Source organism: Manihot esculenta, chromosome 2 (assembly GCF_001659605.2).
Source record: "Manihot esculenta cultivar AM560-2 chromosome 2, M.esculenta_v8, whole genome shotgun sequence".
NCBI lineage: Eukaryota > Viridiplantae > Streptophyta > Magnoliopsida > Malpighiales > Euphorbiaceae > Manihot > Manihot esculenta.
The window spans coordinates 12654143-12724509 of NC_035162.2; the positions used below are offsets into that span (position 1 = coordinate 12654143).

Genomic DNA, 70367 nt, shown 5'->3' on the forward strand with positions numbered 1-70367 from the left:
GAGTAACATAAGAAGGCGATGTACGAGACTCAAGATTGGACAAAAGGGTAGAATTACCTGACATATGATCGGTAGCACCAGAATCAATAATCCATTTTGAGGATGAAGACACAAGACATGTAGTAGAGTTACCTGACTCGGTAATTGCAGTGATAGAGAAGGAATTAGAGGATTTTAGAGATGCCTAGTATTGGACGAATTGTGCATACTCATATGCAGATATCAAAATTCCTTGATTGGAAGATCCATTCAATTTGTGTTCCGTGATTTTAGTCATCATAGGAATCACATCAGTTACGGTGGTGGTTTTCACTTCAACCATGACAACAAACCCAAAACGACAGCAACAAAAGAAACACAGAATCAGAAAACAGTACCACGTGAACAGTACCGATGAACAGTACCACGTGAACAGTACTCGTGAATAGTGTCGATGAACAGTACTCGTGAACAGTACCGATAAACAGTACCCGTGAACAGTTCCGATGAACAGTACTGATAAAAACACCTCCCCAAAAACCCGAACGGCAAATAAACCTCAAATCTGATAAGGGAACGATGTGGCGACTCCAGCGATGGTGAGATCCAAATATTACCCGTTATGGGTAACTCAAATAAACAGAGCCCTAAGTCTCAAAAAAAAAATTTTTTTTTTTTTTCTTAAAAAAAACTTTGACGGGAGAGAAAAATTAAATCTCTACGAGAAAGGCTCTGATACCATGTAGAAGGATAATATTTGTTGTATTTCACAATAGAGATTACAATCTATTTATACATGAGAGAGAGTATCTAAATAGGAAGGAAAATCAAGTCTATGATTATACAATCCCTAGGATTAAGCAACTGACTCATCTATCAATATTTACTTCCTATATTAACATATTTACTTTCTATAACTTATAACAGTTTGCAAAGTGTGAATCCCTATTTGTGAAGCTATAGATTGAAGGCTTCATCAATAAAGAACCCCACAAAACATTCTAGTATATGGATTTCAGTTCTACTCATTTTTTTTTTTCAAACAAGAAGAAGAAGAAGAATGGTGTTGATGCAATTGTGAAGGATGGAGAAATTTAGCGAATCATTAGGTATGGAGGCAAGAGGAGAAGAAGAAAGTGGGGCAAAAGTTATATATGGAACCCCCAATGGTATAGTATATGGATTTCAGTTGGGTTCCCTTTTTTGGTTTTTTCAGTGCAGCTAACCGAACCAACCAAATAACGAAAATTATTAAAAATCTATAATCAAACCATGCCAATCAAACAAGAAACCAAACCAATTGAGTCAAACCAGGTTGGTTTGGTTCTTTTTCAGTTTAAACTATGAACTGCTCAGCCCTATTGACCAATATTCAGCATAAAAATCTCTCCTTGATTAGCTTGGAAATGGAGACCTTACATTGACCGTTACACCTACAAGTTTTTGCAGCAGAAGTAATTTACAGTAATAAACTTCAAGCAGTGATCATCCTCTCAGTAAGAACCTTGCTAACCAGCTGATGCAATTAAGGAAAAGTAGATATAGAAATGTTTTTTCTATTTTTTTTTTCCATGTAAATTAAGAAGGGTAGGTTTCTATTATTAGGAAATTTAATTAGGAAGTAGTATTTAAAACATTTACAAATTCTGTTATTATTAAGTAATATTTAAAGAGTTTTATTAAGTATTTTCCAAATTGGTGCTAGTTTTATATTCTCAGTTAGATTGGTTTAGTATTTTCTTGTTTTGGAATTCCTAATCCTAGTACTTGTAGAAGTTATTATTACTATAAGTGCTCACATTATCTATTTTAATGGAGATTTTTTTTTGACATTGATAATTGAGAATTAACAGAATTTGATATTTGTTTTATATTTGCTTTTGAGTATTATTTGTATTTTGTAATTTGCATTGGTTTCATATTAGAGCTTTCAATTTGATTGCTGGTGGAAAATTATCCAAAGCAGTAAATCTGTAATTTTTGTCTTTCCTTGAATTTTCTGGCTATTGGAATTTTTAATTCTTCCATTAAACCATCAAAACTCAATCACCAAACTGCCAGCTACCATGAGTCAACAACTCGAATCTCGACACTATTCAATTGTTTTCTGTTGTGAGCCCAGCCACCAGAGGGTCCATAATCCAATATCTGTTCACATTTGGTTTAACCCAAATCACATCCAACCTTAATTTGTTGTCGCAAGACCTCTTCTTCATCTTATCAGCGCTTTCCAGTTGATGGCATTTCCACAAATCAAGTACTGAGAATTTTCTGTTCGTGTCAAATTACAACCTGATACAAATCAGAAAGTAACTCAACAAAATTCTGCTATCTTCACATTGTCTCTTGCCAATCAACTAATTCCTATTGTTGGAATTCTGATGTCAACATCGCAATAGCTCAAACATTTCAAATCAGGTTTAACTCGCCTATAATTGTAGCTAAGTTAATGCTGCCTATTGTGAGTTTGTTACTCCTAATCCTATGCTAAGTGCTTGTCAAGTTTAGGGATGTAAACGGGTAGGGTACCCGTGAAAATTAAACTACCCGAATTCGAACTCGATTTATATTAGTAATATCCAAATCCGTTCCGAACCCGATTAAAAATTAATTTAAACTATCTGAATCCGTCCCAAACCCGATTATTATTATCCGAATAAAATCCGAATCCGTTTAATCTTATATATTTTAATTAATAATTTATATAAAAAATATTTTTCATTAATAATTTTTATTTAAAAAATCTATTATTTCTAAAGAATATTTATATTTAAATTTAAATTTTTAAATAAAAATATATAAAAAAAAATTATAAATATTATTGTAAAATATATTTTTTATATTAAATTAATTATTTATATAAACGGGTTCGGGTAGTGGATACCCTGTACATAAAATCCGAATCCGATTCGAACCCGTAATGGGTATTATATTTAAAATTCGAACCCATCCCAAACCCGATTATAACTACTCAAATCCGTTTTATTAGGATTCGGTTGGATTGGGTACCCGAAAATACCCGATCCGTTGCCATCCCTAGTCAAGTTAGATGCCATACCACCTGCCACATCTACAAATTTTTGGTAGAGCCCTATCCTGCTAATTTCAGCATCTTTATTCCAATTTTTGGCATTCATTTTGGTAGAAACAAAATATTTGAAGCACAATCATAGATCAAAATTGTGTTTTAGTGAAACTTTTTATGGGCTGAAATGGATAACTGGGAGCTATAATTAGACATAAATGTTATTTGAAGGATTTTTAAGGTTGTGCTGAATATTGGCCTCCTGATTTAGTCTTTGAATATTGAACTATCAAACAACTTTTAGAAGTTAGGGAGAGAGAATTTGAAACATGGAATAAGCAATATGGAATATATGTTTCAACAAGCATACTGGAAAACTATTTTATTTTGCTACAAAAATTTTAATTATTTGGCTTATGATGCAAGTCAAGAATTTCATAATAAAGAGCAAGAACTTTAGTTTGAGGAATTAGAAGTTTTGGCTGTTGAGACTCCTTAAAATTCAAGATGATAAGACAGAGTAGAGTAGTAAGATTCTGATGAACCTAATATAGAGAAAGAAAAAGCTTGAGGGATTTATCTTTGGGAAATAAGAAGTTCAGGCCATGCAGGTGAAAATAGAGATTGAACGTTTATCTAATTCTATTGCTCCTAGTTGATTGAAATGCCTTTCAAGTGTGGTTGTGACTGATTTTGTACGTTCAAATGTTTTCAAGAATGTGAAGGAAAGAATGAAGTTCTTTGTTTCGATCTTATTGCCACCATCATAGAAGATAAGGTCGTGCATTCACCAAATCTAGTTCTTGATTCTTTAACATTATAAAAAGTTAAAGGTGGAGTTTGTTTCCAATTAGAAGAGAATGATTCATAAAAGGTAGACTTGATTTAAAATTTATTTTGATCTGACTTTTCACTGTAAAGTTGAGAAGTTCAAGCTTTTATTTTTGTTTAGAAATTTAATTAATAAATATATATTCTTTTTATTATTTAGGAATTTTAGAGTTATTTTGAAATAGTAGAGTTATATTAGGCTTAGTTTTTTTCTACTTAATTTTGATTTTATATTCCTGAATTTTTTTTTTTTTTGTTAAATTTTGGGATTTGTAAACCTAGTAATAGCAGGATTACTTATTGTACTACTGCATATATTTATGTTGTAATTTGTTTTAGTAGAGAGCTTATTATTATTGACCTTGACAATTGAGAATTAATAGAAATTTTGAGTTAGGCTGGGTTAGTTTTTCCAACTCGAATTAGACCTAATTGTCCTGCAAATGGCAAACTTATTTTGCTCATCAAATAATGAAACCAACCTGCTAAAAATTTGTGTGCACCTTAAGTTGCCATTCTCATAAACCCAAGGCGAATTTCAACTACTTGATTCTGATTTAAACTTCCTCCTGAAAGGTTACCTCTGATCTCGTCTGGCTTGTTCACATCAAGAGACTGGATTATAGTCATGCTCAATGGCTTGTGTAATTCCCTCCTCGTGATGGGATTGTCTTTCTTTTTACTATATATTTGCACACAGCATCAATATTAGCCTGGAGTTGGCCAGTTTTTGGTTGCAACGGTGCACTCTCAGCCATGGTTCCACTGAAATTGCTTCGTATTTATTTAGTAACCCATTTTCTTTAACACTGACAACCTTGTTTTGAAGTATGATGATACTTTTCAGCTGCAGAATATCAAGAGTCGAGAGATGCTCAACAGTTTGTGGCTGAGGGCATGTCTTATTAGCTGCTATATTAAAAGCAATTCCCCTTGCAGCCTCATATAGGTTTGGTCAGTAATTGAATAAATGGACAGACCACCAATCCAAACCCAATCCGACCGGAAATTTATTTAACATTTCATCCAGTTGGATTTGTTGTTTGGTTTGGTTTAATTCTAAACCCAACCTGTGTGAAGCATGACCACTGTTTTGTTGTTGCTGACGTAACCAGATGCCTCCAGTGATTCTATCAGTTCTTTCTTGAAAAATTATTTTCTCAATTGCTTCCCTACGTGCATCCTCCATGGAGGGTTTTTATTTTTTCTTCATCTACTTCATCTGTTGATCTTCTGCAAGGCGTATACTTGCCTATAATCATTATTGTGCTTGTGGGTTGCTGATTGAATAGTTTGAGCTCCATCCATTGGATTATGGATGCTTGTGGCTGCATCTACCATCTATTTCTTAAATCTTCACTTTCGTAGCATATTTATTTAATCTTTATCTGTATCTGCCCTCTATTTCTTGAATCTTTTTAAAAATATAATTATTTATCATTTCATATAATAATGAATATTATAACTTATCTTAATCATTTATTTATAATATATTTAATTTATTATTATGTCTTGTAATTTAAAATAATTTATTGATGGAAGAAAATTAATTTAAGAAGTTATAACTAATAAATTTTGAAAGGGTAGTATAGTCTAAATAAAAAATACAGAAAACGATTCTAATTATAGTGTTCATTCGAAATGCAGTTGATAGATCGTCAATCAGCTAATAGTTGATTTTTTAAACATTTATCAAACATTTTGATGTAATATTAATTATCGGTCGTATACTAAACACCCCTAGTCTCATCAAGCATGCTAGCTATCAAAATGATAGCAGTTTCATATCTTCCATGTTCAGGCTCTAGGTTCCCATGATTATCTTGCTGCTGCAGAGGACCTCAAACATTCTGGCCTATGGCTTTTGTTGCAGTCGCAATATTTTTGCATTGGCATAACCAAGCTTTATGGTCATATGCGCTCTAGTTCATTCTTGAAAGAAATTGTTCACTCTTGACTCAATCATACTAGATTGGCCATGCGCAACGAGACCTATAGCGCCTATGTCTAGGTTTCTTCCTGGATATAACTTCTGGCGGGAGAGGTTGCAACTTGGTCTCATCTGGTTTCTTCAAGTCTTGATTATTTTTGTTGTTGCCACTTCTTCATTGGATGAATCTCCATCATCATCATCGTAGCTGCATACACGAGTCTAATATTGCCTTTAATGGTATGTATTACATTATTTGCATATAGATTTCACTTAGCATAAATATAAGCCACAATCATTTCTGGAAATCACACAAGCTGAGAAGAAATAGTTCCTTTTAGCGCATGCTTCATCAGTATGTTTTCAGAAAAACTTACACCAGCAAAAGCTGGGTGTTTTTTTTCTCTTAAGGAATCTGTGAAATTAAGCACACGAGACTGGTACAAAGGTTGCTAAAAGTTTCATGAGTTCATACGTGGTGGTGGAGATAAAAGAAAGAAGAGAACAACACTAGGCCAAATCCTAGATCCTGTGAAATCTTAGAGATTGTCCTTTTTCTTTTTCCTTTTTTAAAAATAACATATAAGGAATTATTTGTATGAAAAATGAAATATTTTTTGTAATTATCGAAAAGAAAAAGAAAGGTTACCATCAAATAGCCTCATCTAGAATTCTAGAAAGTGAAGAATTATAAAATTATTTTATGAGGAGGGCAGACAGTGATTCAAAATAGTGATGGAGATTGGCAATGGGAGTGTTGAATTTCAAGTGTCCAAAAGATTTAGGCTGAGATGGGAAACTTCCAAAAGCATACCAATCAATCCCTTGTATCTTTACAACACTCCATTTCCATACGTATTTCTTCATAATTAGTCCACCTGTATTGCTTTTCCACCCTCAAAAATTATAGTAAATAATTTTATTACTCAATTATTGTGTCTTGCATTACACTTTTTTTTTTTTTTACTTAAATAAGTTTACTTGGTTGGTTAAAATTCTTGAAATTTACAAATAATTTTTTTTTCTTCTGACTAAATAAAAAGTGAAAGTTATAAGCTCTAACATAAATACCGTACAACGGAATGGTCATCTTCATTTAACTCTTATTATATATTTTTTAAAATTTTTATTAGATGGACTATTTGAATTCAAAACTATTAATTTTTATATTTTAAAATAAAAAATATTAATTAAATTATATATATGTTAAGAAATATCTACCGTTCACTTTGTAAAAGAATGACATCATTGAGCTTAAAATAATATATATTGTAATAGATAATTATTATTAATTTTGGGTTAATCTCCATTATGGTCCCTGCAAATGTTGACAATCAATTATCTCCGACAAAGATAAAGATACTTTAAAATTGCTTACCTATGTTCAATGTATTCTCTAATTTTTGAATCCTTGACTGGATGAAAGCCAATTTTCCTTTGAATATTTCAGAAGGAATAGTTGTTCATGAAACTCTTTTCTGACAGTGAGTGGGCATCAAGGGGATACTTGAAGTTGTAGGGGAAACTTTTATTCAGTTTGAATTTCATTATTAATTTTTGGTAAGATGACATATTTACGATATAAATATCTGTATACTATTTTAAAGTTAAAAATTAAAATTTACTTATGAATTATATAATACAGTAAAAACTGTAATTTTATCTTTTAAATTAAATTTATCTTATATTCTCTTTACAATTTAATATTTTTAATCGTATTATGTATTTCAGGATTAAATTTAATATTTTAACTATTTTTTAAATATATGCAAATACTCGGACGTATATATATGTGGGTGTTAAAGAAAAAGCACATTTTGACTTTTTATTCATACAAATTGCTTAACCGTGTTGATAATTTATCATTTCAAATTTTCTATGGAAACAGAGAAAACCCAATACAAAATTTTGGGAATTATTTCCAAATCTACATTGCTATCTTCTTCTTGAAAAATGGCATTTGCCATGTTTTAAATATTTTTTAGAAATGCTGATATTTCAATATTTCCACTACTTGCTTTAAATGATTTAAGAATGTCAAATGTGTGATGTGTGATTTTATTTTATCTCAATTTATTAAGCATTCCAAACATGTATATGTTAAAATTAAACTAAAGTATGAAAAAAAAGTGAAGAAGTGTATTTTTTTAAAAAAATTATAATTTAAAAAATTAATAAAGTACGATTAATTCGAGGAATAGTAATTTTTAAAAAAAAACCCATGTGTTTTAAGCTTTTAATTTTTTTTCTTTCAATTTAAAAATAAGTATTTAATTTTATACAAAATAAATATATATATATATATATGAATTTGAATGTAAATACTTAACTTAATAATTGTTAAATTTATTTTTATACAAATATAAATTATAAGAGTTTTGAATTGATGATAAATTATTTAAATTTTGTTGGATTGATAAAAAGCAGCAACGGTAAAGAATCTATCCGTAGAAATAGCATCTCTTAGAAAAAGGCCAAAGTATTTTTTTAAAAATTATTTATTAATCACTTAATTAAATCATTAATTGATTAATTAACCCCCTTAATACAAGCTTCTGTCTTCTCAATCCTCACATCCACCGCCCCTGTGAACTCTGATCATTACTCCAAAGAAACCCATTACCCACCGCACGTGACATCCCATCGAAACCCCCAACACCTTCATCCTGGCCGTTCAAAATTTTATCAACGGTGGTTATGCCAGCATGTTAATCTAATACAGTGGGGTCCAGGACAAATGCGCTCACTAAATTAGATCTAACCGTTGAAATCCTGGACCACATGGTTATTAGACCATGGCCCACAATTTTTTACGGTGATGATGCCATGAGGTAAATTAATAGAGATACCAGAGGAATTTTCCTTTTATGAAAATGGGGTGGCACGTGCCGGCCTGCCACAGAAAAGGAGAAAAGGGCCGAATCTAGATCCGACGACCACATCATATATCCCCGTCAAGATCGGGACATCATTTAGATCAAATCCAACGGCCAAAAATAAATGTTTATTTTTAACCGTTGGATTATCATCTAACGTCTCAGATTGAATCCTCCTCCCTCGCCCCTTTGCACCATAAATACATACTAAAACCCGGTCCAAAAGGCCTCTCTGCCTATGTCTCTCTTTCAAAAAAAGATGGAACTTTCCTTCTAGTTTCTGTGTTTCCTCGAGTGTGCTAGCGTGCGCTCTCTGTCACTGCTTAACGTGCGCCAGATGAGATATGTCGCCGGCGGGAACAGTTGCATCAGCGATTATCAGAATCTCGAGGTACAGGGCGGACTACTAGGAGATTAAGGCGGGAGTGTTTTTTAAACGGCGGAGATTTAATCTCCTTGGGACCCACGCCCGGAAATGGACGGCCAGAAAAGCCAAGCGAAGCTGACAAGAAACCATTCGTCACTTCTCCGTTCAATCCCTACTGTCCGATCGTCCATCCATAGCTTAACTTCCGTAGCCGAGGAGGACCTTATCAAACCAGAGCAGAAGCAGCTACAACAGCAACAACAAAAGCAAGAATTAGAAGGGAAACTAAGAGAAGAGAAAAGAAAGCCTTACCGGTCATGTTCAACTCCGAGAAGGATCAGTTCGGCTCGGTTCACTCCTGTTCTTACCATGGTTTCGTTTTCTTTCTTCACTCTCATCTCGCTTTCCTTCTTTTTCTACTTTTATTTGAGAAGAGAAGAAATACCCACATCAGAGAATCTTTTATTAGCTTTAATTTTCATAGCTATAACGCTTTTCTTCGCAAGCAAGAACAAGAACTTAATCAACCAGAACTTGACCATATTCAAGCAATTATGGGAAGAAAACACAAGAAGACTCTGTCTTTGCACTTCGAGAGCCAAATCGAGGCCCGTTCAATGGTTTATTGGCGAGTCAAATGCCGATAGCAAAAGTAAAATCCGGAAGGAGAAGAGGATTATAAGAGAAGGAGTGGAATTTTATAGCAATGGGGATTTCTATGAAGGAGAATTTCACAAAGGGAAATGTAATGGCAGTGGGGTTTATAACTACTTTGTCAATGGGAGATACGAGGGTGATTGGATTGACGGGAGATATGATGGGTACGGCATAGAGAGCTGGGCTAGAGGGAGTAGATATAGAGGGCAATGTAGACAAGGTTTAAGGCATGGGTATGGGGTTTATAAATTTTACACCGGCGATTCTTATGCTGGTGAATGGTGTAATGGGCAGAGCCATGGTGTTGGAGTGCAGACTTGCGCTGACGGAAGCTGTTACTTGGGTGAATTCAAGTGTGGTGTCAAGCATGGCCTTGGGGTTTACCATTTCAGGTATTTTCTTGGATATTTATTTTTATATTTAATTTTCTTTTGGGTATTGGGATTACTGTATTAGACCTTAACATGATTGATGAAACAGTTGAATTTGTCTTTGTGCTTCTGAAGTTTTTTTTTTTTTGAAGTGGTTGCTTTGGGGTTTTCCATTTCAGGCTAAATCTTCAACTTAAATTTAGGTTTTTTTTTTTTAAAAAAAAATCTTATGATTTTTGGGTACCATCATGTTCGATATGGGTTTATTGTTTTGACTGTTCATAATTAGTAAATCTGCAAGAACTGTAGTGTTATGGATTATTTCACAAATCTCTTGGATATGCAGTTACAATTGTGATAAAAAGGTGAAAGTTTTTATTAATGAAATGGAGTTTCCTTGTTTTTCCTTTTCTGTTTGTGTTTTGACTTTTCACTTTGGAACTCTATGTTCTGCTTTCAACGGTGATGAAAGTAGTAGATAATGGTATGGGATGAATTTCTCATGCTATATTTTATTCTTCGTTGGGGGTTTAAAATCTGATTTATGATTGCTTTGACTAATAAAGTTGAATGTATAATATTTTTATAACCAGTTAATAGCAGAATAAATTTTAATAATCGTATCAGTTGAATTTCCAGCTATGGATGAACCTTGAATATTTTAGAGGCCGTTGTTCTGCAACTCAATGTTATTGCACTTTGTAGTGAACCAATGAAATCTTTTATTTTATTTTATTTTTTTGTTTGACATGATAATTAAGTGATGATAAAGTTGATTGCATTGCAGAAATGGAGATAGATATGCTGGTGAATATTTTGGAGATAAAATCCATGGGTTTGGTGTGTACCACTTTGCCAATGGCCACTGCTATGAAGGGTCATGGCATGAAGGCCGGAAGCAAGGTTATGGAATGTATACTTTCAGAAATGGTGAAGCAAAATGTGGTGATTGGGATGGTGGTGTCCTTAAAAACCCTCTGCCTCTACTAACTGATTCTGTCCTTAGAGCAGTTCAGGTATTTGATTTTCCCTCTCAATTTCCCTTGTTATTAATGAAAAAATATTGCAAGCTTCTGATGCTCTCCGATGATTTGATGTATTTGTAAAATGTAGGCCGCTAGAAAAACAGCGGAAAGTGCCATTCACCTTCCTCGGGTGGATGAAGAAGTGAACAAGGCAGTTCAGGCAGCAAATAGAGCAGCCACAGCTGCAAGAGTAGCAGCTGTCAAAGCTGTTCAAAACCGGATGGACGGAAAATTTTGTGATACAAACGTGTAAGAGATATTTAGGTTTCGTTGGAAGTGTAAATTCTTTTGACTAATTTTGATGTACTTGGAAGAACACCGGCCCGATGAGCAAAAGCTTGTCAGAGGTTGAGAGTGTTTGAAGCTCTTCTTTTATCACACTCACTCACTCACTCACTGTAACATGTAAATACACCATGTATATCAATGGAAGGTGAATTTTCAAAGAGGCTTATCCTTTTCTTCACCCTACTCTGCGTGGGTTTGAGACGGCTCTATTATTGATCCTAGTTCGTGTCTCATTGTGCACACTTTCCATCAATCGCAAACATTATCATAGCCGTAATCTGGATGTCTAAGAACTTGGATGGCTACAAAATTTGAAAAAAAAAAGAGAATGGAATTAGGGCAGGCTGATTTGATGCGACTACAGGACGGATTTATTTCTGTGAGCCGAAATTGGCAAATAACGTGCTCTTTCCTTTCCATACATCAAAACCAAAAATTGAATTTTCCAAAAATCTCCCAATTCAGATTATCGATTATAACCGAATAATACACATCCCTAATCAACAAATTAACACAGTATGCAACATGAATATATGGAAGAGGCCTACCTAGCACTTGCCTATATTGCCTTAAATATAGATTAGCTTCCGCTCAGTGTACCATCCATTCTATTAAAGATCTTTATCCACAACTTTTAGTTTAGTTCACATATATGGCGTTTGGTATTCAAATTTAATCAAAACACGAATATTTAATTAAAAATTAAGAAAATAGATTAAAAAAGCTTACCCAAAAAAAATTATAAAAACTTAATTTTTAAATTTTTTTTGGTTAATTATAGTTATGTATACATAATTTTGGAATTAGAATAATGATGATGATTAAAGAAATGTATAGAATGCATGTGCGTGGCTCTGTGGTGAAGGATAATGTTAGGGTTTTGATATTATTGTTATAAGGAAAGCACATGATGGGGGTGTGGGGTTGCTTGTCTTCCCCTTAGCTTTTCATGCATGCTTCTTCCCATTTTTTTAAGTCTATTCACAACCAACCCTTTCTTCTTTAGTTTCTTCCTTTTGTTTGAATTTTAATTACATGTATATTCTTTTTCTTCTTTTTAATTTTCTTTTTCCCTTGTATTCATTTTGGTCATACATTCATTTTATATTTAATTTAGTGCAAAAAATCAAATTTATTTGCTAAATCATTGATTTACACTAATTGCTAAAAAACCCAATTTATTAATTTATAATTTTAGGTTAAGTTGAATTTATTAAATTGAAAATTCAACTATGAGAATAAATTTAAACATTAAGCTACAACAACACGTTGTTCACTGTTCATGGGGGTATGAGCTAAGATTGTTTTCTGCTATTGACTGAGACCCACTAGGGATTTTTGTTTTTAATTTGAATGCCATCATGTTACCTCTACCTTTCTTTAATGGTTGGTCTACAAGAGAAAGAGAGATTAAAATGATTTGTGTTTGTGCATACAATGTCTTGTAGCATGTCTCTGCCATTGCTCTAATAAAATTTTCATTAGGGTTTACTATCTTATTAATTATAAAGTTAAGTTACTTAAAAAATTGCTTTTCTTCTTCTTTTGGTTGCCTTTAGAGGGTTCAATTTCAGACCAATGTTAGTGGCATTTTAATTAAATATTATCTAGGGTTTCATTTCATCCCATTTTTTATATGAATCTCTGATCTGAGATCTGGTCAAATTTTCTTGAAGGATTCCCCCATTGATTGTTGTTAAAAACTATGCTGCTTTTACCACAAATGATCATTTCAGAATTATTTTAAGAAATTGCAAATGTTATGTGAATTTTTAATCTTATTTTTTAAAAAAATACATTTTTGATATGCATAATTAAGCTTGTGAAAGAATATATTGACCCTAAATAAAAAAGAAATCCTATAGGCTATACAGCTCCATTCAGAAAAGCATCAAAATTAACCCTACACCTAAGTGTAATAATTAAGTTAAGCTGCATGTCTCAGAGCACTGAATGCAAAATGAGCTTTGGGCTAATGAAAGATTCTTCTGATGGGAATTTATTACAAATTGGAGAAGTTGAGTTCATTGGGATTCTTTCTTGATTTGAAATAATAATATTCTATGCAGAAGCAAATGAACAGGTATGAGGCATGTCTGGTTATTGCATTCATTACTCATTATTGCTTGCTTGCCTCATGATTCCTGTCTTTATCCTCTCTCTCTCTCTATATATATAATTTTTAATTTCTTTTTTCTTCTTTGCTTTATTGCTGATAATTGTGAGATCTGCATACGTGGTGTGTATGGAGGTTTCCAATTGGGGTGTGTGAGAGTGAGAGATATTGGATAAAGGGAGTAAGTATTCTCGGTTTGAAGCATACAAGGAAGTTTGACAACGGGGAGTTATGAGATTGATCACAAAGTGGAAGCTGTGCTTTGAGATTTACCACCTTTGCTTGCAATTCAATCCATCCATGCTAAATAATACAACTTCACTTCACAATTATGAAGTGATCAGCCAGCAAGGCTTTGGTCCCATTTATCAACACCCATAATCTCAAATTATAATTATAAATTTTAAAATAGAAATATGCGAATGTCACTTGCAAATCATTCTGTCTCTGCTTGTTTTGAAGTAATTTATAGAAAAATCTCAATTCATTGTGCTTTTCAATAGAATTAATTCCATCTCGTGAAAATACTAATCGCTCGGGAATTTTGATTTAAAGGCCAATCTGCTTTAATCATCAAAGAGAAAATTGACCCAAATTTTCAAACACTTGATAAAGAAGCTTATTATTATAAGCTAAGCTAAGCTATTATTCCTTGAGTCCCATCTCCAAATTCTTCAAATAGAAGCTAACACGAAAGAAAGAAAAATTAATGCCTAATGAATCTAATCAAATTGGAAAGTAAATAAAGAAAGTGTTGTTCCATTTGAGGCATTGTCTCCTTTTCTTAATTTTACCATACACAATAGACTCATTAATTAATTCTACCAATTGTACAATGTCTCAAAATTGCATTTTCACCCAGACAATATTATAATTTTTGTTGCATGTGTGATTGTGACACATGGTCAAGATTCAACATCACAATATAGTTAATTATATGGGAAATCTTGGAATAGCCTTTAAATTAGTGAATTAAATTTAGCCAAACAAAGAATAAAATTAATTGGTTAATGTTTCTTTAATTAAAATGGTAATAATCTTGTCCTTATATAAGGCAATAATCAACATGTGAAAAAGGAAAAAGGACAAGTAGAGGATTAGATATCCTTGTTAAGACTTAAGAGTTGCCTTCAAACACAAGGCACTGTTGAGCTTGTGAATTTGAAATTTTCAAGCGCTCTTATAAAGTCTAATCCCAACCCAATTCAATGCCTTAAATAATACTCTGTTTTTCCCCATCTTTTTTTTTTTTCAGGTAATGTATAACATAATTCCTAAAATTTAAAAAAACTCAGCAATTTTAATCTCCTTTGAATTTTACTTTTTATAATAATTTAATCTTTTTAATTTTATAATTTTAATATTTATAACAATTTAATTTTAATGATATTGTATTTTTTTTTTTTAAAGTAAGGTATGCCAAGAAAAGTCCAAAGTGATAGTGATGCAAATAGATAGGAAAATTGATGTTAAGTCACCTAATCCAGTTTTCTTTATTGACTTTGCAATCCAATATGATAGAAGAAACTAAATAATTGTGAAGTTGGTTGATGGGGGCTATGCCTTAATGGCTCCATCCCCTAAGTCTTAGCCCCAACCCATCCTCTACACGTCAAAAGGTTTTAGCTTTTACATCATCAAAATCTTCCCTTGACTTCTCCCCACATTCCAACTTATTCTACAACCACAATCCATTTATATTATTATTATTATTATTACATTTATTGCAATTTAATTCATGCATAAAAATTTTAAACGACAAATTAAAAAATAAAATAAATAACTACTTTTCAATTATGATTGTTAATAATAAACTGACCCTTTTGCCTGATTTAGGAATTAAAATTAAAATTAATAATATATTAACATAGGAAGAAATGAATTGACAATTGCATAAGCTAAATCCAAAGCAGTGGGCGTTTTAAGAGGATTCAACATTTATATTTAATGATTTTTGTCAAAACATATAAACAAGGTCGGTTTGAATTTATTAAAGGTTTCCTTCTACTATTTTTCAACCTTACTTGGGAAATAATCTTCTTATCGTTGTGTTTAATTTAATAGTTTGGAATTTTCAATTTCAAATTCAAACCTTTTTCTTTTTTTAAAAAAAGTTAATATTAAATGAGTTGCATGATTATTTTTAATACATGGCGATAAAATTAAATGGGAGTCAAGTGAATAATGGCTCAACTCCTGCAAAATTGGGAGTTTGGTCATCTAGAATATGTCCTCACTCATGACCCACCAACATCACATTATGTATTTCCATTAGCATTAAAGTTGTACATTATTTAAGTTGCACAAAATTGGGAGGATTTGCGAAACAGTCCGGTACGAACCAACTCACTTTAAAATTTATTCTTTATTTAATTTAAAATAATTAATTTAAATTATTTAATAATATTAAATTAAAATTTATATTTATCAATTAAATTGATAATTTATCGATATAAATATTAGCATTTTTTTCAATATCAAGCAGGTGAATATTAGTTAAAATTTCATTTATTGATTAAAGAGTTTTAATCGTAGAATTAAACTTTGTTTTTAGAATGGATGAGATTTTAATTCAAATCTTTTTTTTTTAATCAATAATTCAAATCTTAATTTTAATAGAAGAACTACCGATTATCAAATAAGTAACTTTAGCTAATAGACACTAAATTTGTTAAAAATTTAAATTATAATAAATTATTTATTTTAATAATCTAAAGAGATCATATCCTAATCAAGATTGAAATTTAAAACATTATACACTACAAAAAAACTGTGAAATTGCGACCAAAATTAGCGACCAAAATTTTTGGTCGCTATATAGCAACCAATCAGCGACCATTCTGCTACTACATGAATAAAATAATATTTTTATTTAACAAAAAGCTCTACGACTAAAAATTGGTCGTTATTTGGTCGCTATTTAGCGACCAAATTTAAAATGGTCGCTAAATTTAGCGGGAATTAATGGCGCGGGATATTTGCGACCATATTTAGCGACTAATTAGTTTAGTCGCTAAACAGCGACCAATCAGCGACCAATCAGCGACGATTTTATTTTTAAAATTTTAAATAAATTTTTAATTAAATTTTATTTTATTTAAAATTTTAAATTAATATTAAATATACTGTTAAAATATTTTTTTATAATTTTACATATATTATTATTTTTAGTATAATTTATTTTAAAAAATAATTTAAAATATTATTATTATAAATTAATACAGTATAATATTTTAATACAATAAAATTATATTATTTATTTTTCAAAAAATTATATCATTAAAAATAAAATTAATAAACATATAGTATAAAATATTTTAAATAATATAAATTATAAAATAAAATTTTAATTGAAAAATAAAAATAAATCTAAATAAACAAACCTGATATAAAAAAAACCCTAAAATCCCAACCCTAAATCTCTCTCAACTCTTAAGTCTACTGCCGCCCTCCCCTCCCCATTCGGCCTCTCCGTCACTCGTCTGTTACAACCGTGCGCCTCTCGCCGATCGTTCCTCTGCTCCACGCTGTCAACGTCGTCCGGTTCCTGCGTCCGCTGGTCTGCTTGCTTCTTTGCTCTTCTCCGCCGCTTCCTCTGCTCCAGTCTCGCCGAGCACATACAAATCAGTGGCAAATTTTATCAAGGGCCACATAATTTCTTCCATTTTGCTTTTGTTTCTCTTTGCAGGGTCATCCATTTTGCTGGCTGGGTAATTCTTTGAACTGGGTATTCACAATCCCCTTTATTTGAACTTGTGATTTTGTTGCCATCTCCTTTTCACTTGCAGTATTTTTGTACATTTTCATGCTTGTTTTTCTTGCAGGCATTGAGAGGCTGTAGGAACCATGGCAGGCATTATAAGAAAGTTGCTATGAATTAGTCCATAAGAAAATTTCAGATCTATGTACTGGTAGTGCTATGTACTTTTGATATTCAGATGCTATATAGCAATTTGGATATGATAATATGTGAATTTTTGTGAGGTCAGTACTAAAGGAATTCGGAATCTTCTGGCAAATTGCTTGTATCCTGCGGCTCTCTTTTGGGTATTAAGAAAAATAAGAAATTGATTCATTGATGAAGCTTTTTCCGTCTATATAGAAAAATCATTTTTGAAAGATTTTGTTGATATGATCTACAGAAATACCATTTTTACACTGCTTGGACGTGGGCCTGTGTATGTACCTTGTGATTTTACCTTTTCTTTTTAAATTTGACTTTTGAAATCTAAAGCATTTGTGAAAAATGTTTTTCATACTGTGAATAGAGATGTAAATGGTAGAGTACCGGCCAAAATTAAATTATCTGAACTGAACTTAATTTAGAGGAGGGTTGGTATCTACTGGATGATGAAGCTTCGGTAAGTTGTGCTTTTTCTTTCCAATTTGCAAATTGAACTTATATGAGAAAATCTTCACTCTATGATTCTATTTACACAGATCAATGAAGGATAAGTTTTCTTTTAAATGCTTATCGTTGCAGGCTTTTAGGGGGAGCCAAGAGCCAGCTGTTAATAAGCTCAAGGAGCCCATTTTAGATGAAATTACAGCTGCACTAGTGAGCCGTTTTGAGCTTAATTTTACAAGACAGGACACTGCTTCTATGTGGTTTCTCTGTAAGCAGGTGATTAAATTACTGATTTTGCAATATTTGCGGTTCTCATCATGAAACAAATCCTTCCTTTTAGCAGTTGTCTTTGTAAAACAAATTCCTTTCTTTTAGCAGTTTTCAGATTTGATTAATTTAGTTATGGCTTTTAAGTGGACTTTTCCTCTCGCTCTCTCACTCATCACTGTCTTCTTGACTTTTCAATTTGGCAGGAAATCAAGCCTGTGGTCTTTTCAGTCCTTCTGAGGTCAATCAGATATAACTTATTTGTGATTTTACTAATTTTTCTTCTTATTTGTGCATGATTCTGATGACTAATCTGTCAATACGATGTGCATGCCAATAAGTCAGGAAATTTTTTTCATTTTCATTTTTAAGAAGTCTAGTAGAGGACTTCAATCATCTTCTATTTTAGCTGTTCAAATGAAATTGAGCTTCCTCACTCTATAGGTGCATCTTTCTTCAATAGATTGGTTAAGGATCTGCAAATAATCGGGTAAATTTCACTCATTGTTCTTGAACTTATAGTGTTGTAACATCATCGTTCCTAAACTTCAATTTGTAACATAAAACCCATTAAACGTTAACTTAGGTAACAATAAACTCCTTGTAACTTTTTTTTGCTGGTTTACTGATTAACAAACTTTCTCATCTGTCAAATGTTAGAATAAAACATCTTCTCTCTCCTTTTTGTTATCTCTCAAACTCATTTTACAGCTCCTTGTAACCCATCTGTCAAGACGGATGAATTGAATGCTCATTTCTCTACTATTCTTTTTATATTATATTTATGTGGGCGTATGTCAACAACTTTTATATTTGCTTCTAATTCTACTCCCATGCAAATGGATCTAAAATGCATTTTGCTACCATTATTCAAAGAGGAAGCTAAGACCCAAGTGTTGTATGTCCTCTTAGCATAAGTGGATAGTATTTTCCAAGAGAAAAAGCAAAATTAGGAAAGGCCCTTCAAAGGTTAAACTGAAATTTGACTGACATAAATGAGGACTTAGAACAAGAAAGTGAAGAAGAAGAGGAAGCTAAGGCATGTTTCCATAGTTCAACACCAAATAACGCTTTATTATTGAGGAGAAGGAGATCTGCAATGTACAACTCTTCTTATTTAGCTAATAGAATTTGGGTTTTCACCTTTGAAAAGTGAAGTAATATAGCAAAATCAAAAGTGCAGAGCAAGAGAACAAAAAAAAAAAAGAAGACAATCTCACATAAGAAAGAGAATTTATTTATAGAGGATCTGGTCAAGAATAAATATTAGATCCAAAAACTAAGGAAAAATCAGTAGATGAAATGAACAATAGGCTTTACAGTAGAGGAGTGATGTATGAATTAACTGATTAGTTCTCCATGTTAGTGGGTTTTGAATGAAAGGTGGAGTTGGAAGAGAGGAGGGTTATGAGAGGTGAGTAGTAGGATTTGTGAGTCCATTAGCGTGAAAGAAAAGAGAAAGAGAGAAGGTGTAAATCATTGTGATTGGAAATTGTGGGCACATGCTATCCATAGTTGGGAATTGATGTATTGGTTTATGATAAGCAATATCAATTTATATTATATGGTTGATGTTCTGCTTCTGTTGCTTAATATGTCTGATGCTATACTGAATTCATTTGACATCCTTTGGGAAAATTACTATAACATATAATTTTAAAGTTAATTAAAATTTTTTTATTTGGTTCTTTTGTGAGGAATTTTATAGTCAATTAGTTAAAAGAGAGTACAATTTCAAATTTTAAAACTATGCTTCTCCTTCAAAATCTTCACTTGTTTATCCTCATTTATAAAACCACCAATCCAAAACTAGCTGAACTCTCCCACCTCCACCTTGTTCTCCTATCTCTGGATTCTTCTCTTTGATTTGAGATTCGCAACTGGTAGTCTTAATGGGTCATAGCCAACTTTTTGTCCAGATTTCTTCAATTTATAGGTTTTATTTTGTTGATTTTGTCATGTAAAGCAATACAGCTCTGCTGATAACATTGTGCATTGCACTCCCAGGTAGAGGAGAATATGCGATTAAGGACTGAACTTCAGAAAAAAATTCAGGAACTTGAAAAATACGTAAGTGCTTCTAATAGTTTCTGCTACTCTATCCTATATGAATTGAATTGCCAGCTGATTAAATCCAAGTAATTCCTTGTTAGCTGGTGTATTTGCTGGTCTATAATTCCTGTTTTCTTTCTCTTAACTTTTTTTCTGTATTAAGTATCACTTCCATCTTCCTATGAATATGTTAATTCCTTATCTATTTCTTTGTGTTTGTAATTTTTAATTGCCATATGCCCATATCATTGACTATGTAATTCTTGATATTTGCAATTGAGAATGGTTGTCATGAGCTGATTTTTCTTTTCTCTTCCGAGTTATAATTCAATTCTATCCCCCCTTTTCATGTTTTATTTTTTTTTCACCTTTTCTTGCATCCTCTTTCCATTTTAATAAAACGAAAGCTAAGGTGTTGGGGATTTTCATTTCACCATAGTGCATGTTTTAGGAAACATACATTATTGATTATACCAGGCTAACATAGGTCTGTTTAAATGCTGCATATGCTCTAATTTGGACAAAACGAGGCTCAATTGCTCATTGTCCTGGAATATTCACTCTTCCGGTGTAGTTGTGAACTTTAATTTGATATTTGAGCATGTGTGTCAACTTGTGAATCTTGCTTTCTCAATTATGTCATCAGGTGTGTTTGTTTCAGCGGCTATTAATGATGTTAGGCACGTGTATTCTGTTTCTTCCTATTCTACTTTAAATCCTATTATATTTGATTAGAACGGGGCAAAGAACATTTCATGGTTTAATGATTACGGAAGTCAACTTGATATGCATATATTTTTAAATATCTATAACTTTTCTTCCAAAGTTATTATGTCTGATTTATAGCCTTGCTTTCGTCTTTTGAAATTTTAAAATGGAGTTTGCAAAACTTCTGCAGGTACTAAAACTGGAGAATATGGACAAAACCAGGCATTGGAAAATCGTGGGCTGTAGCGCATACACAGGGGAGGGGCTGCTTGAGGGATTTGATTGGTTGGTTCAAGACATGATGATACCTTAGGATCTAGTCAACATTAAGCAATAGAGTTAGGTTTTTTTTTATTGGCCCTCTCAGAGAACTGATTAAGGTCCATTTGTACTGTTTTATTAACTATCTTATTGTTGTGGAATTTAGTCAAGCTGTGAATTCGACAAAAAAAAAAAAAAAAAAGTCAAGCTGTGAAACTTTTTGGGTCAATAGTATTATTAAAACTTTCAATAGGAAGTTTGGGTCAATATTAGTGACTAATCAGCCATAAAAGTAAATTAAATAACAAATATTTTTTTGATTTTACTATTAATTTGCAACCAAATAACGACCAAATGCTTTTTTTTTTAGGCGATCAAATAATAACGAAATAGCGATCAAATTAGCGATCAAAACAACAATAATTTTGTGATCAAAATTTAGCGATCAAAAAATGGTCGCTGATTGGTCACTATTTTGAAATATTTAATTTGCCATGACACCAAATTAGCGACCAAAAATGGTCGCTGATTGGTCGCTATTTTGTAATACTTAATTTGCCATGACACCAAATTAGCGACCAAAAAATGGTCGCTGATTGGTCGCTATTTTGTAATACTTAATTTGCCATGACACCAAATTAGCGACCAAAAAATGGTCGCTGATTGGTCGCTAAAATAGCGACCAATTTTCAGATTGTCGCCAAAAATTTAGCGACTGGCCAAACACCGACCATTTCATTTTGGTCGCTAAATGGTCGCTATTTCATAATAGCGACCAAATTTTGCCTTTTAGCGACCAAAATTTTGGTCGCTAAATCACTGTTTTTTTGTAGTGATAAACAAAATAAAAATCCAATCAATTGGACCAAATTGATAAGATTAAATTTTCTTTAATTTAATTTTTATAAATATTTAAATTTTAATTATCAATTTATTCAATTTAATTTATTTTTGCATCAAATTAACCAAATACTCACACATGTCTTTTACTACAGTCCTAATATCCTATTTTCCCAAATTTTAGCCTTCATCCTCCTCCCTTGCCACTGTAGATTTTGGAGCGCCATCCGCATCATCGCAATAGACGGAGGCTCAACACTCCGGCACCGTCGCACCACACCGCCCTTTTTCTTCTTCTTTTATTTCTAATTGACTTTTTGCAATTTAATATAATTTCTTTCTTTACTCATTTTTGTGTTGAATAAGATATCTTGTCCTTATTGCTAAACAATAATTCCCCCTCTCCCTCATTTTTAGCGTCTTTCATTTTTGTACAAATATTTAAAATTTTTGGATAATCTCAAATTTATAAATAATTGATTGAAGGTATACTTGGCATCATTGAGATAGAGAAAATTCATAAGAGAAATAAATGCATTGAGATAATAACGTAGAGGATAAAGATGGAAAAAATAATTAATATTTGATTTTCTAAAATTACAAATAAAATGAGAGAAAAAAAAAAAACGATTTTCTAACATAAAACTTGAAATGAATTAATTATATGACTAGAATTAAGCACCTAATTATAGGCATTAATGCTTGATAATAGTTCCATTTCTATTTTTATAAGTAATTTTTTTTTCAAAATTTCCCATAATTTTTTTAAAAAAAATAATAAATTATTAGGTGAACATAGCTGTATTGCAATTAAGAGCATACAGCATATAATTAAATTGGCATGAATTATATAAGCCAGAAGTGGTGACCTAACTCTTTGACCAAGAAATTATTTAACTAGGGGAAAATTATCAAAACAAGATTTTATTTTTATTTTTTTTTATTTCATTGGAATCATAAATGCATATGAACAACCACATGCAAGTAGTTAGACTGAGACATGTTCCTGATGTTCTGGGGATAGAAATTTGGACACATTAAGTTTGCAATTAAATGGCAAGAAAAAATATTAAATAATAAAATGTCAAATAAAGATAAAATTATTCATATCGGTTTTAAGATCAGAAAAAGGAAGAGAATAATTTCTCCTGTGATTCTAATTTAATAATTTGTCAATTAAAACATAAACTGTTGATGTGATAGATGAGGATATTAAAAGCAAATCAGGCCTTCAAGCAATAGTTGACAAATTGTTCGCATCTAGACGTTTTCTGAATGAATCTGGGTTGTCAACAACTCATTCCAGGGCCGTTCTTCATTTAACAAAGACAAATATTGGGCTGCAGTCCATGAAAACAAAGTTCAAAATCCAAAAATGTTACCTAGCAGCTTTAGTCCCTTCTCTAGAAGACCATCAGCAGAGGAAAAGGAAAGCTCAGAGTTGTAATCTGGCAGTGCCATAAAGAGGATCTACTTATCAAATTCCCATATAATGCCTCCATCCTCTGAAACACCAGAACAAACATATGTGGGTCATAAGCTCTGAGAACGATTGAAATTGCAAGTCCAGAACAAAGTAAAGAATTACTTTAAAGAATTCATAGTTGCCAATGTTCATTGGTGGTGTAAGAATTAAGAAAAAATGATTTATTTTTTCTTCATTTGACTCCAACTGGGACTCAAATTATTCCACATCTCAGTCTTGGAGTTTATTTTATAAGTCATGTTATCATTTCAAGTTCACTATAATTGTACAGCATATCTCATCATTCTAACAGATTCAAAATTCATTTTCAGCTTCTTTATAGGGAAAAAAAAAAGATGAAAATGAATATAAATCCAATGGATCCATGTTTTGCTATCTGGCAAAGCAATTGTGGAAATTCTTTTCTATATCTAGAATACCAAATGTATGTTTTACATTGTCTGAAAAAGTTCAATTTCATAAGATATTCTTAATTATGTACATTGGATCTTTTAAGGAAATTATGGATCTTAGGATCTTAGTAGTTACATTTGATAAGGTTGACGGTATAGCTCATGTGAAAAAGAAATAGCATTAAGGTAAAGTTTATTGAGCAATTCCTTAATGCTATTTCTTTTTCACATGAACTATACCATCAACCTTATCAAATGTAACTACTAGAACTAACTTTGCAATGTTATACGTAAGCAGCATAGATTATGAGTCAACAAGTACCTTCAACTTTCTTGTTTATCCAGACCTCTAACAGCATGCCAGCACCAATTCCACCTGCAATGCATGCCCCATAGAATGCAATTGCAGAGGGTAGGGATCTTCGTGGAAGGAAGTAATATTCTGGAATTTGCCTGATCTTTTTTGGAAGACGCTTTTTTATAACTGGTTTTGCACCAGCACTTGGGTCCTTCTGCAATTCACTGCCTATGGCTTTCCAGTCAACACCCTTTAATGGATCTTTCGGCTCCTCAGTTCCCATAGCATGTATGTCCAAAGCACTTTTACAACTCTATCTGCAAAACAAAAACCACAAAATGTGAGCCAAGAAACTAATCTGAAATAGAAACCCTATAAAAAGAAGATAGCGATACAGAATTCAATTATGACAGTTCAGGAGAAAATGAAAGACAAACATATTGATGAAACTGGATGGCATGTGAACCTGAGTAGAAGTGAAGCATCAATCAGTCTCAAGAATGAGAAGAGTGAGCATGTTTAGTTTTGTGTTCTAGAAACCGAAGAGCATTTCACAGTTGAATATAAGAGAATAAATTTAAAACCAATTGTATCTACATATATCTATTCTTTTTTTTTTCTCAAACACAAAATAGATAATTTCAACACATAGAAAATGAATTTGTATTCTTTAGATCATGCGGACAAGTAGGGATGAACACGGTTTCTTCAACAAGTTCTCAATCTCCCAGTTCCCAGACTCCCACAAATAATACATAAATTATCTACCAAAAAAATATAGTTCAAACAGCAGGGAACATACGCTCAACATAGTTTGCACATGCATTCCTATTAGAGTAAATGCCAATAAGAATCGCTATAATTTTCTCACTCACACAAATGAGATACCCAGGGATTTTCTAAATAAGAAGCATAACTTGTTTTGATGTGTGGAAAATAAGGAATGATCAACACTTATGTTCTTTATTTTCTTTCCTCTATTGTATTCCCAAACAAAGTATTACTTCGCCAAAATCTCTAAATCAGAATCTTTCTTGGTTTATTTGGTTTTTCATCTAAGCAAACCTTAATCTAGTTTATTGGTAATTTTCCTATTCATAATTTGGCGAGTTTATATATTTATCTATTTAATATAGTATTTTGGTAATTAAATATTGAGTATCCAATGTAAAAAATATATTCACTTGGTCAGATATATAGAGGCAAATGCTCCTCCATAATTCCTGTAAATTGCAGAAGTTCATTCAGCTAATATTTAAAGATATTTTCTGTAAGAAATAGAGTGAGCAAAGACAAAATAGAATAGCAAGATGCTATAGTTTTTATTTCAATTTTTTAATCACGTTATTTCCCTTTTTCAAATCCACCCATAGGCTGTTATTTCATATTTTATTCCTATCGTCTTAATGTAGCAGTAGCACCTGGGGTTATCATGAAAAAGCGAAAAAAGAAAGCTATGATGCCCAGACAAGTCAGGTAACTTTGACACAATTCTACACAAACAGCACTGAAATTGCTACGACGAAAAACAAGTGAATAACATAAGCTTGACGCTAAAACAATAACAAAGCAATTACCGACTCATGCAGACAACTCAACAAACACATGGTGTTCACAAGCGTCGATACAAAATCGAACTCGATAGCTCTAGTAGAAATGAGAAGTAGAAAAACAGTAAAAGCCCATACATCAAATAAAAAATCCGACTTAATTCCCTCCTACTCCCTGGACTGTGGAAAACCTAAACCATATCAAACCCGGAAGTCCCATAATAGGAATCACAGCAAAATCATCAAAATGGGAAACAACCAACACGAACCGCAAAATCATTATATTAACAAATTCACAGAACCGGATGCAACTTCAACTACCATTAATGATAATAATCAACACACAGATTACTAAAAGTAATACCTCGATTCCTCGAAGAAGAAGAAGAAGAAGGTAAGAGTTTCTCAGAGAGACTCTTCAACTTTTCGTGGCTTTAAGAAGCAAAGGGCATTTTAGTCAGAACAGAAAATAATGAAAGCTAAATCTTTCCCGCCACGGGAAGGTAGCCGTTAGCTTTTCACGGCGATTCACATTTAAAAATCAAATGTATTTTCCCCTTTTAACTTGTACTCGAACTCACTGATTCTCTACTTCGTCGAGAAGAAACAGAGCAAATGAAGAGACTGCAAACCCTAACAGCATCTCGACGACGAGTGAAATTATAACCAGATAAAGAAAGGATTGCTTTACACGACCCAAAAAGCCATTCTTTTCTTACTACATCTCCATATGTTCATATATATATCTTCATTTTGGTTTCTTCTTCCCAAATCTCCCAAATCCCAAGGCGCATCCTTCTTGAGAACAACCATAAACCCAGAAAGCAGAAACCACAGGAAACCAACCCCACAAGTAACCATGTCTTTGAGCCCACCGAGGACGCGAACCGATAATACAACCACAAGAACCTTCCAGCCGTACTGGTGCTACCGGTGCCATCGAATGGTCAGGATTGCCCCCTCAGACCCATCAGAAATCATATGTCCTAGATGTTCCGGGCAGTTCCTTTGCGAGGTTGAGATGAATAGACCGAGATTAGTTGATGATTTCACTGCTTTTGATCCCTCGCCTGAAGCTCGCTTACTTGAAGCGCTTTCTCTCATGCTTGACCCTCCTATTAGAAGGTTAAATTTTGGTCTTCATGATGATCTGGAATCAGAATCTCGTGGAAGGTCCTGGTTTCGAAGACGAAATCGATGGGACCCTGATGGTGAAATCCGTCCCCGGAGGCGTCGACATCTTAGTTTAGATGGGAGAGAGAACTGGGAAGATGAACCAGGACTCCAGTTTAGACCAAGAACATGGATCGTCCTTAGACCATATGATCCTTTTGCTCCAACTATACCAGGTTTGCGACCTGAAACTCCGATGCCTCCCAGGGTTAATCCCAGGGAGTACTTTTTCGGCCCAGGCCTAAACGATTTGATCGAACAACTGACTCAAGATGACCGTCCAGGGCCACCACCGGTACCCGAATCAGTTATTGACGCAATACCAACGGTGAAGGTCACCGCAAGTCATTTGGTGAATGACTCTAATTGTCCAGTTTGCAAGGAAGAGTTCAAGATTGGAGGGGAGGCAAAGGAACTGCCTTGCAAGCACATATATCATAAAGATTGTATTGTGCCTTGGTTAAGGTTGCACAACTCTTGCCCAGTCTGTCGAAAAGAGTTGCCGATTCTTCCTGAAAATAGCAGTCATGCATCTGATGGTCAACGTGAGTGCGAGCATGAAGAGGACGTGAATGGAAGGTGCCTAAGGTGGAGAAGACAACTAGCAAACTTGTGGCCATTTCGTCCGAGATATGGAAGAATCAGTCCTCATGGAGAGCATGACGGTGCTTCTCAGGGAGGTGAGATGTGCTGATCAGTACTTATTAAACATTCTATCTTTAGCAATATTTACTCTTGAATTTCAATTCCTTTTAGTTTTCATGGCTGCATATGCTAGGCAGCCTGTATAGTAATCAAGATATCGTTACATTTGAATATTGGCTTCCTCTCCTAGCAAGGTGAGAGCTGATATTTATAGTTTGATTGAACTGCATGCTTAGTTCTCCTGTTAGAAGATACAAAATTTAGCAAATAGGAATTTTGATGAGGAAACTTGTAATCTTAACAGCCAAGGTGAATTTCTCAGTTAAAGGGGTTTTAATGTAAGCAAAAGAAAATTATAATGAATACAGCAAGGCATAGCTGCTTTGGCTATTTATAGCCTTCACCGCTTTGTATTTTTCTCCAGTAAGTAGAAGATGTTGAAGGAACAATTCTCTGATCCGTTTCTTCTATTTTGTTCTTTACCAATTTCTTTGCCTGTGAATATTTCATTGTAGTAAAATTGAACTTCATTTAATTTGTTTAGATTTTAGTGTAAGACATTGTTTTACCCTGAAAAACCTCAAACGTTGATGGAATTTACTAAAACAATATATTTGGACTTCATGTTTATATGTTTGTTAGGAATGTAAATGTATAAACTAGTTATGGAAGGGCACTCTGGAAATTCATCCTCTATAGCTCGTAAATTACTGGTATGTCATTTTCACCTTTTACTCTTTCCTTGCTACTAATCATCAGCTGTCAATTATGTAATACTAATACTTATCTTGCATTGCTAATTTGTTAATTGTCCACCATATGCTTAAGCCTATAAATATTGTTTAAAAAATAAGGAAAAAAAAAAAACACACACCAACGAATCAATGATTTTTAATACAGGAAAGTGCAAATTACCATCAACTCGTTCTTTTTTTTTTTTTTAATTGCTTACAGTTCAAAACCAAAATAACAGTTTTGCAATATCACCTTATAACCAATGACTTGACTTTGCATATGCAGGACAAAGCTGGTTTCGTAGGTTATTTCAGCATTTTACTCATTGATGAACAATCGTGCATCTTGGAAATCACCCCAAGCTTACATCCTGAAATATCTAACAAAATTGTATTTGTTTTTCATTTCAAAGATACGATGGCACTACTGTATATATTGCAATAACTTTATCACAGTGATCTGCGCAATGATTGAAACTTTAAGTGAAGCACTAGACATGCTGAATAGTTCAACTGAAATACTTAAATTGATCAATAATAGGGTAATACGCAGTCCAAATACTCGTATCACATCACCAACAACATTGATAAAAATGGAAAAAAATAATTCGCCTACAACTTTCAACTGTTAACTGGGATTAATAGCTCAAGTTTGATCACATAACATTCTGTGAATTCATACTTGATTGCTTTGCTAGTCGTGGGTGCGACAGAACCCAGAAAGCATTGTCAGAGCCTGTCATCAAAAACCATAATTGAACATAATATATTTTGAAATGGATTCTGTCAATTCATCCGACCGTTGCACAGCCAATTCACAATGGCTTGCGATGATGGTGAGTGCCAGCATAAAACCCCTGTGCATAAGCTGTGTTCTTGAACATTACCTGCAATAAATAACGCACTCATGAATACTTCCATGAGCAAATGCTCTATCATAAAGACAAACACCATGCTTAATAATAAATTATACAAGCCATCTCAAGGATTTAGACTTGATTAAAGCAGAAAATCATTCATGCTCCTGCAAGCCAAGCCATGCTCTATCACAGTAAATGCTACTTCATAACTAATAAGAAATGATCGATACTCACAGCAAGGCTCTTAAAATCTGAGCTAAGACGCTTTCTAATATTGTCAGCAACCACAGTTCCAAGATGTTCACCATGTTGCCTGATAAAGTCTTCTTTAATCTGTAGAGACACTCCTCAACTTTAACCCAAATATACAATCGATGTTGAAACAAAATAGTACCAAGCATACCAAGCTTACCTCTGACAGCACAAGACTGGACGTTTTATTCAGAATTTCCTCCACAAGAAGCTCAGCATCTGAGAAAACACTTGGCCGATGCGGAGAAACAACAGACTTTTCTTTAACATTTTTTACAGCAACAGGTACCTTGGCAGTTTTTACTGCATCAATTGAAAAGAACGTTATACAATGGATTGTACATAAAATAAAAGCACTTGGACTAATTGCACCCCAGAATATCAATTGACACAATGCGCATCAGAAATCTTTTAGAACAAAATGAAATTTATTAGTTACTAGAATCAAACTAACATCAAACAAGGATAATGAAGCAACACATTCAAATCAGACATGGAAACAGCAGATCTTGCTATGGAATAAGCCAACTGATTTGCAGATTTGTAAAAATACTTAAACTGAATTATACCAATCAATGAGCATCATACTTAAATAAGCAGGTAATACATGAAATAAGCAATCTTTTCTTTTTTTGTATGTGGTTGTGTGGGGGGGCATTCACAATCAGCCCCAGAAGAAAAAAGTTCCCACACTCTTTTCCCTGTGATGAAAATTTCCCCATCAAATAAGGATCTAAAGCATTAACTTCTTCACCATGTTAGACCAAAATTGCACGACACTAATTAGTCAAACTAGATTCCTCAACAAAGATCAAGTAGAAAGTAAGAAAAATGAGAAGGAACAAGATAATGAACTGAAGTGAAAGTTTAAACAGATCAATGATGAATGAAATGCCAGAAAATCTCTTCATTGATATGCAATGACTTAAAAAGAAAAATCAAGCTATAGGTTAGGCAAAAAGTTGTTACATTTATGCGCAGCTTCCTGCAATGCCACAAAATTAAAATGGTTCAGATACTACTAAACAAGTTCCTAGGCTTCTGTTGAATGGATTAAAGCATCAGCAATATAGGCTCTACGGCTGCTAAAATGGATCAAAAGCCTATCTTGCTTTCTTGGGTAAACCTTGTATTCATTGGGGAGTAGGATTTCTTCGTTTTAATTTACCTTGGCTGGTAACTGAAATCAAACCTAAGCCATTCACCAGGTAGTCCCAAAGAAACTTGAATTAATGTTGAATTGAAGAAAAGAAAATCGGTTCTGAGCGCTACAATTAGACACTTTGGCAAATTATGTGCAGTTGACTGGGACACTTGCTCTTGCTATTTGCCAAACCTAGATTATATTGTGTGGTTAACCAAAACTCCAGAACCTTCCTACTCATACCAAGAGTTTGTTGTTGGTCTCACCCCATTTTATTCAAGCATATGCCTCAAAAAACAAAGAGCTCTGCTGGTTCACTACCATCATAGTCTTGGATTTGAATGGTATTTGCCAAAATAAAAATAATAGTAAAAATAATCATATACAGGTCCCTAGTCCCAAATTATCATAGAATTCATTCTGCTTTCAAAAATAAAAAACACTTCTCCAAATGAATGTAGCAAGGGGCATGAAGGATTGCCCCCAAACTAGATACAATAGAACCAATCTCAAAGTGATTTAAGAACATTCTGCAATGAGATGGCATGAATATACAGGTCAAACAATCACTGAAAAGATTCCCCAATACTTAAAATGCCTACTTCTACCATGTAAAAGGCAGAACCAATTGAGAAGCAAAATCAAATTTTGAGTACCTGCAGTAGCTGTGGATTTCTTGTCTGCAGAAACAGAAGTTTCAGCATGACCTTGCAAGGGAATAGCCTTTTCTGCAGGATCAGACAGAATGGTAGAACCAGATGGAACAAAAGCTGCCAGATCAGGAGGTTGATCCTTCCCTACTGGTGGATTAGCCTAAAAGAAAAGGTTAGTGCTATTTATTCAAATTTCAAACAGCATATCTGTGGAAATATTAATATTATAAACTGAGCTCCGAATCACCTCCAGGTCAACATATGCTGCCTCTCTCCCAATTGATTTAAGAAACTTGTCAAGATCATTAGCATGAAGAGCTGGAGAAAGTTATAACCATAATTCAAGTTACAACTTCACAGTAAAATATTTAATAATTAGCATGAACTAATTAAACGTTACTTTACTCAACTCCAAATTAATGCAAATAAAATTTTTATATAGAGATAATGAAACAGAAAAGGTGGGAAAGGTGAACACATAATATCTATTTTATATAGCTATACAGCTATACAGCTGTATTTAGGTGTTGCTCCAATTTCCCACTACATTTGGAATAAAATTGATACAGGAGGATTAGTTTCTGCAATTGTCTTTCGATTCATCCTTAATCTCTATATCAAATTTTAAATTTGATCATTTTACTTGTTTAGAGGATCTGTACTAACCTATTCGGAATGTGTACACATTTTACACACAATCAAACACTTGAAACAATGTTCACATATTAGACAACTAATATAATTGACAAGAGAATTTATTCAAAGGAGAGGCTCGGAGCGCTCAGAACAGCCACATGGATAAAATTAGCAATACTAAGTAACAAACTTCAGACTTACAAATTGATGTATCATTAGACAGTGGATGGAAGAAGCAATGCTCCTGTGTTTTAAATCCTTTATCCAGCAAGAGTGACACATGTCTACACAAACCAAAGAGTAAGATAATTAAAATGAAGAACATGGAAAGGATATACTCATAGCCCACTGAATTTAAATTGCAGAAGAAAAAAGAACACAAATTCAAACAAACCAGCCTACAATAGCAATGTCAGCTAGAAGAAAAAGAAACCACCATAAGATTTAAATCATTTCACAGAAACGAGATTAATTAAACCTAAGATAAAACTTTATCAAGCTACAGGCACAAATTTTTATAAAGCTACAAGCCCCAGAATTACAAATGCATACAAATTGGGAAAAAACTCAAGACACACATATATATATATATGAGTGGAGGTAAAAATTGATGCTGACAGCTAATAAGATTTGATGCGCACCTTGCTGACTCATTCACCACTGCAAAAGGAGTAACACAACCCAGAGGAACCTTGAAAAACAATAACACAGAATATCAGGCAGTGAGTTGACCTTCCAGATAGCAGCCACATTACTTGGAGCATAATAAATGTTTTATTTTTATTTTGATTGATACAAAACACTTGATCGGTAGAAATGAAATTAGATTAGAATGCTGATAAATACAGTAACTAAGATCCACTATTTATTCATCCATGTATATAGCTTTGCACAGGCAGGCACATTATGCCATTGCTTTGATTGCCTTCGAACATACCATGTTTGAAGGATGGGCGACTAGATTAGAATTTAGGAAATCATGATGACTCCAATGGTAAGTAACAAAGTGAAAAAAAGAAAGAACATTATAAATATAAGGAGTAGCATGAGATATTACATGCAAGAGGCATGTACCTGAAGTATCTCCCCCAATGATTCTTCTGGAGCCATTCTTATACCTCCTTTTCCCAAACCAAGCCTTTGAGATAAAACTGCTCAGCCTTAAAGGCATAAGTAACTACCTTTAATATCCAGTATACTAATAAAATACAAGATCAAAAATCTAAATTTAGGAAGCACTAATCAGAGCAAGCCTGTAACATCTCAAATTCATAATGTCACAAGGTGATAAAAATTATAATTTAGAGGACAATATTCACCTTTCATGTCTACTTTTGTATCTGCCAAAGCAGAAACAATATAGAATCTACTTTTCTTGTCCTGCATTAAAAAAAAAAGTGCAACTGTTGAGTTATTTGGAAAAACTAAAAGGCTGTCAAGATTTTCTGTTGGAACAATCAGCAACTTGACATGTCTTATGAATACTTCTTATCCCTTACCTTCAAGAATAAATTTTTACTCAGTCCACCTCCCTTATCACCGACATATTTCGCCTAACACATCAGACAATTTCTTACATTAGCAGACCGATATATGGTGTGAATGTTGCAAAATACAGAACCTATTATTCGACCTCGAACTGAACATTACCTGAGCTTCAACAGTCAAAACGATGGGATGTTCATACTGAGCAAAATCAATTTGAAGCTCCTAAAAGAAACCAATATCTAGATTTTAGTTGAATGAATTCGGAAGACGCACATGAAAGCAAGCAATTCTCGAGGAAAGCAACGCCATAAACAATAATGTAAGGCTCAAGTTTGAAGAGGAATAATAGTAGCTAGTTAACTAGCACAAGTTAGCAACTTTTTCCAGGGTTAATTTGCACAAACCCAAGCTCAGCTTTCTATTAGGTACCGATATCTTCTAATAAGGCATATCCTGGCTCAATTTCAGCTTCTCCAAGAAATTACATTGTTTTACACTTGGCACCTACAGGAAACGTGAGAGGGAAAAAAAAAAAAGAAGAATTCAACAGAACTAAATCCAACCGACGCCCACCATTTAAACCCTTTAGAACAAATAATGAAAAACTTAGTCTAGTATCCGACATCCATAGCCTATTAATCTACTAAACGATCAGGAAAACTAAATTTGGCTCAACAAAAACGATTAAAAAACCGATCAAAGTTCAGTGAATGTGAAACAACCCAGATCAAATTTCAGTGAATGCAAACACAACTACAATGATTTAACCGATCAATTCAATTGGGAGAGGGAGGGAAAAGGATTCGAAGAGGCAAACCTTCAAACGAGCAAGCAGCTGATCCTTCGTGTAACCCATACTCGTCCTTCGAAGTAAATCTGCTGACAAAGCAGAGAGGTCGAGAAGAAGAGTTAACAACGAAAACGAGAGGTAGAAGAAGTGGCGGAGACAAAAACCCAGGCAGTTGTTGTTTCTCCCTGGGCTAGGGTAAGGGTTAGAAATGAAACGAGACACGTCGTTTTGCAGGTTTTGGACTTTTTAGTTGGGTCATATGCCCATTCATACTGGGCTAAGCCATTGCGAGTCGGGCCACTTTTGATCTCCCACCCTGCCCATTGATGGCCCAATCCTTAACCCGTAATTTGAATATTTTATTATTATTGCTAAGTTGAGCATTCGGTCGGTTTGATTTAAAATCAAATCGAATTAAATAAATTAAAAATTAAAATTTTAATATTTATAAAAATCAAACTGAATTAATTTTATCAGTTTGATTTTAGTCAGAAATCGAATTGAATCGAATCAGTATGATTTGATTTGATTCGATTCAGTTTGATCATTAATCTAATCTTTCTATATTATTAAAAATAATATATTATTATCACCAATCGATTCAATTCGATTTTTTAATTTTTTTTAATCAAAATCGAACTGAATCGAAATAATTAAAATTTTTAAAATTAAAAATCAAATCGATTTAAAATTAATAAAAAATCAAATATAATTTTTAAATTAATTTAGTTGAATCGATTTTTTCGATTTAAACCGAATACAATTGTTAATATATGATTTAACATTAACAATTAATTATGCTATTTAGTTAAATAACAAATTTTATAATATACTTAATACATTAAAACATGGTGAACTGGTTGCTGAAAGAAAATCTTGTTAAATTATATAGGATAAGGTCCACGTCACCATGAATGATAATACTTTGAGAATCCTTAATCATTTTTTGAATTAAATAGCCATATATATTTTCTTTTTAATTCTTTCACTAATAAAAAACAGATTTAAGAAATTGCCTCTAATTTTTTATTTTATATATTTTAATTATAATTATAAATCAATATAACAGTTTGAAAAATATTATATCTGACGTATTTTAAATTTAAAATAACGATTTAATTATTTTTTATAATTCTTAAAAAAATCATATTTGAAATCTAGGGTTTCTATTTTAGCATGCATTTACTATAAAATTTAGTCCAGTAATTAAATGTATATGTAATTGACCTGGTCCATCCTCAGTCAAAAAGGATAGAGGGATTGATATATAAAACGACCATATTTATAAAGAAGCACAACAGAAAAATGTGATCAAGACAAATAGCACTATGCAGGAAAATCACAACTTATGAACAAAACAATGGGCAATGTAATATACAAACATAAAACCACTAGTGATTTGTAAATTCTAGGATGGATTGAGTGATGCTTTTTTTAGTGCACATGATGTGATACTCCATATTCAGATATTGCTGATGTGGGACCAAAATCAAAAGGTGGGCCCCATTAATAGTATCAACCCTATGGCCCAAAATCATGTTTCTTATAAAATAGAATCAAACGCAAGTAATATGGTCCACAGTGAAGCCCTAAATAGGCCACATACAATGTGGAGAGTCTGTAAGAAATAAACTAAGGATGGGACACCATGCCCTAACCCATATGTGTAATTGAGGACAGGTCATGTGCAATGTTGGCTTAGACTAGTCTAGGCAAGGCAACTTCCTTCATACACTTGGAGTTGGCTATGCATTCAACTCAAAGAATGGCCAAAATATAATTATTTTTGGGTTCAATCTATCTTGCTGTAAAGAAATTTGATTAGACATTTCATTATAATCAAGTTACATATCATGAGAGTGACTTCCTCCTCAGTATCTTCTTCCTTTTTTCCTTAAAAAAACTCAAACTTCCTTCTAATTATTCATTGGTAAAGTATAATTTACTTATAAAATAAGAACAACTATAAATTTATCATTGTTATTCTGCAAATGGGTACGTAGTATATTGATTTATTTCTTGGGAGTTTTTTTTTTCAAAAAATATATTTACACATATAGACTGTAATAATTAAATTTAAGTGGTAATTATAACCATTTTGACATAATTTTTTAATGGTTTATAAATCCACAAATTGTTTATAATCAAAATTCCATCTTAATGGCAGAGATGGCTTCAAGTTTCCATACCCTTGGATTGATGTGAAACAGGCATCGATGATCTGACTGACACAGTTCACCAGGCAAAAGGAATTTTTTCAAGTTTTCTAATTACATGTCTTGTTTTCTAATACAATATCAATAGCATACATTTGATGACCTGATAGCTTACAGAAGAAGAGATTAATTAATGCAATTAAAAAATAATTTCCCATCTTTAATCTTATTCAATTACAAGGTAAACACATCACACTTATGAATAATTTTGATAGTACATATAAAAAATTTTCAATATATCTATGAGAACTCACATGAGATAGTCCAATAAAATGTTTCCTGTCCCATGTGAGAGTCTCAGTTTCTGTCCTAAATCAATACACTAGCATATGAACCAGTAGGTTACTATGTCAGTAATGTCTTGAAGCCACAATGAAGATTGAAGAATAATGAATATATATATGTTTTTTATGAGCTAATGGACAAAAAGAATGAAATATTATTTTGGCCTTGAAAATTTATCTTTGGACTTCTATTCTGCAAAGCTCCATAGACGAATATCACCTTCAAAAAAATCATCCATCATCATCGTCGTCGGTGGATTGAAAATGTGATCAAGAAACTTGGGTGATTGCAGGTCTTCGAAGTTGAACCATGCGTCGTCTAACAATGGAATTGGCTCGCTGTAGTTCCCAAAAGATTTCATTAATGATACATCGTCATCAACCTGATCTGACACTGAAGAAGACATTGAGGATGATGGTGAGGGTGCTGAGGAAAAGGAAGAGGGAAGAGGTGGTGAAGATACTGATGATGGGGTGGTGGTAGTGGTGGTGGTGGTGGTGGTGGTGGCGGCGGCGTTGTCCACAAAGCTATTAGCAGCAGCTGCAGCTACTCTTTGGATGGACTTGGGAGACATAACAGTGTCAGGAATGTAATGCGAAGAAGTGATAGGGAAGTTGAGATTGGCTGAAGAGCCTTTGAGACATAAAAGAGCAGCATCATAGGCTCTAGCAGCAGCTTCAGCAGTAGAATAAGAACCTAACCATATTCTTGTTTTCTGATTTGGTGCTCTTATCTCTGAAACCCATGAACCCCAGCTTCTCATCCTCACTCCCTTGTATTTCTTCTTGCTTGCTGCTGCTGCTGCTGCTGCTGCTGCTGATAATGATGATTTTGCTGCCATTGCCTTTGATGTCCCTGATTGGATCTTTTGCTCAGACTTCACCATTACGAAAAGAAAGATAAAAAAAGAACAATGAATGAACGAATATCAAATTAAAGCTTTCTTTTTCTTGATGAACAAAAGGGATCTTGATCTTGAAGGATCGTAGACTTCTGTGTGTTGAGTACTGTTTGTTCTTGTTATTTTGAAAATGAGGGTAAAAAGAAAGAGATGCGACCTGAAAATTAAAGGACAAAGCTTTGGTATTTATAGATGGGGCTGGAGAAGAAGGGTTGAATTTATATTATAAGGCTGAAGCAAATTCCCCTAGTAAAGGAACAGTGCATACTTGAATGTAAAATGGGTGACAGATATTTTCATGCTCATTTACATTTTTAAAACAAAATTATATTTTTGTAGCTATAACTCAAGGGATTGCTTTGAAAATGACTTATCTGTCCTGGCATGGTCAAACCCATTTATGCCAGATAATTAAATATCAAATCATTAATAACCAAAAATTAAATAATAATATAAAAGAAATCCATAATTGCACTCAACCCATTTGCTGAAAATTAATCTATTAATTTTCACTGGTCATTTTCGTATAATGAAGAGTTTGAGTCCTCATTTTCAAGCAGTTCCTATAATTTTGGCTAGAGGACTTTGAAGTGGTCAATCACGGAAGCAAATTTTTTCCAGAAATCATCTTTTTCACTTATAACGTTTTTGCAATGTGAATGCTACTGATACGTAATTAACAAATACATGAACTTGCTCATAAATAATAAATCCAGCCTTGTTTAATTATAGATAAGGTGACTAAGCAAGCGAATCACTTTTTAAATTAGGTAATTATCTTTTTTTTTATAAAAAAAATTATAAATATAAATAAAATTGCAGTCAAATGTAAGTGCGTCTAAAATAAATTTGAAAAGTCTTAAATTATACTCTTTCAATCTCTAATTTTCATCTAAAAAAAATAAATAAATTATATTTTTTCATTAAATGTAATATAAATTTTTAAGATAAATTTTTTTAAATTAAAAGTGCAAGACTTTGCCCTGTAAAACCAAAGAGAAAAGGCATTGAATGATTACTTACCCACATGCATCAATTGGAAAGATCAGTAAAGCAAAGGTTAGCAAAAGCATCTTTTACAAATCTATAGAGTTTTTTTTTTTTTCTTCTTGTTTCTGAACGACTTCCATAGCAAGAAAACCTTTCATCCCTTAATAAAAATTAATTAATTCTCTAAACAAAAAGATCACAAAGGGCAAACTCGTACTTCTCTAAATCCCTCTAAATAAAAACTCAACCTGATAATAATTAGGCTTAATTCCAGAAGGATCATATCAATGTATATTTAATAATTAAATCTGATGGTATCTTATATTATAAATTTATAAAAAGAAAACATAGGATTCTCTGTACAAGGCAACTTCCAGGATCTGCAGGGTGCATGATATAATTTATATTGATACACTTTAATTACTTTAATTAATTAATTAAATTTCATAATTAAAAAAAAAAAAAAATTCTAAACACGCGCAGTCCTAACAGTAAAAATCCAAGGCCTAAGCATAAGACAACAGAAAGACCCAGCTGTTGCTCCTCTGTCATGCAATGCAATCTCCAAAACCGCGTCATGAAAATGGAAAATTTATAAATATATATAAATTTTATTTAAAAAAAAAAAACATCTTTATCAAAGATTTAAAGGCGAACACATCACTCAACTGTCTGATTCTTAATCTTATGAATGGCTTTAACTTACGCTGTATGACTTGACTTTTAAGGACACTTGTCCTTAATAATGTAAGGCCATATTTTCTTCTGGAGATAACATGGTACGGCTAAAATAACATCAAGATTCAAAGATGAAAATCTAGTGGGGTAAAAGGGATATTTGCCAGCACAGACTTGCATGGGGGATTAGGGGTAGGGGTACCCTTTTGTAGGGACAAGTGACCACCCTTTTTCCATATTAGGTCATACAGACTACTTTTTTTGTGGTCATTGATTAAGTAGCTATTTAATTTCATGCATTCACATCTGATATAATGTTGAATCTGACAATGATGGACTAAGGCTTGTTTGTTTCTGTTTCCCTGCGCTTCTCTTCAATTTTTGCAGCTGGTAAGATTTTCTATTGTAAAATTAAGTTTACCCTTTAAAAATAAAAAATAAAATTAATTAACCATGAGAAATGGAGGAATAATATTTTAAAAATTAATGCAAATTTGATTTCTTCAATGATAATTCATGTGTGAAAATAATAGTGTCGTCAATCCGTACTGTTCCTCTCCATCCTTCCTCCTTCCTCTATTCCCTTTGCCTCATATAGTTAAGAACATAAGCAATAAAATCACCATAACAAGCCAAGCCAAGCCCTTCTCTTTAATATAATTTTTTTTTTCTCTAATTTTTAATTTAAACATATTATATAATTTTTTTGGGTGATACCCTATGATCACCAGGTGGGTGGCAGCAATATTTACATTATTAAATTAAGTTAAAAATTAATATATAAAATGTCCATATTTATTTTAAGCCAACACATCACATGCTCATGCCACATTCTCTCCTAATCTTTGATTTTTTTATGATTTGTCAGAAAATTAAGGAATATGACAATAAACATTGTTTGATGGAAGTTATAAGGAAATTTCTTTAGTAATTTTTATATGGTTTTTTAGCAAAGAGCTCAATAGGCTTGACCTTTGAGGTTTGACACAAAGGTTAATTAATTAATTAATCCCTAATTACCAACCATCCACACAAAGTTAACCATGACCACCACTGTGTTAAAGTTTGAAACTTTTGAGGAATATATAACCTTTGACCCCTTTTATTTATCATTTTCTTAAATTATTTTACCCAAAAAGAAATCTTAACATTTGCAATAACAAAAAAAGGAATATAATCTGTTGTAGATGCTAGTGTTTCCCTGGAAATCTAAGGAAGTGCTACGGAAGTCCCTACAAAAGATAAAATAAACAAGGATCATAAATGAAGATAGATGCAACTTCTCTTGCATAACCAGTAATGTACTTATAACTTTGTGTATCTCTTAACTGGCACCGTACCCATAATCTTTCAATCCGTACCTTCGCATATATCGATGAAAGCAACATCTTGTAATAATTCTACTAATAAATAGTGGGCAAGAAAAGGCCAGCCACAGCAGCAATTGAGTGTAGGGACCAGATGGGTAGAGGCCAAAATCCAGATAGGCAAATTAGACCCTTGTTGTTACTTCCCAATCAAATACAGAAATGGGTATGGGGCACTAAGGAAGGTGCAATGAAGCTTATTCATATGTTGGAGGATGAAGAGGCAAGATCCATGTGGGTATGGTTTTTTATTACTCAACAATTATATCTCTCTATCTATCTATCTATCTGTTTCTGATAGAAATTGAGATAAAGTTTGAAACTTCCAGGAACTAGTATTAAAAGGGTATCTTTCACAACCACCACTGTATCCATACCAATGGCTAACGCAATGCTTTGATCACAAATCAATATAAAAATATATAATAAATAAGAAAAATTACATTTTAATATCTTATAATTTTGCCTTTTTATCTATAAGAGTTTAAACTTTTTTTGTTGTGAATGAGAACATATACTTCAATTTTTTAGCATCATTGAGATAAATAGCTAACAATTTTAGATTTCGTTAATTAGTATGATTACGTCATTTTCATTGCCACATCGTCCACAAAAATAATATGAAATGATATTAAATAGAGATAATGTCGTCATGCTACATTACAAAACTTAATGCCTTTAATTATTTATCCTAACGGTACCAAAAAAATTATATATTTTTGTTTTCGCATAAAAATATGTGGTATTAAAATATATCTTTCCCTAAATAATATTATCACGAGTTGACCTAACTCTTTTTATCAAGTGTGCATATACACTTTGTTTTTCTAAGATGGTTTTTCTTTTGCATTATAGTTTTGGATGGATTCTGGAAGAAGAAAAAATTGTATTGGCATGGAATTGAATGCCGACATTTGATAGATTTTGACCATGATTCTGTAAGGATAACAGATTCTACTGTGGAGGAAAATGGAATTTTGTTCCAAGTACTTCTCATCACCACTCTCACTGTCCTGGATCTGAACATATGCTGTCCTTATGTGATAACGCCCTATTGGCTTCTTGTACAAATACTTTCAAGCTAGCTCCAACAATTTTTATTTTATTTTTTTAAAAGTTTGTTTCAATAATAAATGTATGAATCATGATGTTGTTGCATGATTTTGGCAAAAAAAAAAAAGTTTTAATTATACTTTTTGACAATTTTACACGGGAGACATCATGCCTATAAACTCACAGTACGGACGAAGACAAAGATCATTAATTGTTTGGAAGAAGAGGACTTGGTTCAAAAAGAAAAAAAAAACCTCTATGTTTGATAGGTCTACTTCATTCCCTTCTATGCTCTTATATTTCTTTATTTATAACCGATGACTATAGTCAAACCTTTACAGGAGAATCAAACCCAAAATCTATTAGACTACGTAAATTGATTCATTAATACGCAATTTGATCTACAATCGGACAAGTCGAGTTAACCGGAATTCGAACTCATTAAAAAGAAATTCAACTCATTTGATGTGATGGAGAGTAGTAGAACAGGTCCAATTATGTCGCGACCCTATCAGCACAAGTGTCGAAAGAGAAACTGAGTCACGATCCTAACAGCACGAGTATTAAAAGGAAATTAAATGGTTGTCTAACAATGACGAGAAAGCATGTACTCTGTATGAAGCAATATGACAATTATACATAGGTGACAATTATATGTCATTAGAGAACAAGAAAAAAAAAATAAAAGAAGAAAGTGTGAACCAGGACCCTATCTCTTTCTGAATTAAAATCATTAATAACAAATTCATATTTTTATTGTGGTTTGATAGCTATTCAGATAGCTCTATCTCATTTCATGGATAACTTTTTTTCACAATTTTTTTTTTACATTTTCAATCGTTCTACTCAAGTAAGACCAACTCCAATAACTTTTAAATTATTTTTTTACTTTCTCTACTTGCTAATCCAGTGATCAGTAGTCTAGTGCAACATCCTATGTTTAGGCACTTGATTTTTGTCTATAGGTCCCACCATCCCCAGATTGCCCATTACAAAAAAGAAATAATGACGTTTCCATCATTAGATTTTGATTTTAATTTTAATTTTATATATATAAAAAAAGCCAACAACCTCCCACCAAACTCCCTTTCTTTTTTTGGATTTTTTTCGTAAAAAATGTACAATAATGGCATTTCATTGAGAATAGGAAGATACATGAAGATCAAGCACCAAAACAGAAGAAGGGCGATTACAGAAACAACTCATAAGCACTAAATCATTAAATCTCCACAGTTCCTGGCTATGACTTGAGGCTTGAGATCAATCTCCAATCTTTGCCCATAACTCGAAAAGAAAAAGGATTAATTAGGATGGAATACAATTTAGTTATACTTAAAACCTAAACAAATCGATTTAATTTGATTTTCCTTTGATTTCTATTATAAATTTTAAAGATATTCACTTTTTTCAATTAATTCAATAAAAAACCAAAAAAAGAATAAAATTTTCTAGGTTTATACAAATTGTGTTGTTTTGTCTTTGATGATGATGATAATGACGGTTTGTGTGTTCATATATATACATCAACGATGGAGCATTCAATCGATTTGATTTTAAATCGAACCGAATAATCAATAAAATTGAAATAATTGAAATCTCTAAAAATGTAAATCAAACCAAAATTATGAAATGACGACCAAAGAGAACTAAATGTATGAGAGAAGAGAACCATGATGGTGCTGTTAATTTTGGGTCTTTTGAGTTCATTTATGTTTTTGCCAGTATATGGGTTTTAGCTTTATACACAAGAATTTGATAGTAAATTCCTATATATGAGGATTTGAATTCTGGCTTTAGAAGTTAAATTGTGGCTATCACAATCTAGATTTTAAACTCTATAATCTGGATTTTTTTCTGGCTCAGTTTCCATAAATTTACATCCAAGTTCTTGGATTCATTCAGTTCCAAACCGAATGATTACACACACGTAAGATTAGTAGCAGTTATTTGAGGTTTGCTGAAGAACTTGCTGTGAATCCACCTTAACAAAGTAAAATTGATACAATAACAATGGGTAACTTAATGAACGTCAATAGATCAGATATCACAAAAGGCTAAGTTGCTCCAAAATGAAATATTATTTCCCATTCCATAATGGTAAAGTGAACAGCTTCAAAATGAAACATTATTTCCCATTCCATAATGGTAAAGTGAACAATGATCACGCGTGTATATCCAGATATGGCTATAAAGTTTCTGATATAAACACAAGCAAGATTATGTATCATACCAGCTGTGTTACCATGTTGAAGTCGGTGCATTATACATTCTCCTCCTTGATCACCAGCTTGGAAAGTCTATGTTGAGTGAACCTCCTCAAAGGAACTCAAAGAACTAATTATATGCTCGTACACCTCGATTCCTTTCAAAAATACGGTATCCTCCAAGAACTGCAACATAAAATTAACAAACTTGAAAACGGGTCCATATTCAACCCAATGTAACAAAGAGAAGAACCAGTATCAATAGGCAAACTTGTTAAACCTCATTATGGTCATGCAATAAGATGGGAGTATTTGTCATTGGAGAAAAACCAAAAACAGGAATTCCCAACTGTCTTATGAACCGTGCATCAGTGGTTGATAACAAGATTTCTGGCTTTGCAAGTTTTCCCCCAGCTGCCGCAATAGCTTGCCTGAAAACTCCCCACCATGGATTTGAATCATCCACCGCTGTCATTAATGGCCGTCCCATATGATCTCTTAAGGGCCCTTTCTCAATTATCTGCCATATACACAGTAAGGTATTTTTCTTTAGTGGGCTGTTTGGTTGCTGAGAAGCCAAAGGTAAAACTGATGCTAGTAATAGTAAGGCCTAACAGGAAAAAAGTGTTTTTTCAATTAATCCAGGTTTTCAATTTTGGCAATTCTATCCAATTGCCAAACTTCACTTCAATTGCATCTATTGGTCAAAACGGAAAACGATATGTTTTATTGCCAATTAAATAGAAACATTGTAAATATTTTATCTCTTCTTTCTCCCCACTTCCCCTCTATGGTTCCACATCCGCCCCTCCTATCTCTTTCCTTCTCCTCCAACCCCTCCCCCTTCTCTCTTCCTCTCATCCGAACAGTTTGGTTTATATATGCAGCGTCAGGTATGGTGGGTCAAGACTGTATATTAACATAATGTTTGCTCTCATCATAAATAATCACCCTCCCCGTCTCTCCCCCTAACATGACATTGGTACCTCTCTGCCACCAAGAAAAATTAATAAATTTAAAAAAGAAGAAGATGAAGAGCCAACAACCACAGTGAAATTCAATTAATCTTATTTAATCAAACCCAAAATCACAAAATATTATTTGATTGTTGTGATCAGTCAAGAAAGTGCATCTCCAGTTCTTAGCTCTCTGTTGTGTGCTTTAGAATGCCGCTAAACAGCCATATTCAAAACATTTGGAAATTTTACTGTTCCTGTCTCGTGCATTTATCTCATCACTCTCATCAAATGAGTCTACTATCATAAATTGCATTTTCCCTCTTTTTTATGACAAAAACCACATTACCATTCAACCACATATTTAAATTATAGTAATTGCAGGCCGTTACCAAATAGGCAAATAACTGGTTGGCCTATTCCAGCCCAAAGTTCTTCTTTAAAGAAAAAAATGGTGTCTCGTTGCACAAAGCATCCCACACTTGTGGGCTCAAAGGAGTGCTGAAATACACAGCCTACCTCTGTTTCGCAAAGAGGTTATTTCTGTCCCAAAGTTCTTGTTTAACATGTTAGCTTAATGGTACTAGAGTCGTTTTCTAGGCTGTGGGAACTAAGTTTAAGTCCCAGTCAGAACTAATTACATATGAGAAGAATCTTCTTCGGCAATTCTAATTATAAAGAGACAAATGCATATAATCACATAATATTTAGTTATAAATGCTCTGAATTAGTAAATTTAGAGATGACTCTTTGCAAAAACCATCCACTAGTCATATTATTAATGAAATTGAACATCTAGTGCATGAGTGGACAAAACTAATGTTCTCTCCTTAGAGATTATATCCATCAGGAAAATTGCCAAATAGGAGAGACAATTTTCAATGCTCTCCTTGTCAGTATAGGTGTAAACGAACTAAACTGTCCGCGAGCTATTCGAGACTCAGCTCGATAAAAGCTCGATCGGGCTTGGCTCGTTTTTTAAATGAGCCAAGTTCGAGCTCACTTTTTAGACGAGCCGATCTTGAGTTTAAGAGTATTCGGCTCGCTAAACGAGTCGAGTTCGAACTCACTTTTTAATCTCGTTTAATAAACGAGCCGAACTCACTTTTTAAGCTCGTTTAGGCTCGCAAACTCGGCTCGTTTTCAAGTTTATGAACAGTCTCGCGAACAAGCTCATGAGCAAACTCGCGAACAAGTTTGTAAACATGTTCGTTCGCCAACACCAATCCCACATCGTAAGTTGAAGGGATATGGAGTATTGGGACTTCTCTATAAAAAAAACAACCCTTCTATATTTTTTTTCATTAATTCGGATTTGAGAGACTTCAATTAAATAAAAAATTTTAATTTAAAAGTCTCTTAATGACCTAATAATTTAAATTTTATTTTTAATTTAAATTTATTTATAATTTAAATGAATTTGAATTATATTGAGCTTGTTTATAATATAATCGAACTCAAATTCGAGCTCAAATTCGAGCTTTTTGAGTGGAGTTTGAGTTGACTCGTTAATGTGATAAACAGACTTATTACGAATCGAACTCGAATAGAACTCGAGTTTAATATTTATTTTATGAATCGAGGTCGAATTTATAAATAAAACTCGAGTGGAGCTCAAACTCGAACTCGAACTTTTAAATTTATTTTCTAATTGAGTCTGAACTTATCAAAACTCGATTCGGCTCGATTCGATTATAGCCCTACTTATCAGCTTCTTTGGCAGATTTCTTTAAAACCAAAACAACACAAAAAACAAGGGGAAAAAAAAAAGGAAAACAGAGGGAAAGAAAAAGAAGAAGGAGAAAGTAAAAAAGAAAGAAGAATACAACGGTTCAAAATACTGTCCTCCTTGGTAAAGTTTTGGGCTCATATAAACTGCAGGTAAGGAGATAAAGTTGATATTGTCCATTGTTCCATGAACAAAATTCTGCTAAGGACTAACACTATAGTTTTTGGAATGTTTGGATTTTGGAACTTAATAGAAATGAGTAAAAGAGGCATAGACTTTGCAGGTAGTCATCCCTTAATCTCACAAGCAAGACCACCATGACAAAATTTCAAAATCTTGACACAACCCAAAAATACAACTGAGAATATGGCTCCACACCAAAGACAATCCTGACAAAAACCCACCTGCTGGGCTTTGAAATGCAAACTTTTTATCTAACTAGGTAGCTTGAGTGATGTCTTGAAACATTATTCAGGAAAAAGATAAGGTCACATGTTCTACTTTTTCTTCTTCTTCTTGTTTTTTTTTTTCAGCCACACATCACATGTCTGGGTGCATGTTTAGCAAATTCTGCTGCAGATTTGTTAATATTCACTACGAAGGAATTAAAGCACAATAGTACACCATTACACAAAACTCAAAGTGAGCAAGTTAGAAAGAGACTAAAAGAAAAAATAAAGAATAAGTAAATAAGAGATACCTATGAGGACTCTTGAGAAACAGAAAAGCCCCTGCTATCACATTTCAGAATGTCATATGCCATATCTAACTGGATTGTTTGTGTTAACCTTTTTAGTAAAAGATGCAACCTCAGGTAAACAAGGGCCAGAGCAGATAAAAGTTATCAGAAACAGAATGCAGTGAATTCAGGAGCACCATGGCATCACCATAATCCTCTACTTCACAAAATTAGGACCGTTTTTCAATTGCAAACAGTGAAATCAAAACACCAGTTGCAAAGATCAACATACTGACATAATGAATTGCAAATTCTACATTAAACATTTTAATGGCCTCACTCAAGAATGACATCAATAAATTTCAATCTCTGAAGACAATTATCCATTATATTACCTCATATGTCATGTTACGTATAGCAGGCACCCACTCTTCAGCAATTCTTTTCTTCATAAGATCTGGGTCTGCTGTAGGAGGCAATCTAAGATCAAACCCTGCTTCTGCTTCTGAAGGTTGCATATTCATGACAAAGCCCTGCACAAATGTCTCATTATCATCAAGAGAAACATACATTGGTTAAAACGTATGTTCAAATAAAGCTCCAAATTTTACAACTAAAACACAGAACAAATCCTTACAGTAGGGGAAGGAATCCCAGCTTTCAAGTAAACTGGATTAACTGAAATAACCTCCGAATTTGCTGCTTTCCCAGCCTTAACAACATCGAACTGACTTTCCCTAAACCTACTAATAATCTCTATACTCTTCATCAAATTCTCCATCGCCCCATCATCGTACATTCTCGACCCATGTCCAGGTTTCCCTTTTGCTCTTATTATCAGATTCCACGGCGACCTATCGGCAAAGAACACTCTGAACTCGTCATTCACTGAGGCCTGCCCTTCATCCAAAGCAAATCCAACATTCAGGTGTCGAAATTCCTTAGAGTTAACAAACTTGGCAGCCCCATCAAATCCGCCAATCTCCTCGTCGGGGACATAGGAAATGTGGATTGTGCGAGTAGGGATAAAGTTTTTTGATTTCAAATTGCGGATGGCTTCTAAATACTGGATGGCTATGCACTTGTCATCCTGTGCTCCACGGGCGAAGATTTTCCCGTCGGGTGTATGGACGGCTGAGAAGGGCGGGTGCAACCATTTAGTGGGTTCAGCAGGGACGGAGTCAAGGTGAGAGTTAAAGAGAATTGAAGGGAGAGATGGTTTAGAGCCTGGCCAGGTTACGAGGAGGACGGGCTTGTTAGGAGTGAATTCTATGGACTGAGTAACGAGACCGATAGATTTGGCAAGGGCCGTGAGGAAGGAGACCGGAGCGGTATAGTTGGGGTTGGGATGGGCTGTTTTGAATCTGAGATATTGCTGAAAGCGAGTGATTGGGGTCTCTAGCTCTTCTCGATTGTGGGACGAAGGTGAAGATGCAGATAAGGAGAGGGTAAGGGCGAGAAGTGTGAGCAATAGGAGTGAGACCCTGGAGTTGGCCATGGAAGCCGATAGCAAGCAAGATCCAGCAACACCTGCTTCACAGGTCAGACCATTTGACTTGGGGAGCTGGCGTCAAAACCAGAAACACTTCGTGTAAAATTATAGACCACGGTCAAACCATTAAGATTAGGTAAAAAGGGTAAGGGCTAAAGGGTTGAAAGGCTAAAGGGCCATTAAAGTCAAGAGGGGCAAGAGAAAAGAGAAAAGTAATGATGAAATTCCTATATTGATTAAAGCATTACTCCTACTAATCAATTTTATGATTGATGATATGCACAATTATTTGCAAAATCTGGATCTGGGATCAAATCATATATCTGAACCTGATTGGCATGATCAGGATGTTATTTATATGGAACTTGTGCATAAGTAATGATGCTGTGCAAGAATCCATGCAGGGGCGGAGGAAATGTACGGTAAGGGTACGTGCCGTACCGGCGATCGAAAAATGTTTGGGATGAAGTGCCGTAGCGGCGCAGCCGGTGCCCTATCAAAGAGAAGGTCCTGACTCCGCCACTGAATTCATAAATATGTTAAAAAGCTTTTTCACCATAAATCATTGTTATTCCATGATATGTGATTAACAGTATAGCTATTAGCTAGTGATGGAGATTGAGATTTTTGGGTTTGCTAGATGCTGTTATACTTAAAAGTTGTTTGATAATTGAAATTAACGATAGATTATCAATGGATTAGGTTAGTTGCAATGACCATCGTTGGTAGTTTTAATTTTACATTGAGATATTCAAGTCTATTGGTTTGAATTTTTTGTTAGTAAACATATATTAAAGAAAATATTTTATTATGAAGTCTTTAATTTATTAATATTAGAATCATCTCAATGGCTAATTCATATCAAAGAAAAACATAGAAAAAATTATTATATATAAGATAATAAATTCTTAAATTTTTTTAAAAAATAACTAGTTGATTCTTATAATTTTTAAAAATAATTAAATTATTTTTCGATATTTTAAATGTATTCATTTGATCTTTCCATTAAAAATTCTTAATAAATTCTATTTGTTTTAAATGAAAAAATCAATTTTTCCCTTTAAGTAGCCGCTTCTATAAAAATCCCTTCTAAACTCTCATTTTTCCTTTAATTGTTGATGTGTTTTTAGAGGGGAGAGCATTTATTATTAGTTTTTTTGTTTACCGTTAATTATTTAGTTTTTATTTCTAAAACATTCAATAAAAAAAGTCTTGTACTTGGGAAAATTAAACACTTTAATTTCTACTGCTTGAGTTAGTTGCGGTTGGTTTTTGCGTATGTTTAATTGGATGTCCTGGGTTTGACTGCTCTTTTGCCAGATGTTTGCTTCTCCGGTGATTCTTCCACCGAATTCTGTGAGATTGTATGGACAGTATGGGCAGGATCGATTCGGCTCTAAGATGGTAGAGTGCGGTGGGTATGTCTTCCTGTATCGTTTCCAAAATAGTATGGGGTATGGACGTGGGCTTATAGTTTGGACTTTTAGCGTTGTGTGGGCTTTTTGTGTTTTTAAAAATTGGCCTACTAACGTTTTTAAGTCGTGATGAATGTTTGTTCTGTTATCCGTTGGCTTTGTAACAAAAAAAAAACAAAAAACATCAATAATAAGAAATGAGGGTTCGTTTGTCATCGTTATGGTTTTATATTTTATGCTTTTTATTTGATAAAAAGACGCATAATTTGTTCGTTTAGCATTTTTATTTTGTATACTTTTTAGAAAATGTTTTTAAAATAAAAAACAAAAAACTGAAAATTATAAATATTAATTTTTTTTATTACTAATTCTATTAAATTATTATTTTTTTATATATATTTTTTACAATTTTTATTAGGTTATCACTAAAAATTTTAAGATTTTATTTCCATCAATTAAATTTATTTTTTTATGAATATAAATTTATTAATTAATTTATAAATATATTTTTATTTTATTATACAAAAAAATTTCTCATGAGAAAACTCAGGTTTTTTAATTTAAAAATATAAATTAAAATATTCTTAAAATTTGAAAAATATACTAATTATTTTTTTATTAATTTTAATTATTAAATATTTTTTCTATTTAGACGTTATAGTGTGAAAAATTTTATTAATTAATATATCAATTTTATAAATATACTCCCTTCATATTAAAAATATTTTAAGCTTTTTGTAATTAAAATTTTCTAAAAAACTCATTAGCTGGTTTTTACTTTTAAAAAATATATTAAAATATTTTTAAAATATTAAAAATATACCGATTAATTTTTTTATTAATTTTAATTATTAAATATTTTTTAATTTATATAATAGGAAAAAATTTATTAGTTAATTTCTTAATTTTATAAAAATTTATATTAATTAATTCTTTGATATCGAGAAAATTTTAAATTTTTTTAATATTTAATCATTAAAATTGATAGATGAATTAATTAATAAATTTTTTTAAATTTTAGAAATATTTTAATATATTTTTTAAAATTAATAAATTTTTTAATAAATTTTTTTATATTATAAAAATTAAATAGTAAATTTTTTATTTTTTAATATTTAATAATTAAAATTAATGTATGGATTGATTAATATTTTTTTAAAAAATTTAATATATTTTTAAAATTAAAAGAATAACTAATAAATTTTTCTATTATATAAAATAAATATTATAATATTATATATTCATTTCGTCTTATAATTTTTATTTATTTTTTTAATTATTTTAAAATTATAATTCATTTTATAATAATATATAAATTAATTATTATAATTTTATTTTATTTTTAAAAAATTTCATAAAATATATTTAAGATGAATATAATTAAAAGTTAATAAAAAATATTATATTTTTTAATATATATAAAAAAATAAAAAAAATAATAAGATAAAAATAATTTATTATTTATTTTTACTGATAACTATTTATAACGTTATTTATATTTATATTTTATTATTAAATATCATATTTAAAAAAATATTTTAGTTATTTTTATATAAAAATGTATAAATATATTTTTATATAAATAATTTTTAGAAAATGGTTTTTAAAAGATAAATAACAGAAATAAAATAAATTATTTCTAATTTTTTAAAAATAAAAAATAAAAATAAAAATAAAAATAAAAATAAAAATATTGTATTGTTAGGAAGACATACTAAAATTAATAGGAATAAAATAATCCTAAATTCAGTGGCAATATACAGGCGATGAAAGTACACGCGCACGACACGAGAGTGGGAGACGTCCTTGTTATCAGCTAAGCTGTCCCGACCGGCTCGAACACTCTAAAACTATTGGACAAACTGTCAAAACTGCGTCATACAACTCGCTTATCAGGTCCAAATTGCACGCGCCAAGCTGCTTCTAGATTTGCAGACCCCGAATAAACAAATCTGAATCCCCCTTCCCTCGACTCTACGCACAAGAGCAGAGCCAAAAAACAACCAGCTTGAGATCTAAATTGTTCGAACCCTAACTGTCTGGCTTCTTCGTCCTTTCATGGCGGAAAACTGTAAATCACGCACTCGAGCGGCGTTGTTTTCTCTAATCCTCTTATGTTCGACATTTAGTAATCTTAATCTAATACCCGTAGCAGAAGCTATATGGTTCCAGATTCCGAGTTCGGGAACCAAGTGTGTTTCGGAGGAGATCCAGAACAACGTTGTCGTTCTCGCTGATTATTATGTTATTAACGAGGATCGGCCAGAACATACCCCATTGGTCTCTGCTAAGGTATGTGTTTGATTTCCTTTTCTTGTTTGAAATATCCATCTGGGTATTCTTGTAAGTTATAGTGACTAACTGGGTAATTTTTATAATTATGCTGAGATTTAAGTCAGGAATTCATGGGTTTAACTGTAATCAATCAAGGGAAGGATTTGATTGTTTAGCATTTGGGATGATGTGCTTCTAGATTTATACTGCTGTGCATAATTGTTTAAATTATGCGATTAGAAACCTCAAGTCTAGAATTTAATCTGAAAGCTCAAATGATGCCATTTCAAGTTGGCAGACACCTGGGACCTTGTTGATTAACCTAGATAGTCAGTAGTACCCAGTCTTGTTTCCTTGTTTGTTTTCAAATGATTGTTAGTGTTATTTAATAGAAGTAACTGGCACCTATATAGCAGAAGGCATTAGATTTCGCACCTAAAACTGCTTTTAAGGAGATTTAGACTTTTAGAGTCTAAAATGTAGAAAATCATAGGATATCTTTGTGAATGTAACAGAATAATATGCTTCTGGCAATGAGAAGATGGTGATAGTTCCTACAGGCTTTTCAAGATGTTGATAGTTTCTGCAGTAGAGGCTTTTCATTCATGAATTGGCCATGCTGATATATTACTTGTGGCTAAAGTGAGATTCTAAGGGCTTATTGCATGGATTCCAAGTAGAAACCTTTTCATGAGAATGATTCTGGTGTATCTGGACATTTGGCATGAGTAGTTTTAAATATAACATGGTTCTTTCAAAAACCATAGGATAGACATAAGTATGATAATAATGGATTACTGGAATAGCCTTTGGGAATGCATCAGTCCTGTTCTCTTTAAAATTCTAACCATGCCCATGATGTCATTTAAACTAGGGATGTAGAGAATTAGTGAAACTCTTCCATTTTGTAACGGGAAGCACACATGGTCACCCATTTGAGTTTGCTTGGCAGAGAAAGTAATCATCATTTGTGAATTCTTTTGTACATGTGACACCTGGTTTATAAGCTTTATATTCTTATAAGTGATAACTAACTGCAAAATTTTTCCTTTCTAACCTCTAATATGCAACTAGTATGAGGCTGCCATATTTATGACTTGGGAAATCATTCGGCTATTAGAGCAAGATTTTTGAAATGCAGATATTGATTCATCAATCTTGTACAAACACTGGACAGGGCAAAAATTTCCCTACTAAAAAGAAATAAATAGAACTAATGAGAAATTTGTCCCTAAAAGTAATGTTGCTCCATGGGTGCAAATATGACTCCAAAGCTGGTAGTGTTCCATGGGTCATGTAGTGTAACATGAATCCATCTTTGAATACTTCACAATTGTGAAGAAAGGGAGCCTTTGCTGCAAGAATAAGTTGCAAGGCTAACACCATTGGGAGTTGGAACAGTTTCATTAGTAACTTGTGCACTTCATGCTGCTTCTTTTAGGTGACATCTCCATATGGGAACAATCTTCACCACAGTGAAAATGTAACTCATGGTCAGTTTGCGTTTACAACATCAGAGGCTGGTAACTACATGGCATGTTTCTGGCTGGATGACCATCAGCAACAAGCTGGAACCACTACTTTGAGCCTTGACTGGAAAATTGGAATTGCTGCGAAGGATTGGGATTCAGTAGCGAAGAAAGAAAAGATTGAGGCAAGTTCCTTAAAATGCTTCACCTTGCCTTATAGCAGTCTGTTCCTTGGATCGCCACTTGCCAGCAACCTTAGATATAATTTAATTTTTCAACAAATTGTTTTCTTTACATTATATCTCATTATAGAAATGCCATATAACCATGTTTAGGGCGTTGAGCTTGACCTGAGGAGACTTGAAGGAACAGTTCAATCCATTCACAATAATCTAATCTATCTCCGGGAAAGGTATAGCTCTCTCAATCTTTATAGTATATTATCTTGAAAATTTGTAGATGCACCTTTCTTCATTGTACCACATTACAGGGAAGCAGAGATGAGGGAAGTCAGTGAAAGAACTAATGCCAGAGTTGCGTGGTTTAGCATCATGTCTCTCGGTCTCTGCATTGTGGTTGCAGTTTTCCAGCTGTGGCATTTGAAGCGCTTCTTCGAAAAGAAAAAGCTTATATAGATCTCATTCTGTATTCGTCAACAGTAGAAAACTGTGTTCAATGCTTGTACCATAGTGTTTTACGTTTTCGTGATTTTTCTTACTGCTCATTATCAGTGCCATATTAGGTGGTCAGAGAATAGGAAAAATGACAATAGAGTTAAAAACTGAGATTCCAGAAAACAATTGATATGCCTAAGAAATTGGTCTGAGAAAATGATTGCCATGAACTAGGTAGTTCTTGTCTGATAGTGCTGCCAATTGAAAACCATACCAAGAAACTGGTATGACAACTGAGGAATTACCAAATAAATTTTATAAAATTGTGCAATTTTAAGACACTATGCAAATGTTGAATCTTTGATACATCTAATTCTGAAGTGATTTGAGTAAAATAAAGTGGGATGTCCACTTTCTCTTGTTTGGGCATACACAGGCTTTGAGTTGGCGTTTGTATGGTATTCACATTGGAGCTATACGGTTTTCTTTGGGCCTTGGGCCTGTATTGAGAAGCTTTTGGGTTTCTAGTAGCCTATTCTTAAAGCCTGTACTCTTTTTGTAATGGGCTTGGGTCTTCTTCAAGCGATGAACTTTTTACCCTTTTGACCCAAAAAAGGAAAAAAAAAAAAAGAAAAAGAAATGAAAGCTTGATATAGGCAGCTGGTACCTTCATTCTCTTTTATTTGCTTCCTTATATGAAGTTGTTTTCCTCTTCACCTCCTATATATGTAGTTTTTAGCAAGAAGTGCGCTCTTTTGAACTCCTTGTACATTGAAAAATAGCAAATTTTGGCCATTTATTTAGTAAGATTGAGAATGCCATGGAGATGGTTCGATGGTATTATTTTTAACTCGTTAATGGTAACTGACCTGCAGATTGAATGGTTTCACATAAAGCTTTAGGCATTTATGAGTTTTTCTATCTCTAGTATGAGAGCAAAAACGTCATGGACATGGTTTGCTTGTCAGTGAACTCGGTGCAAATGCTTGTGTTTTTCGTTAAGGCTGCATAAGTGCAAGAAAAATTAATGGAGAGGTTGAAATTGATTTCTTCGTAATTACTGCTTGCAGGATTTGAGGATGCTCTTCATAATGTAGGCATTGCAGTGACACTTTTGAAAGAGACTGTTGAAGGAATTGGTTCTTTATGAGTTCATCCTGCAAACCACGCTTTCCATTCTTGCCTTTGCAGCTTTAAGGATACTAATGCCAAGGAATGCATATAAAATAATCGAATCTACAATGATTTTTTTTTAAAAAAAAAAAAAAAGATAAGCATGGGAAACTTTATTAAAATAAAGGGTGATGGTAAAGGGACCACTTAGAGGAAACAAAAACAAACCAGAACTGAAAAAGACAAGCCATGAAAAAGAAAATGAAAACGAGCAGAATCTTCCCCAACCAAATCATGGCGCCCAGCTTTCTCCTCTGAAAGACAAACAAGGCAAGCTTAGCCCACCACCTATCAAGCTTCCCTCAATTCAATCAAGACTAAAGCCAACACCAGTTTTTATTTTTTAAAAAAAAAGAGAGAGAAAAAGACTCAAGCCAACACTTTATTCTAACAACTGACCCCTCATTCTTCACAATTCCACCACGATCACCTCAAAAACAGCTACTCTAGAAACTGAGGACCTTAAGCACGACAAAGGCAGCCCCCCCAAAGCATCAACCTATGAAAAGAAACCATGAAAGCCACCAAAAGGAAGCAACGAGAGCAAAGACTAGAGGCATCGGTAATCTTCAAGACGAAGATGAAGAGGACTAAACAGGCAAAAATCAGAGAAGCAACTGAGCTGAGATGTTGCTTAAACAAAGGAAGCAAAGCCAAAGACAAAATAAGATTGCAACACAGAACGCCTTTGTTCTTCTTCGATTTGACTAGCAATATAATTAATTATGGAAATCTCTTCTCTTTCAATCGAGAGACCCCTTTCGGATAAGCTAGGTAAAATACCTATGGGATACACATGAATTCATAATGTAAATATATAATGAATTTATATAAAATTCATATATTTATATTACAAATTTAAATAAAAATTAACGCTATCAAACCATCTACAAAAATTGATTGTTAATTTCTATTATCTTATGAAAATATACACAATAAAAAAAATTATTTAACTTAAAAAACAATGGATTAAAATATAAGAAAAGAATTAAATTTTCATTTAATTCTTAAAATTGAATATAAAAGTGTAAATTTCATTAGTTATTTAATCATTGTAATATTTTATTAAATACGGTCAATTATTTTTATTATTAAGTAGAAAAATATTATTGATTTCAATGTCATTTTCAAAAGGCATATTGGATTTGCATTGATTTATATTTGTAGCAAAAAAAATTAAATTTTGAATAATAAAATTAAAACTTTTTATTTGTTATAAGTTTAATCAAGAACTAAATTGAAGTTTGAAGGGTTCAAAATATCATGTCAAAAATTTACTTCGCTTTAAAAGTTAAAAGCTTAAAGATAATAAATAAATAAATAAAATAATGATTATTGTGATTTTTGAATGAGGATGTCTTATCATTGCAAAATAAATTTTCCACTAGCAAATGTGATATGAGCAAAGGTGTAAAGTGGATGTCTTTGACCTAATTTTGTTAAGAATTGGTCCATCCCATTGAGAATAATTTCTATGATTGACCAAAATAGTTAAAAGGATAATTATTATCCACTATTTAGTGGTGTTTATTATAAATTGTTGTTATTGTTCAATTTTATATCGATTTGGGACACAAATTAAGTTTTTAAAAATATTATAATTTTTTTTTTAAAATTAATTTTTGAAGTAAATTAAATTTGAATTTAAATTTAATATAGTTATTTGAGTCTTTTTATTCAATATTGAATTTTTTTAATATTTTATTTATTCCTAAACTTGAAGGGTTTGTGAAATCGCACATTAAATTAGAATACGAGTTATATACTCTTTATAAGAGTCATGAGTACTCTTCCTATTTAAATTAATTTTTAAGGCGAATTAGATCTAAATTTAAATTTAACAGCTATCTTAATAAATGACTGATTAAATTTCATTAGTAGTTTTAATCAATATCGTTTAGTTAAGACGATATAAAAGATAAGATCGATTAAAAATCGAAAAGTGTTATTGAAATTTTTCAAAAATTGAAAAGTGAGTTTTAAATAGGTGAGATTTCTCGCCTATTTATAATAAAAAAACTTTAATATGCTAAATTATAAAAATATTTTAAAAAATAATTAAAATATAAAATTAACCTTCTAGACGATAAAATTTTCATATCGAATTTTGTGATTAAGTCTGTGGCCTTTGTCATATTTTTAAAAGTGCGTCTCAAAATTTTCTTTTCAAAAAATTATCATAGATCTCTGGTAAACAGTAAAAATTAAATTTGGTTCAAATATATAATAAAATCATGATTTGTTGTTCCGTCTCATATCTTTTCCATTATGATTAATGTTTCCTTCTTGTATTTTGTAATACCCGGCTAGACTCCGGTATCGGAATTCCTACCGTCCGGTGGAATCTCGGATGTCGGAAGCCTCTAGTAGGGTAGAAACATGTTTTCATAAAATGTTTTAAGGTATTTCATGGTTTTAAGTATGAAATTTAATGAGTTTTTGCATGAAAAATCTTTAGAGGAAAACCCAGGTTCGGCCGCCGAACATGCATGCGTTTTGGAGGCACGTTAGGCCCCCGAAAGCATGAGCGAGGGAAGTCCAGGTTCGGCCGCCGAACGCCGAAAGTAAAGTTCGGCCGCCGAACATGGCATGCATGCGGAAGCACTTTCGGCCCCCGAACGTGGCCTGGCCAGCCACTATAAAAGGGTCACTTAGCCGAAATGGGCGAGCTTTCTCCCATTTTCGGCCATAGCTAGCTTCCGACCTCCCTCTCCCCAGATCTTGTGTTCTTTCTTCAAATCTCCTCCATTTTTCTTGAGTTTTCACCTCTCATTGCAAGTTTTGAGCTTTTAAGACAAGTTTTAGAGCTTTGGGAACTCAGGAGCTCATTTGCTTGGGTCTTCGAGTTTAGGTCGTCTCTCCCTCGATCCTCAAGAGGTAAGAGCCGATCTTAAGCTCATAGTATGTTTTAAATAAGTTTTATGAAGTTTTATGGGGTAGAAATGCATGTTTGAGTTAGTTGAGCTATGTTAGGTTTTATGTGATTTTTGAACAATGTGGCATGTTTGGGTATGTTTGAAGTGTTGTAGATGGGGTATATGTTTGTTTGAGGCCCCTAGGAGCTTGTATGCATGTTTTGGTTGAGTGGTATGCATGATTTGAGCTTGGGAGGCGAAATGTGCATAGGAGAGCTGAGTTTCTGCCATTCGGGAGAAACTCAGGTTCGGCCGCCGAAGGGACTTTCGGCCGCCGAACCCCCTTGTGGAGGCAGCATTCGGCTGCCGAAGCTTGCCCCCGAAAGAGGACTTTCGGATCTGTCCGAGACTTTCGGCCGCCGAAGGTGCCGCCGAAAGTGCCTGACTTTCGGCTCTAGAGGGACTTTCGGCCGCCGAACCTGCCGCCGAAAGTGCCCTGTTCAGCCATTTCATGCATGTTCTTCTATGATTATTTCATGATGTTTTAGGGGGTTTTTGGGGAGTTGTTTATGAGTTGTTTAGAGTATGTTTGGTACCTCACTGGAGTCCACCTGTGTAGGATCGGACCCGAGGAACCAAGGTGTTTAGCAGTGTCAACCATTTCAGAATCGGTACAGAGCTAGTCTCAGGTGAGTGGAACTGAACCTTATGTTTTAAAATAAATCAAATGTTAAGCATGTTCATGCATCATAAAATGCCATGATATGTAGTAGGTTGTATTGCATTAGTATTCACGAATATGATGCATTGCATAATATGTTGTTGATGTGGATGAATCTTGAATGATCCTTTAGCCCTCAATACGATATGATATGATATGATATGCCATGGTATGATATGAGATAGAAAGACCAGGTCGCCCCTGGCACTATGTTATGTAAGCGAACACTAGGTGAGGCCTAATCGCCCCTGGTGTAGTTGGACATGTTATGATATGAGTTAAGTAAGCGAATACTAGGTGTGGCCTCATCGCCCCTGGTATAGTTGGACATATTACGACACGTAGAGGGCTATGGGTGACAAATTCATCCTTGATGTGATATGTTTGTGAAGTGATGCATTCCATGATAGCATATGTTAAAACGAACTGTTTTCTTGTTTGGTTTCTGCTCACTGGGCGTTATAGCTCACCCCTCTCCCCTAACCCCAGGTTTGCAGGGTCAGAGATAGTCAGGAGACCAGCAGGTTACGTCCATGGTTGTGTTTATGTAATAGAATAGTAGTGGACATGATGTAATATAAGATTATGTATTGTTGTAAAGAGAGTGTATTGTAATATGACCTTATGTTATATGATCAGAGTTATAGTATTGTGCTTGGCCCGAGTTGGATAATCCCTTTATACATGAGTTTTATTTTATGTTGTTTCGTGTGATGGACCGAGTTTGACATAGGGTATGCTGACCCTAGGGGTTCTATGAGTTCAGTCATAGTGCATACACAGGTCAAACGGGTTAAAGAAAAAGTTTACAGTTTTATGTTTTAAAGTTTATGCTTATGTTTGATTCATGTATGGGATTATACCAGCTATACAGGATGTATGTTAGGCTTGCTACGGGTCTCGGCGACCTTAAGTCGATCTGGATCCTAGCGCCGGTAGCGGTCCGGATTTCCGGGTCGTTACATATTTTATCTTCTTTCTAGCCAAATGCTCGCCCACTATACCTTGTGTTCTTGTAGAACTCAAGATCATAATTTTTTTGGGCTTGCTTTGATTAACTCCCTTCATTTATTTATTTACTTAGTTTTAGTTTTTATGAAGAAATTAAGCAATAGTTGTGCTATCCATTAGCTTTTGATCATGAGAACAATACAAATGAAAGGCTATTTATGTATTTCTATTGTATCAAAGCAATTTTGATAATTATAATTTTTTTATTTTAATTGACTAGAAATTAATAATATAGAAATTTATTGTTATATTTTAAATTTTTTAATTTAATTGATTAACTACTGATTTTCTATTTAAAATAAATTTTATTTTACTAAAATTTGTAAGTTTAAATTTATTTTGGATAAACAAATTAAATATTAATATTAAAAATAAAATATATTGACAATACTTATGACAAATAAATTTAATTAATTTTTTAAGTTAATATATTATAATAATATTATATCACACGTGTGAAAACTATTATCACTAAAAGGTAGAGAGAGGTCTAAGATTTAAATTTGACTAATAAGATAATGAAAAGGAGAAAAGAGAGCAAAAATGCTATTTCTTCTATTGCTTTACATTTTTCCCAATCTATTACTTTACCCTAAGAAGTTCATTAGAACTGAATTGACAAAAGGCTTTCAAATTGGAAACTCAGCTTTTGGAGATTGAGATCTATTAGGGTTTCTTCTGCATATTTGATTTTGCAAAATCATCTTTTAGAAGTAGATTTGTTCAAGGCAAGTAAATAATTTCCCACAAACTATTATTTCTTTCACTTTCCCATACAGCTAGAAAGCGTCCAGCTTTTTAAGAACTTTATCTATTTTTGTTTTGTTTAAACTATTTATGACATATAGCAACTAGTATTAGATTTTATGATAAACTTTGATCGTATCTAATTTTTGTTATCGACGTTTGAAAAAAACCCACGGTAGTTTTTCAAAAAAAAATTTCGAAATGCATAATTTTAAAAAATGTGATGATAATCACAAGCCTGTTATAAAGTTTGATATGAAAATTCTATCGTTTAGAGTCAAATTTGCATTTTAATTATTTTTTTTGATATTTTAGATATTTTTATAATTTTGCATATTAAAATTTTATTTCTGTTATAAATAATCTTCTTTATCTATTAAAAACTCACTTTTTCAATTTTTAAAAAAATTCAACAACGCAGTTCGTTTTTCGATCTATCGGTCTATGTTTTTTATATCAATATTTCTCATTTAAACTTTAAAAATATTTTATATTTAAAATTTAAATTCAAAATTATTTAGAAAAATGACCTGTGCCATTTCCATTCCATCTCTGAGGATAAGAACATCTATTTATGCATCAGTTGCCTAACCAGAAAATCAGAGAAGCCCACCATGGACCTTTATAACTCTCTCCGAAACACAGATTGCTTGCCATTTGAGAATTCCATGATTAGACTGATATTTGTAAGCTATTGCACCACTTTTATGAATTCTGACCACAAATTTGGCAGATTTCAATGTCAAAAGCACTTCCCAAAAGCTACTTGTAGTTTTCTATTATGTTAAATCTCCTTCGATTTCGCCATGGATGATGGTAGAAGCAATAATATTGTTCAATTATTATCATCTTTTCTTAGTTTTATGAGCATACACACATCCTTTACAGAAATTGACATGACCAAATATTGATATACAATTCCATGCAACGTGTTAGTGCTTTCATTTTCATTTCATTTGCAAGAGAAAGGAAAGATGGTCATTTTACAATTGTGTTTTCTTTGGTAGAATCCACCACCATCCCTCATTTTTCTTTTTCTTTTTTCTATCATCCTAAAAGCTATATATATATAAATATATAAAGATTGTAGACTGACTGTTGCACTTTAGACTGCCTTTTGATCCATGATATGGCCAGTGGATCTAAAAAGAATGCATTTTTTTACTATTTATAGTTAATGAATATTCATTTTAGGTATCATCTGTTAATATTTAATTATTCTGTTAATATTTAATTGTTCTTCCAATAAAAAATAATTCTTTGATTTGGATTAGTTTAATTAATATTAATGTTGCATCAAAAGTTACCGAATTGTATTCTTAAATTCTTTGATTTGGATTAGTTTAAATAATTTTTGATTTATTATCAATAACTGCGTAAAAAGTAAAGTTATATTTATTAATACAGAATAATAATAGAAAAATGAATTATTAGCTCTTATCAATGTGTCATCCAACATGATAACTAAATAAATTAAAATTAAAAATTAAACAAATCAAAAAATTAATTTAGATATATTTATTAAAAATACATGGAGAGTATAATAGTTGAAATTAGTAAAGTTTAAGATTTTTTTATAATTAGTTATTTATATTATATTAAAATATTAAATTTTTATTAAAATAATAACTTAATATTTTCATTAAATTTAATAATAAAATATAAATAAAATTAAAAAAATTAATTTAAAATATATTAATTAACCTTTATAATTTAAAATGATTTAAATTTTTTTTTGCCATTACCCATTATATAATTACATTATCTATAAAAATGATGTTAAGTTATTGAAAGGGTGAGCTCCATCACATATGCATTTTTTTGGTAAATATATATATATATATATATTCTCTAACATTTTAATTAATATTTTAAAATCAAATATATTTATTTAAAATATTAAAAAATTAATTAAATATTAGAGATGTACGGAAAAATATGAAGAGGAAATTTCAGTTAATTAATTGAATATTAATAAAATAAAATAAAGTTAGAAATTGATGTACTGTGGCTCTTCACCTACAATCTCATTTACACACTTTTTTTTCTTTTTTAATAATTTTTATCTATTTTTTTATTATTTCAAAATTATTATTTTATCTTATTTTTTTAACTATAATAATATATAAATTTACTATTATAACTATATTTAATTTTATTTTATTTTTAAATTTTTTAATATTTAATAATATTTAATATTTTTAAGATAATATAGTTAAAAAATTACTTTTTTAATATACGTAAACAAGTATAGTGAATTAAAATTATAGAAGTTAGAAATATTATTTTTAGAAAACATTTATAGAAAGGTCGATTATTTTAAGATAATTTGACATTTTTAAAATAATATTAAATATAAAAAATAAGATTAAAGGCATAGTAAAACCTTAAGAAATAGCAATCTGTTATCTAGGGTTGTTGTTTTTTGAAATTTTTTTTGTTTTTTAAGAGCATTACAACAATAATGAAGGAAATGGAAAAAGCAATTAATGAAATTGGGAAAGTTGGTGGCTGAACCAAAAGAGGAAAGTGAAGGCATATCATATATATTGGATAGGACTGCGTCATGCATGCTGAATGGAAATCAACTATCTCCCCCCAATAATTCATTCAGTGCCTCACTTCATTTCTCCAACATTCATCTTCTCAAACCCTTTTTTTTTTTTTAAAAAAAAAAAAAAAGAACTAGTTAATTCTTGATGTGGGTCAGTAAAACGAAAATAATAGCACTAATTATATAATTCAAAAATTCAGCTTTTTTTTTTTTTTTTCCATTTATCTCATGATTTGTTTTGGGAGGAGAAAGGGGTTAGCTAATTAATTGTCTTAAGCCACAATAAAATTTCACTTTTTTTTGGGTGTTGATAGCATTTTTTAATTTACCCATGACTGTTATTGACAAGTCACTTGATACAATTCAATTTGAGATTTCACTTTTTTTAAAAAAAAAAAATACTATTCAATTTTTATAATAATTAGTAAATGTAGTTACGGACTTTGACTTTTTAATATATTTTTATAAAGTTTACAAGTATAATAATTAAATGAGATAAATTTTAGGGATTTAATAGGAATTTTCATAAAATTTAGATATTAAATTAGATACCACATTTTAAAAGTGTAATACCATTAAATGATGCATTTATGATTTTCAACCTTGCAACAGAACTTCTATAGGAAATAGAGAAGCTATTTACCCTCTATGGTTAAATATGATTAACGGAACGAAAAGAAATTCTATAAAATAAATTAAGATGAAAAAAAATATATATCAAAACCTTCTTTAACGCCGATGAATAAAAAGTTCTAAAACCTTAAAAAATTTATATATAACTTTCAACGTAAGTTTTTTTCTGTGATCCTTTTGTGACTCGATCATTTCGCCTTTTCCTCTTCCTTAAACCTAACTTCTTCTTTTTCATTCTCTATGAAAGACGATCTGCGTCAATTTACTATCGATAAAGAAGAAGATGTTATTATCCTTATTAAGAGATTCAGAGATATTCCAATCGTCACTTATGATTTCTATATGGTGGGGAGATTTCTCACATACAATCAAATACATTTTATTTTTTATAGAAACAAAAACTCTTAATTTTCGTATGGAATTTTTTTGTAATTTTTTATATTTTTATGGGTGCTTTTCGGTCAATTTTGTTAATGTAAAAGAGTCATGTGTCTGTTTTTGTGGTTGACTTTCTTCAAATTTTATTGATTCGGTTGTTTCGGAAGGTAATATTCAATGGAGGTTTACTAGTTATTATGGGTTTAGAGAATCGCAACGACGACGTCAATCTTGAAAACTTATTCGAGTTTTATCTCGTAAAAACTCTTTTCCGTAACTTTATTCGGAAAATTTTAATAATTTATACTCGAGAGATGATAAAAAATGAGGTGCATTTTTGCCAAATTATCTTATGCAGAGATTTAGACAAATACTTGAGGAGCATTTTTGTCAAATTATCCTATGTAGGGATTTGATTTTGAATAATTGTAAATCTTTATTAGACTCTACAACTGATATTTCTGTTAGATGAACTCGTTGTAATGTTATTCTAACTGCTCATATTTTGGTTAGAAAATTTATTAGGCATAATCATATCTCTATTTGGGATGATATCCATCTTTATTTGATGGAATTTTATTAATACAATGAGTAGTTTTGCTTTAAAAAAAAATTTTAAAAACTTTATTTTCTTAAAACACACATAATTATTACCTTAAATATTTTTAGATCGATTAGAATAAGATTGATCAAATTCAAAATTGGATTAATCAAATGGTTTCGATTCTTGAATCAAATTGAAATTACCTAGCTACTTAAAAGTCATTTTCAATTCATTTCTAATCGAATAGGAATCACTCCATTTGAATTATCGATTCTAAATTAAACTCCAATTTATAACTTTTTTTCTAAGAAGATTTATCAATATGTTAATCATAATTAGTAGCTGCTGTTGGATTCATCATGCACTTATCACTAATGGATTTATCCTTTTTCAATATAGAGTGGATAATTAAAATAGTGAATAAAAATATTATTGGAATTCAATATTTTCTTAAAATAGAAGAAGGATCATTCAAGTTAAGAGGGAGTTTTCTTTGTTTAAGGGTTAAGTAATAATTTAAAATATGTATTATATATAAAATTTGGAAAATGATCATTTAATAATTGGATTGCTCCACTTTCACGATTGACGTAATCAATCATGCACTTCCCTTTTTTTTAAAAAAAAAAAATCTTTTTTATTTCTTTACGTCAAAAAGTTTTATAATTTATTATTTTTTACATTATAAAACTAACAGACAATTGAATAAACTAATTTATTGTATTGATGGTCTTCTGGCGTTGAACCTCCAAATTTTTGAGGAAGAAGAGCAACGGCTGTCGTTTGAGATTGAGTCTATATGCACAAACCAACGATGCTGATTAAAGCATAAGTTAGAGATAAAACAAGCTCATTTTTTAGCATTTGTTATAAATAATTTATTTTCAAAAATTATCTTAAAGTAATATTTAATACAGATAAATTTTTAAATAAATTTAAGATATTTTAATTAAATTAATATCAATATGTATTTTTCATTTTTATTAACTAGAGTATTTCTATTAAATCTAAAATGTTTAATCATTTAAAAATAAAAAAAAGGAACAGAATATCTTTTATCTATAAAACAATGGATAATTAGATGGCGATCAGTTTTAATTTAATAATATTAGCCGTTTTTAAAATTATAAGATATTGAATTTTACCTTAACAAAAATCGATTATATAAATAGTTTTTTATTTTAATTTGAATCCATTATATAGATAGTTTTTTATTTTAATTTGAAAATATTGCATTTTTTTTTTTATCATGGTTTCACGAAAAAGGGTGGAATTCAATTTAAGTAGAGAGTTCCTTCCCAGATTGAAAATATTTCTTTAATGACTTTTTCATAATGCATTACTAATTTGATTTATTTTATTCAAACATATTATATAATTTTAATTGCTCTATTTATTGATTTTCCACTAAAACGGTAGAATATAATTTTTTTAGTATTTTCATACTCGAGTAATTTAATATATTACTTTGTGGTTATAAATTCGATTCTATGAGCTTTCTTAGTTTTGTAATATAATGAGAGATATTATTGAAAAGGTTTTGATTAGACATGGAGAACCCTTGATTACGAACTTTGGTTACATTTATTTTATGACATATTTAAAATGAAAAAAATATATGTATTTTTAAGTTTATACAGTTTAATTCAGTCGATACATCAGGTTGTATTTTTGTTAATTTGGATATATTATAATAGAGTAATGTTTTTGTTAATTTTTATTTTGTATTTAAGTTTATACAGTCTCAAAATGAACCGAGAAAAAAAAATCAATTAAAAAATGAGTTTTTAATATTTAGACTCCATTCAACCTGCAGCGAACCTGCTAAAAGGAACGGACAACTTTTTTTTTAAAAAAATAAATTAAAATTAAAAAATTAATTAAATTCACACCGTTAACTAAAATTATATATTATATCAACCATATCAATAAATAAAAAAATATAATTAATAAATAAATTTTTAACTCCATATTTTTTAATAAAATCTAAATAGAATCTATTAAAATAATGTAAATAGCAAAATAAACTTACTAAAAATTATATAAAATAAAAAAAATCAATCAATATTATTTTTCTTTAAATTAAAAATATTTAAATTTTATTTAAAAATTTATACATATTTTCTATTTATCTTTTTGTTATTATCCACATTTTAATTTTTATTTATAAAAAATAAAATTAATAAATAAAATAATATTGTTTAAGTATTTTTAAAATAGATATTCTGAAACCGTCGGATTCAATTCATGCAAACTTAATCTCAAAACAAACTGAATAAAAAAATCTATTTTAAAAATATATTTCAAATTTTTTATTCAGATGCGGAGCGATCCCAAATTATCCATGAGTTTAAACTCATTTTAACGGTACTAGCGGAAATACAAAAATCAATTATATACGAACGTGACTTCCCATATATAATTTATTTATTTATTTTTTGAATAAAAATTTAAATTTTATTAAGATCGAAAAACAATCAAGTCAGAAATACAATTAAGAGGTGGAAAAAAAACATCAACTAGACCCGGAATATCATGACTAGCTCAAGCAAGCACATGAGCTACACCATTAGCAGACTTACGAACAAAGTTAATAGAAATAGAAATCATCTCTGAGATAAGAGGCTTATAATAAAAAAACAAGACTATCAAATGATGACAAATCCTGGTAATTGGGATCAGTTATAACTCGAATCAAAAGTTGAACGTTTGACTCCACAATAACCGAGAACCAACCACCATCATTGAGCCAGCTTAAAAATTTCCTAAAAACCATGGCTTCAGTCGTAGAAGCATCAAAATTACCAAGAATTTGTTGTTGACGTGCTGCAATAAACTCACCATTCTATCCCCTTAAAACACAATCCATTCCATAACCTGATATAGGAATAATGCAGCGTCAACATTTAGCGTAAAACTTTCAATAAGTGGCTTTTTTCCATTAGACGCAAACCGAAGCATTAACAACCAACTCCCTACAACTTCTAGCCGCTTCCCAATCTTGAAGAAGAGACTCTGCACGCCTAATCACAACATGAGGTGGACACATTTTCTGCTTCTATACCATAGTATTTTTATTCTCCCATAAAGCCCAAACTACCATAACCACCATGTGTAAAGTAGAAACAAAAACTGAATTGCATACCCGAACAAACCAATCATTAAACGACTACATGTGGGGGAAGAGCCAACCAGATTCGGTCATCATCCAACAATCACGGGCAAAAGGGTAAGTAATCAGAGCATGTATTATCGTTTTCACTTTAATTAGAGCAAACATGACAAGACTCACTGACTTGGACATTCCTACGAATTAAATTAACCAAGCATGAAGTAGCATTAAGGTAAGCCCGCCATACCAGATTCAAAACCTTCAGTAGAGCCCGAATATGCTAGAATTTCTTCCACATTGATCTAACCGCAACTGACTAACTCAAGTGAGTAGTCTGTGTCAAAAATTTATAAGCACTTCAAACCGAATAGAATCCATATTTATCAAATTTCCATACCCAATTATCTGCTTGCCTAGTGATATTTAAAGGGATAGATAATATATTATGTGTATCAACCTGATTAAATATAGACATAATCAAATCCTTTTTTCAGCATCCCTGTTAAATGAGATCAGAAACCAAAAACACATCACAATTTGTCTGTTGAGGAGTAGAAATCTTACCATTCAAATTTAATGGCACCCATGGATCCTCCCAAATCGAAATGCTTTTACCATGTCCAACTCTTTTGAGAGAACCTGATGCAATCAACTTCTTACTCTCCCACAAACTTCTCCATAAGTAGCTTGGATTACTCTCAATCTCCGAATCTAAAAAAAAGCCAAACGGAAAATACTTGGCCTTGAGAGTTCTTGCCACCAATGAATTATCTCTAGTAAAAATTGCCCATGCGTGCTTTCCTAATATAGATAAATTGAACTCATGCAATTTTTAAAATCCCAACCCACCATTAAACTTCGATTTCTCCATCCGTTCCAAGCTTACCCAATGCATACCTCGTTCGTGAGAGCTCCCTCTCCCCCACCAAAATCGAGCCATAAGTCGCTGCAATTCATAACAAATTGTTTGCGGCACCAAAAATAAATTCATAGCATACGTTGGAAGTGCCTGGAGAATAGTTTTTAACATCACTTCTTTCCCGCCCTAGATAGACATCTCCGCTTCCAAGAGTTGAGTTTCTGCCGCATTCTATCCTTCATAAACTGAAACACCTCACGCTTATTAATCCCTATTCGCGTTAGCAAATCCAAATATGCCCCCAAGTCTTTTTGCTCCATCACCCCCAATATAGAACATACATTATATCGCACATCAAGAGGTGTATTACGTGAGAAGCACATAGAAGACTTGGAATAATTGATTAATTGTTCCGACGCCTCAGCATACCCATCCATAATCTCCTTCACATGTGCCTCTCTGCCACTTGCTTGGAAAGTAACTAAACTGTCATCTGCAAAAAAATAATGTGAAATAATAGGAGCTCTTCTCGTAATAGACCATCCTGTAATCAAACCCTGATTTACCTTAGCTGAAATCAAACGAGACAAACCTTCAGCACAAAGAATAAAAAGGTAAGGCAAGATTGTATCTCCTTGCCTTAACCCTATGGATGGAACTATAGGACCCAACAATAAACTCCTAGATAGGACCGAATATTTCACACTAGATTAATCCAGTTCTGGTTAAAACCCAAACTTTGAAGCATTGCTTGGACAAACCGCCATTCCATCCTGTCATAAGCCTTACTAATGTCCATTTTCAATGCAGCAAAACAATCCTTACCTCTCCTTTTATTATTGAAATAATGCATCATTTCAAAGGCTATAATGTTGTTATCCTGAATACTTCTGCCAGGAATGAAAGCATTTTGTGTTGGAGAGACAATAATATCCAGCATAACCTTCAACTTATTCGCTATCATTTTGCTCATAATCTTGTAAATAACGTTACATAATGCAATAGGCCTTAAGTTACTCATTACCTGAGGTGTTTGCTTCTTTGATATGAGAACCAAAATTGTTTCATTCTAAGAGGTAGGAAAAGACCCCTCCTGCAGATACTGAATGCACACTCTGGACACTTCGGGACCCACAATCTCCCAATGACTTTGGAAAAATCCAGGATTAAAAACATCAATGCCTGGAGCTTTATCAGGTTTCATGCTAAACAATGCAGCCTTCACTTCCTCTATTGAATAAGACTCCACGAACTTCTGATTCATCTCCTCCGTAACACATGCAGTAACGTGTTCAAGGATAGGCTCCATATTGCCCATGCGTGATGTAAAAATGTCTTGAAAGTAGCCAACCATTAAATCTTCCAAGCCCGACCCTCTCAAACACCAGACTCCTTCCGAATTCTGAAGCCTAAGCA

The 70367-nt window shown here is 32.2% G+C and overlaps 8 protein-coding genes and 1 long non-coding RNA gene across 16 annotated transcripts in view; 4 read left to right on the forward strand and 5 right to left on the reverse strand.

Moving 5' to 3' along the window:
* Positions 1-8860: 8860 nt before the first annotated feature.
* Positions 8861-11527, forward strand: LOC110609655. The gene is made up of 3 exons (XM_021749405.2): positions 8861-10057; positions 10824-11052; positions 11150-11527. Exons 1-3 carry the CDS (start codon positions 9117-9119, stop codon positions 11312-11314), a joined length of 1335 nt encoding a protein of 444 aa, XP_021605097.1. The 5' UTR covers positions 8861-9116; the 3' UTR covers positions 11315-11527.
* Positions 11528-16869: 5342 nt separating this feature from the next.
* On the forward strand, positions 16870-21068 carry LOC110607822. Of its 3 annotated transcripts, none has more exons than XR_006349250.1 (7): positions 16870-17192; positions 17290-17643; positions 17949-18089; positions 18287-18321; positions 18525-18570; positions 20088-20150; positions 21031-21068. It is a non-coding gene; the product is annotated as an uncharacterized LOC110607822 (long non-coding RNA). The 3 variants fall into 3 exon arrangements; XR_006349249.1 differs by having other exon boundaries at positions 16881-17192; positions 17290-17376; XR_002486782.2 differs by lacking the exon at positions 18525-18570 and having other exon boundaries at positions 16882-17192; positions 17290-17376.
* Positions 21069-22995: 1927 nt separating this feature from the next.
* Positions 22996-26160, reverse strand: LOC110609444. 2 transcript variants are annotated; one of them, XM_021749014.2, is made up of 3 exons: positions 26032-26160; positions 24142-24434; positions 22996-23446 (listed from the first exon to the last, which is right to left on the reverse strand). In XM_021749014.2, exons 2-3 carry the CDS (start codon positions 24398-24400, stop codon positions 23412-23414), a joined length of 294 nt encoding a protein of 97 aa, XP_021604706.1. In that variant the 5' UTR covers positions 24401-24434; positions 26032-26160; the 3' UTR covers positions 22996-23411. The 2 variants fall into 2 exon arrangements, with proteins under 2 accessions (XP_021604706.1, XP_021604707.1); XM_021749015.2 differs by lacking the exon at positions 26032-26160 and adding an exon at positions 24555-24573.
* Positions 26161-26397: 237 nt separating this feature from the next.
* LOC110609441 (E3 ubiquitin-protein ligase RZF1) lies at positions 26398-28707 on the forward strand. 3 transcript variants are annotated; one of them, XR_002487044.2, is made up of 3 exons: positions 26398-27520; positions 28128-28198; positions 28506-28707. XR_002487044.2 is itself a non-coding variant. In XM_043954264.1 (3 exons), exons 1-3 carry the CDS (start codon positions 26398-26400, stop codon positions 28547-28549), a joined length of 1059 nt encoding a protein of 352 aa, XP_043810199.1. In that variant the 3' UTR covers positions 28550-28707. The 3 variants fall into 3 exon arrangements, 2 of the variants coding, with proteins under 2 accessions (XP_043810199.1, XP_021604703.1); XM_043954264.1 differs by lacking the exon at positions 28128-28198 and having other exon boundaries at positions 26398-27016; positions 27125-27520; XM_021749011.2 differs by lacking the exon at positions 28128-28198.
* A 17-nt stretch (positions 28708-28724) lies between these two features.
* On the reverse strand, positions 28725-34254 carry LOC110609442 (prolyl-tRNA synthetase associated domain-containing protein 1). 2 transcript variants are annotated; one of them, XM_021749012.2, is made up of 12 exons: positions 34070-34254; positions 33415-33474; positions 33264-33317; positions 33084-33144; positions 32839-32915; positions 32406-32455; positions 31966-32048; positions 31376-31446; positions 31132-31288; positions 29492-29640; positions 29314-29412; positions 28725-29106 (listed from the first exon to the last, which is right to left on the reverse strand). In XM_021749012.2, exons 1-12 carry the CDS (start codon positions 34106-34108, stop codon positions 29035-29037), a joined length of 972 nt encoding a protein of 323 aa, XP_021604704.1. In that variant the 5' UTR covers positions 34109-34254; the 3' UTR covers positions 28725-29034. The 2 variants fall into 2 exon arrangements, with proteins under 2 accessions (XP_021604704.1, XP_021604705.1); XM_021749013.2 differs by having other exon boundaries at positions 29492-29634; positions 34070-34253.
* A 2130-nt stretch (positions 34255-36384) lies between these two features.
* On the reverse strand, positions 36385-37665 carry LOC110608641 (ethylene-responsive transcription factor ERF014). Its single transcript, XM_021747915.2, has one exon. The coding sequence runs from the start codon at positions 37427-37429 to the stop codon at positions 36731-36733; it is 699 nt and encodes a 232-aa protein (XP_021603607.1). The 5' UTR covers positions 37430-37665; the 3' UTR covers positions 36385-36730.
* A 5926-nt stretch (positions 37666-43591) lies between these two features.
* On the reverse strand, positions 43592-48745 carry LOC110608766 (aminoacylase-1). Its single transcript, XM_021748055.2, has 4 exons — positions 47738-48745; positions 47496-47633; positions 44017-44256; positions 43592-43922 (listed from the first exon to the last, which is right to left on the reverse strand). Exons 1-4 carry the CDS (start codon positions 48596-48598, stop codon positions 43830-43832), a joined length of 1332 nt encoding a protein of 443 aa, XP_021603747.1. The 5' UTR covers positions 48599-48745; the 3' UTR covers positions 43592-43829.
* A 3175-nt stretch (positions 48746-51920) lies between these two features.
* On the forward strand, positions 51921-54611 carry LOC110608767 (transmembrane emp24 domain-containing protein p24delta5). 2 transcript variants are annotated; one of them, XM_021748057.2, is made up of 4 exons: positions 51921-52299; positions 53723-53935; positions 54086-54162; positions 54241-54611. In XM_021748057.2, exons 1-4 carry the CDS (start codon positions 52066-52068, stop codon positions 54383-54385), a joined length of 669 nt encoding a protein of 222 aa, XP_021603749.1. In that variant the 5' UTR covers positions 51921-52065; the 3' UTR covers positions 54386-54611. The 2 variants fall into 2 exon arrangements, with proteins under 2 accessions (XP_021603749.1, XP_021603750.1); XM_021748058.2 differs by having other exon boundaries at positions 54249-54474.
* A 12913-nt stretch (positions 54612-67524) lies between these two features.
* The window catches only part of LOC110608826, a 3426-nt gene continuing 583 nt past the window's right edge, over positions 67525-70367 (reverse strand). Inside the window, exons 3-9 of the mRNA XM_021748116.1 lie at positions 70087-70367; positions 69690-69927; positions 69148-69543; positions 68979-69038; positions 68657-68803; positions 67858-68003; positions 67525-67605 (exon numbers count right to left, since the gene is read on the reverse strand). The exon at positions 70087-70367 is cut by the window's right edge and continues 179 nt beyond it. Of these exons, the coding sequence (XP_021603808.1) occupies positions 67525-67605; positions 67858-68003; positions 68657-68803; positions 68979-69038; positions 69148-69543; positions 69690-69927; positions 70087-70367 (1349 nt within the window). The remainder of the gene's footprint in view (positions 67606-67857; positions 68004-68656; positions 68804-68978; positions 69039-69147; positions 69544-69689; positions 69928-70086) is intronic.

Excerpts from the sequence above, each read along its gene's own strand:
- LOC110609441 (XM_021749011.2), top strand. The coding sequence starts at position 26,398 with ATGTTCATATATATATCTTCATTTTGGTTTCTTCTTCCCAAATCTCCC. Across the intron at positions 27,521-28,505 it reads TGACGGTGCTTCTCAGGGAG|GACAAAGCTGGTTTCGTAGG; the intron begins GTGAGATGTGCT and ends TTGCATATGCAG.
- LOC110608767 (XM_021748057.2), top strand. The coding sequence starts at position 52,066 with ATGGCGGAAAACTGTAAATCACGCACTCGAGCGGCGTTGTTTTCTCTA. Across the intron at positions 52,300-53,722 it reads CCCCATTGGTCTCTGCTAAG|GTGACATCTCCATATGGGAA; the intron begins GTATGTGTTTGA and ends TGCTTCTTTTAG. Across the intron at positions 54,163-54,240 it reads CTAATCTATCTCCGGGAAAG|GGAAGCAGAGATGAGGGAAG; the intron begins GTATAGCTCTCT and ends ACCACATTACAG.
- LOC110608641 (XM_021747915.2), bottom strand. The coding sequence starts at position 37,429 with ATGGTGAAGTCTGAGCAAAAGATCCAATCAGGGACATCAAAGGCAATG.
- LOC110608766 (XM_021748055.2), bottom strand. The coding sequence starts at position 48,598 with ATGGCCAACTCCAGGGTCTCACTCCTATTGCTCACACTTCTCGCCCTT. Across the intron at positions 47,634-47,737 it reads CTGGGATTCCTTCCCCTACT|GGCTTTGTCATGAATATGCA; the intron begins GTAAGGATTTGT and ends ACATTTGTGCAG. Across the intron at positions 43,923-44,016 it reads TATTGCATGACCATAATGAG|TTCTTGGAGGATACCGTATT; the intron begins GTTTAACAAGTT and ends TTTATGTTGCAG.
- LOC110609655 (XM_021749405.2), top strand. The coding sequence starts at position 9,117 with ATGGACGGCCAGAAAAGCCAAGCGAAGCTGACAAGAAACCATTCGTCA. Across the intron at positions 10,058-10,823 it reads CTTGGGGTTTACCATTTCAG|AAATGGAGATAGATATGCTG; the intron begins GTATTTTCTTGG and ends ATTGCATTGCAG. Across the intron at positions 11,053-11,149 it reads CTGTCCTTAGAGCAGTTCAG|GCCGCTAGAAAAACAGCGGA; the intron begins GTATTTGATTTT and ends TGTAAAATGTAG.
- LOC110609444 (XM_021749014.2), bottom strand. The coding sequence starts at position 24,400 with ATGGGAACTGAGGAGCCGAAAGATCCATTAAAGGGTGTTGACTGGAAA. Across the intron at positions 23,447-24,141 it reads GATAAACAAGAAAGTTGAAG|AGGATGGAGGCATTATATGG; the intron begins GTACTTGTTGAC and ends CTGGTGTTTCAG.
- LOC110609442 (XM_021749012.2), bottom strand. The coding sequence starts at position 34,108 with ATGGGTTACACGAAGGATCAGCTGCTTGCTCGTTTGAAG. Across the intron at positions 33,145-33,263 it reads GTAAAAATTTATTCTTGAAG|GACAAGAAAAGTAGATTCTA; the intron begins GTAAGGGATAAG and ends TTTTTAATGCAG. Across the intron at positions 29,413-29,491 it reads CCAGTCTTGTGCTGTCAGAG|ATTAAAGAAGACTTTATCAG; the intron begins GTAAGCTTGGTA and ends GTGTCTCTACAG.